Source organism: Mauremys reevesii, linkage group 13 (genome assembly GCF_016161935.1).
Source record: "Mauremys reevesii isolate NIE-2019 linkage group 13, ASM1616193v1, whole genome shotgun sequence".
NCBI classification, from domain to species: domain Eukaryota; kingdom Metazoa; phylum Chordata; order Testudines; family Geoemydidae; genus Mauremys; species Mauremys reevesii.
Genome location: NC_052635.1, coordinates 9294217 through 9366305, shown reverse-complemented (window position 1 = coordinate 9366305; position 72089 = coordinate 9294217). Strand labels below are relative to the sequence as shown.

General features: G+C 44.5%; 5 protein-coding genes across 5 annotated transcripts; all 5 read right to left on the bottom strand.

Moving 5' to 3' along the window:
- Positions 1 to 23411: 23411 nt before the first annotated feature.
- LOC120381093 (olfactory receptor 14A16-like) lies at positions 23412 to 24344 on the bottom strand. Its single transcript, XM_039499161.1, has one exon. It carries the CDS (start codon positions 24342 to 24344, stop codon positions 23412 to 23414), a length of 933 nt encoding a protein of 310 aa, XP_039355095.1.
- An 18939-nt stretch (positions 24345 to 43283) lies between these two features.
- LOC120381157 (olfactory receptor 14A16-like) lies at positions 43284 to 44219 on the bottom strand. The gene has a single exon (XM_039499282.1). The coding sequence runs from the start codon at positions 44217 to 44219 to the stop codon at positions 43284 to 43286; it is 936 nt and encodes a 311-aa protein (XP_039355216.1).
- Positions 44220 to 49787: 5568 nt separating this feature from the next.
- LOC120379940 (olfactory receptor 14A16-like) lies at positions 49788 to 50630 on the bottom strand. Its single transcript, XM_039497454.1, has one exon. It carries the CDS (start codon positions 50628 to 50630, stop codon positions 49788 to 49790), a length of 843 nt encoding a protein of 280 aa, XP_039353388.1.
- Positions 50631 to 58110: 7480 nt separating this feature from the next.
- Positions 58111 to 59052, bottom strand: LOC120381239 (olfactory receptor 14A16-like). The gene has a single exon (XM_039499401.1). It carries the CDS (start codon positions 59050 to 59052, stop codon positions 58111 to 58113), a length of 942 nt encoding a protein of 313 aa, XP_039355335.1.
- Positions 59053 to 68382: 9330 nt separating this feature from the next.
- Positions 68383 to 69321, bottom strand: LOC120379939 (olfactory receptor 11L1). The gene has a single exon (XM_039497453.1). The coding sequence runs from the start codon at positions 69319 to 69321 to the stop codon at positions 68383 to 68385; it is 939 nt and encodes a 312-aa protein (XP_039353387.1).
- Between the last annotated feature and the right edge of the window lie 2768 nt (positions 69322 to 72089).

The following is a 72089-nucleotide window of genomic DNA, read 5'->3' as shown; positions in this document are numbered from 1 at the left end:
GGGTCCTGGAACCCACCACAGGAGAGATAATTCTTGATTTAGTCCTAAGTGGGGCACAGGATCTGGTCCAATAGATGAATATAGCTGGACCACTTGGTAATAGTGACCATAATATAATGAAATTTAGTATCCCTGGGTACGTCTACACTACGGGATTATTCCGAATTTGCATAAACCGGTTTTGTAAAACAGATTTTATAAAATCGGGTGGAGCGCGGCCATACTAAGCACATTAAATCGGTGGTGTGCGTCCATGGTCCGTGGCTAGCGTCGATTTCTGGAGCGTTGCACTGTGGGTAGCTATTCCCTAGCTATCCCATAGTTCCCGCAGCCTCCCCCGCCCCTTGGAACTTCCGGGTTGAGATCCCAGTGCCTGATGGGGCAAAAATCATTGTCGCGGGTGGTTCTGGGTAAATGTCGTCAGTCACTCCTTCGTCTGGGAAAGCAACGGCAGACAAGCATTTCGCGCCTTTTTCCCCTGGATTGCCCTGGCAGATGCCATAGCATGGCAATCATGGAGCTTGTTTTGCCGTTTGTGACTCTCACTGTATGTGTACTAGATGCCGCTCACAGAGGCGATTCAGCAGCGCTACACAGAAGCATGCTTTTGCTTTTGTATGACAGCAGAGATGGTTACTAGCCATATTGCACCATCCAAACCCTTCCATAAATTGGAACTGAGGATGATCATGGCTACCAGTCCTTTTGTACCATTTGCTGCTAGTGCCCCTGGCCAATCAGCCAGGGGCGCAAAAACCAAGATTGGTTACTAGCCATATTGCACCTTCCATCGTTTTGTACCATTAGCTGCTGTCATAAGTGCCCCTGGCCGATCAGCCAGGGGCGCAAAAGCAAAAATTGGGAATGACTCCCTGAGTCAATCCCTCCTTTTTGGTATCTAAAAATAGAATCAGTGCTGCCTAATATAGGCAAGTGTGCTAGAGAACCACCGTATCATAGAACCAGAGAGCACAGCTGCTCTGTGTCAGAGCCTGCAGAAATTATCTGTATGCTATTCACAGGGGGTGCTCCTGTAACAACCCCACCTGTTGATTCCGTTCTTCCCCCAGCCTTTCTTGGCTACCGTAGCATTGTCCCCCCACTTGTGTGATGAATTAATAAAGAATGCAGGAATAAGACACACTGACTTGTTAGTGAGAAATGAGTGGAAGGCAGCCTCCAGCTGCTATGATAGTCCAGACAGGACATTAAGCAGTGTGTAGGAGAGAAGCCCAGCATCCCACTGCTAGTCCAGGGCAACTGAATCTTTTCTTTACACATGAAGGGTGGGGGCTGATGGAGCTCAGCCCCCTGTTGCTATGATGAGGATGGTTACCAGCCATATTGCACCATCCATCCACCAGAAAAAATTAGGGCCAATAGGCTGATGACGAGGACGGTTACCAGTCCTTTTGTACCATCAGCTGAGGCTGATCATGAGGATGGATTTCCAGCTTTTTGCACGATCAGCTGATGCTGATGATGAGGATGGATTTCCATCATATTGTACCATCAGCCGCCCATGGCGGGGGGGGGGGAGCAAGGATGTTGGTGTTGAGTGCTGCACTATCGCGTCTATCTGCAGCATTCAGTAAAGATAGGGTGACATGTCTTTACTGAAGATTGTTTACAGAGGATTGTTTTACCTTTCGCTTCTGAGGGTGGGTGGGGGGTGGGTGAGTAGATTGCCAAGCTATGCCCTGACCCGCGGACACTGTGTTTGACCCTAGAAGCATTTGGAGCTCAGCCAAGAATGCAAATACTTTTCGGAGGCTGCAGGAACTGTGGGATAGCTTCAGTCCTCCAGTCCATGAGCGTCCATTTGATTCTTTGGCTTTCCGTTACGCTTGTCACGCTGCAGTGCGCTGAGTCCCTGCTATGGCGTCTGTCTGGAGATTTTTAAAAAAGGATTCTGAATTTCATCTTCTGTAACGGAGCGCTGATAGAACGGATTTGCCTGCCCTTACAGCGATCACATCCGCATGGTCCATGCGGGAGCTCTTTTTTTATTTTGATTTCGGACTGCATCGCCACCCGTGCTGATCGGAGCTCCACGCTGGGCAAACAGGAAATATTCAAAAGTTCGCGGGGCTTTTCCTGTTTACCTGACCACTGCATCCGAGTTCAGATTGCGGTCCAGAGCGGTCACTGGTGCACTGTGGGATAGCTCCCGGAGGCCAATACCGTCGATCAGCGTCCACACTAACCCTAATCCGATATGTTAATACCGATACTAGCGTTACTCCTCTCGTTAGGGAGGAGTACAGAAACCGGTTTAAAGAGCCATTAAAATCGATATAAGGTGCCTCCTAGTGTGGACGGTTTTGGCGTTAAATCGGTTTTAAGCTCCTAAAACCGATTTAAACGCCTAGTGTAGACCAGGCCCCTGTGGCAGGAAAAACACCACAGTGGACCAACGCTGTAGCATTTAATTTCAGAAAGGGGAACTACACAAAAATGAGGAAGTTAGTTAAACAGAAATTAAAGGGTACAGTGCCAAATGTGAAATCTCTGCAAGCTGCATGGAAACTTTTAGAAGACACAATAATAAAGACTCAACTTAAATGTATATCCCAAATTAAAAAAAACATAATAAAAGAACCAAAAAAGAGCCACAGTGGCTAAACGACAAAGTAAAAGAAGCAGTGAGAGGCAAAAAGGCATCCTTTAAAAGTGGAAGTTAAATCCTAGAGAGGAAAAGAGAAAGGAGCAGAAACACTGGCAAATGAAGTGTAAAATTCTAATTAGAAAGACCAAAAAAGAATTTGCGGACCAGTTAGCCAAAGACTCAAAAAGTAATAGCAATTTTTTTAAGTACATCAGAAGCAGGAAGCTGCTAAACAACCAGTGGGGCCACTGCATGATCGAGGTGCTAAAGGAGCACTCGAGGATGATAAGGCCATTGCAGAGAAACGAAATGAATTCTTAGCATCCGTTTTCATGGCTGAGGATGTGAGGAGATTTCCAAACCTGAGCCATTCTTTTCAGATTATGTATCTGAGGAACTGTCCCAGACTGAGGTGTCATTAGAGGAGGTTTTGGAACAAATTGATACATTAAACAGCAATAAGTCACCAGGACCAGATGGTATTCACCAAAGAGTTCTGAAGGAACTCAAATGTGAAATTGCAGAACGACTAACTGTAGTCTGTAACCTATCATTTAAATCAGCTTCTGTACCAGATGATTGGAGGATAGCTAATATGATGCCAACTTTTTAAAAGGGCTCCAGAGGTGATCTGAGGAATTACAGGCCTGTAAGCCTGACTTCAGTACTGGGCAAATTGATTGAAACTATAATAAAGAATAATATTATCAGACATATAAATGAACATAATTTGTTTAGGAAGAGTCAACATGTTTTAGTAAAGGAAAATCATGCATCACCAATCTACCAGAATTTTTTGAGGGGGTCAACAAGCATGTGGACTAAGGAGATCCAGTGGATATAGTGTACTTAGATTTTCAAAAAGCCTTTGACAAGTTCCCTCACCAAAGGCTCTTACGCAAAGTAATCTGCCATGGGATAAGAGGGAAGATGCTCTCATTGATTGGTAACTGGTTAAAAGATAGGAAACAAAGCGTAAGTATAAATGGTCAGTTTTCAGAATGTAGAGAGGTACATAGTGGTGTCCCCCAGGGGTCTGTTGTGGGCCCAGTCCTATTCAACATATTCATCAATGATCTGGAAAAAGGGATAAACATTTTCAGATGATACAAAATTACTATAGATAGTTAAGACCCAGGCAGACTCAAAAGGATCTCTCAAAACTGGGTGACCGGGCAACAAAATGGCAGATGAAATGTAATGTTGATAAATGTAAAGTAATGCACATTGGAAAACATAATCCCAATTATAAATATAAAATTATGTGGTCTAAATTAGCTGTTACCACTCAAGAAAGAGATCTTGGACTCGTGGATAGTTTTCTGAGAACATGCACTCACTGTGCAGCGGCAGTCAGAAAAGCTAACAGAATGCTGGGAATAATTAAGAAAGACATAGATAATAGAACAGAAAATATCATATTGCCTCTATATAAATCCAGGGCCAGCTCTAGGTGTTTTGCTGCCCCAAGCAAAAAAAAAAATTGCTGCCCCCCACCGCAGCCTTGGGCTCCCCTCCACCCCCCCGCCGCACTTCCCTGCTGCCCCAGCCCTGGGTTCTCTCCCTACACCCACACCCCTGCCACCCCAGCACTGGGCTTCCCCCTTTCCCCCCCATCAGTGCCCTCCCCCCAGGCCCCTGCCGCCCCAGCCCTGGGCTCTCCCCCCAACCTGCACCCTCCTGCTGTCTCAGGGTCACTGGTAACTCGCTCCCAGGGCGGGTCATTCAGCAGGAATTTTGGATGTGTACAGAACACAGACAGGATTGGTTCCCATATGGTTACAGAACTGCAGTAAAGTGGAACAATTTTTGGCTTGTGTGATTGGAGGATATCTGGATGCATATTATAAGACTGTCCTACATAAATGAGGAAAAGTTGATGTGCCTTTATTATTCTTTTGTTCCACTCTTTGTTTCTATGGGGAATTTGTCAATGCAATATCACTGTCTTCCTTTTAAACAAATACAACTAAAAAAAAAGGCAATGGCTGTTGAAAATCGCAATTCCAGTCCTAAAAACCACTGGGAAGCATTTCTTGCTCAATTTTATCCTACTTTTTCTACAGCAAATTACAGTGGATCAGTATATTTGATTTGGGAGAAATGAAGTAACAGCTGCCCAAATTGAGCTTGAGCACTCCTGAATTTTGAGGTGTTCAAATCTGGAAGGCAGGTGCTAGATTCCCTTTCTGAATATTAGCTAAATCTGGAAAGGAAAAGTCAATTTCTGCTTCCATGGCTCAGAAGTGGAAATCCTCCTACATGCCTGGTACTGTACCTAAAGCTGCCGACGTCCTCCCTTACTTTTCATTTTAAATTCTAGTGGGATCCACATACCTCCCTTGCTAGGCTTCAGATAGACGGGGCACTGTCCATTTAGTCCCCCCAGTTCCTTCTTTGGGGGCTGCAAGGGGAGGTCACAGCAGTATCCCTAAGATAGTTTGGGGATGTCTTCTGAAGGGGATATCTGGGCCAAAGCCTTCTACTCCTTGGGCACACTTGTTCCCCATTCACAGTTCCATCCCGCTCTAGCAGTGAGCTCTCCATTCACAGCAAGCTGCAGCATGAGGTTTCAGCTCCCATACTCCCTCCCTCTCCCTTTCCTGTTGATAGCAGCCAAGGGAATGCTGGGAAATGTAGTTTTTCCCTGCTCCAGGGCTGCCTCTATAGGCAGGGAGCTAACCAAGGAACTACAGCTCCCAGGGTCCCCTGTTTGTTCTCAGCTCCCAGGCTGGATCCCTGCTGGCTGCTGCCCCTGCAAATGGGCTGCCCCAAGCACCTGCTTGCTTTGCTGATGCCTAGAGCAGCCCCTGTATAAATCAATGGAACGTCTACATCTTGAATACTGTGTGCAGATGTGGTCATCCAATCTCAAAAAAAGATATACTGGAATTGGAAAAGGTTCCAAAAAGGGCAACAGAAATTATTAGGGGTTTATAAGAGCAGAGATTAATAAGACTGTGACATTTCAGCTTGTAAAGACAGGGCTAAGGGGAGATATGATTGAGGCCTATAAAATCATGACTGGTATGGAGAAAGTAGATAAGGAAGTGTTGTTTACTACTAATCATAACATAAGAACTAGGGGTCACCAAATGAAATTAATAGGCAGCAGGTTTAAAAGAAATAAAAGGAAGTATTTCTTCACACAACACATAATCAACCAGTGGAACTCCTTGACAGAGGATATTGTAAAGGCCAAGACCATAACAGGGTTAAAAAAAGAACTAGATAAATTCATGGATGATAGGTCCATCAATGGCTATTAGCCAGGATGGGCAGGAATAGTGTCCTTAGCTTCTGTTTGCCAGAAGCTGGGAATGAGCAACAGGGGATGGATCATTTGATGATTACCTGTTCTGTTCATTCCCTCTTATGTTCATTCCCTTTCTTATATTCTTATTGTTTGCATGTCCCATTTAACAACTGATCCAGATAACTCTGTATCAGTGGCCCATCCCCTTCATTATTTACCAATCCCCCAATTTTTGTGTTACCTGCAAACTTTATGAGTTATGATTTATGTTTTCTTCCAGGTCACTGATAAAAATATTCTGTTGGGCCAGGAACCAATCCTTGCAAAAAGTCACACAGTGCCACCTCAAATGCCTTCCAGATGTCTAAATATATTACATCAACATCCTTCTCTTTATCAACTCAACTTATTATTTCCAGTCTTCTGGAACTTCCCCTGTGTTCCAAGACTCACTACAATGAAACATTAATGATCCAGTGAGCTCTGCAGACAACTTTTTAAAAACTCTTGGCAACAAGTTGTCTGGATATCCAGATTTAAATAATGTCTGACTGAGGATTCCCTTCTTCATGCCCCTGACCTTTCCACAGTAACAGAGCAGAATGGGGAATATTATTGCCATTATTGTGGATGTAGGTGTGATGGGCACACTTGTTCTCTGGGAACTAGACAAAACTCTCCAGTGCATTTCAGGCAAGTCACTATGAATCCATCAGATTGTATTCAGGGAGCTTTGATGTGTTTGGGAATGTTTCCATGAGTGGCCTAGATGGGGAATGGTTCTTAGGCACTCAGAGGTGAACGTGAGGCTCAATGTTGAGCACTGCCATGCTCCGGGATGATGTTTCTGGTGGTTTTCTTTGCCAAGATAAAGAGGGGGCTCATTTGTAAACTCTGAGGCTGGGTATGTTCCCACTTTATAAGGTGCTCAGTTGGAATTTTCAAAGGGACCTCATTTTCAAATGTTTCCAGCTAGGATTGACTGTCAGATATCCATGAAACATCCTGTATCAACGTGAGACCGGATTCTTGTTGTCATCTTGAAGTGAGATGGTCATAGAATCATAGAATATTACAGTTGGAAGGGACCTCAGGAGGTCATCTAGTCCAGCTCCCTGCTCAAAGCAGGAGCAATTCCCAACTAAATCATCCCAGACAGAACTTTGTCAAGCCTGACCTTAAAAACCTCTAAGAAAGGAGATTCCACCACCTCCCTAATTGTGAAAAAGTTCCTTCTCTACCTTGGTGGGTCCTGCGCTTATTGGCAGATTTGCTCGCCTCAGAGATTAATCCTGTGGGTCAGGAAACAGCCCAGAGACCTTCCCCACTGGTAGAAGCCACAGTCCAGGTCAATTCCTCCTGTGTCTAATCAGGAGTTGCGAGGTTTGGGGGGAACCTGGACCTGCCCTCTACTCCGGGTTCCAGCCCAGGGCCCTGTGGACTGCAGCTGTCTAGAGTGCCTCCTGGTACAGTTGCGTGACAGCTACATAATATACAACCTAAACCTCCCCCACTGCAACTTGAGACCATTACTCCTTGTTCTGTCATCTGTTACCACTGAGAACAATCTATCTCCATCCTCTTTGAAGTCCCCCCTTTAGGTAGCTGAAAGCAGCTATCAAATCTCCTTCTCACTCTTCTCTTCTGCAGACTAAACAACCCCAGTTCCCTCAGACTTTCCTCATAAGTCATGTGCTCCAGCCCCCTAATCATTTTGGTTGCCCTCCGCTGGACTGTTTCCAATTTTTCCCCATCCTTCTTGTAGTGTGGGGCCCAGAACTGGACACAGTACAGATGACACCTCACCAGTGTCGAACAGAGGGGAATGAACACGTGCCTCAATCTGCTGGCAATGCCCCTACTTATACAGCCCAAAATGCTGTTGGCCTTCTTGGCAACAAGGGCACACTCTAGCTTCTTGTCCACTGTAACCTCTAGGTCCTTTTCTGAAGAATTGTTGCCTAGCCATTCGATCCCTAGTCTGTAGTGGTGCATGGGATTCTTCCATCCTAAGTGCAAGACTCTGCACTTGCCCTTTTTGAACCTCATCAGGTTTCTTTTGGCCCAATCCTCTCATTTGTCTAGGTCCCTCTGTATCCTATCCCTACCCTCCAACATATCCACCACTCCTCCCAGTTTAGTGTCATCTGCAAACTTGCTGAGAGTGCAGTCCATGCCATCCTCCAGATCATTAATGAAGATATTGAACAAAACCAGCCCCAGGACAGAGCCTTGGGGCACTCCACTTGATACCGGCTGCCAACTAGACATCAAGCCATTGATCACTACCCATTGGGCCCGACGATCTAGCCAGCTTTCTATCCACCTTATAGTCCATTCATCCAGACCATACTTCTTTAACTTGCCAGCAAGAATACTGTGGGAGATCGTATCAAAAGCTTTGCTTATGTCAAGGTATAACACATACATTTCTTTCCCCACATCCACAGAGCCAGTTATCTCCTCATAGAAGGCAATTAGGTTAGTCAGGCAGACTTGCCCTTGGTGAATCCATGCTCACTGTTCCTGATCACTTTCCTCTCCTCTAAGTGCTTCAGAATTGATTCCTTGAGGACCTGCTCCATGATTTTTCCAGGGACTGAGGTAAGGCTGACTGGCTGTAGTTCTCTGGATCCTCCTTCTTCCTTTTTTTTAAAGATGGGCACTACCTTAGCCTTTTCCCAGTCATCCAGGACCTTCCCCGATTGCCATGAGTTTTCAAAGATGATGGTCAATGGCTCTGCAATCACATCCGCCAACTCCTTTAGCACCCTTGGATGCAGGGCATCTGGCCTCATGGATCTGTGCTCATCCTGGTTTTCTAAATAGTCCCAAACCCTTCTTCCTCCACAGAGGGCTGGTCACCTCCTCCCCATGCTGTGCTGCCCAGTGCAGCAGTCTGGGAGCTGACCTTGTTTGTGAAGACAGAGGCAAAACTAAGCAAAGCCCTTATCTCACTGACATGAGAGCAAACCTACATTTTGGAAACCTCATTGTTCTTAGGTGTTTGGTCCAGGGGTGTGTGTTTGGATCAGTTTAAAAAGATGGGGGGGGGGGTTAAACTCTTATCTGGACATAGCTGCAGTTTAGAAAGCTCTTGATATCTGGAGGGGCTCAGCAAAAGTGTTTTTGACCTTTCTCTAGTCTTTCAGGCTGAAATTGCAAAGCCACTTGGAGGATTTTGTATACTCAGTTCTGAATGAAATTAATGGGAACTGGCATCCCAATTGTCAAGGCAGCTTTGAAAATCTCAGCAGTAGTGATCTAAATAGCACTGATGATCTGTGCAGTGACCCGGCATCCTTACTCCATGCCAACCCCTGTCAATGGTGATCTCTCTCTATTCTACTCGGCAGAGTGGTGTCAAAAGCCATGGACACACCAACGTCCCAGAAACCTAACTGTTGACAAAGGGCAGAGAGAACATCTGAGCAACTCCTCCAACAACCAAAACATAGTGGTGCTGTAGCACCCAGTGAGCCAAATCCAGTCCTGGTATAAAAGGGCTCATCACCATCTGGAGTTAATGTTGCCAGAGAAGTTTACCTGAGATATGAATTTGTGCTGCTCCACACAAGACCAACAACTGCAAGTCTGGTGTCACCTCTAAAACACCCAGGTGGTGGAATGCCATAGAATCCAGGGACAGCACTATCTGCATTATTTATGTATAGAGATGGATAAGGAAGCACATACTCCAAAGTATAGGCCTCTGTATAATATCTTGTGTTGTCTGATCTATTGATTAGGTATTGATCAGCCAAATTATTTAGTGTTCCCATTTAAAACTTAAATTAGTTAGTTTCTTGTCCCAAGATCAGGTCGAGTATTATCAGTATTACTGTTTAGTTGGGAGTCCTGTTGTGCACATCAGTGACAATAACACCAATGCACTGGGAAGAGATTTGGGGATTGCAGCATTTTCATTATCACTATGATTTGTTTTGAAAGTAAAATAATCCAAACATGTAAGGAAAAATAATACAACCCTGTAATAATGTCCGACATCATTACCTAGGGTATATTCACTGTACACTTTGAGAGCTCTGGAAGGGTTGAGACAGATCCTAGTTTGACTCTAGAATGCCGATTGAGAATTCCAATGAGCCTACCCATGCCAGAAATGTATAGGCCTTCCTGTTCATCATGGATATGCATGAATAACTTCTTCCTCTTTTACCCTATCTTAACTGCCTCACCCTCATAGTATTGAGGTATTTTCATCCTACCGGTTAGGAGATTGTTAGGAGCATTAGTGATGATAATGTACTATTCAGGCCTGTATATTTGACTGAGATAGAAGTTTGGGTCTTGTTTGCCCATTTGATATTTGTATATCTTTACTAACATGTGTGAACAAAGAACAAAGACACAGCGTGTTATATCTGCCTACAAGCAGATGGGGTGAAATGAGATAAGAGATACAGCTAATGTGTTGCTGGGCATAGTAGGACTTTAATATACAAGTGTACACTTGAAGGACTGTCCTCCTTCAACTCCTATCCCAAGATAAGGTCAAGCAACCAGTCGAGAGTGGTCAGGGGAGTTGGGCGAAAGGTATAAGAAACACTAAAACCAAAGAAATGCATGTCCCTGACCAAAGCACAACCTCACTCCTTACCCCTCCCATGAGATACAAAAGAGGTGGTACTGAACCCCTCAGACTCACAACCCTCCAAAATGGAACATGACCATAAATAGTAAGGGGTGTGACTAGGGGTGTGCACTGCAAGTGTAATTATGCCTGCTAAGTAAGGTGAAGGGGACACAGGGATGGCTCTGTGGCATATAGAGCTATTGATATGTTTGCTTGATTAACTCGAATAAACATCACATTGAATTCACTTCAGACTTCCCATCTTCTCCTTTCTGTCTGTGTAGCAAAGAACCAGAGCAGGATGAAGGGAAACCCCCCTAATATCTTAGCCTGTATTTGCCAGAAGCTGGGAATGGGTGACAGGAGATGAATCACTTGGTGATTATCTGTTCTGTTCATCCCCTCTGGGGCACCTGGCATTGGCCAGTATTGGAAGACAGCATAAAGGGCTAGATGGACCTTTGGCCTGATCCAATATGGCTGTTCTTAAGTTCTTATGTACTAATACAGTTCCTGCTAATAAGAGCACTGTGCAGTATTTCTACATTTTTTTAACAATGGAACAGTATGGTGTAGTGATTAGGGTGGGTGGCTTGGAGTCAGGGCTCCTTGGCTCTATTCCCAACTCTGGTGTTAGAATGTAATCTAATGATTATGAGAGGGGCCGGGCAGTATCAGGACTCCTGGGTTCAAATCCTGCCTCTGGGAGAGCAGTGGGGCCATGGAGTGCTATACTTTATAGAAGTGAGAAAGCAGCCTTTTTCTGTTTTGGGGAGATAGTATTGGGTCATGGCTAGAATAGTTGACTGGGATCCAGGATTCCTCCTGGTTTCTGTTCCAGATTCTACAGCTCAGTCATTGTATAATCGTGAGTGAGCTCTTTCACCTCCGTGGTAGATGCTACTCCCATTTGCATTAGTGAAAACACAAAGTAATTCCACTGCTTTCAGTGACATTACCCCAGATTAAATTTGTGTATCTAACAAAAGATTCTAACCCTCGTGTCTTCATTTCCCCGCCTCTATGAAATGAAGATAAGATTCACCTAACTTTACAGTTGTTTGAATGGAAAGGTTTACAGACCCCTACAAAGCAAATGGTGCTTACTCTGTTTTCCTTCAGCTTCATTCGGTCAATGGGCCTGACTCTCCTCTCACTGCCCAGTGTAAATCTGGACTAACTCCACTGGACTCAATGGCTCCTGCATTCCCCTTTCCATATTACACCAATCTGCACAAGCCAATGATCTCACTCAAATGAACTAATATGGCTTTCACAAAAGGAGATTTATTTTACTGATGTAATCCTCACTATTGTCCTTCTTCTTCCCTCTAGAGGCAGCACACAATGTTCTGAGGAAGAAAATGTCCTACCAAACCACCTTCACCCAGTTCCTTCTTCTGGGATTCTCTGACATTCTGGAACTGCAGATTTTACATTTTGTGGCATTTCTGGTGATTTACCTGGCAGCTCTGATGGGGAATCTTCTCATCATCACAACCACAGCCCTCGACCACCATCTTCACACCCCCATGTACTTCTTCCGGGTGAACCTGTTCATCCTAGACCTCAGTTCCATCTCTGTCAGCATCCCCAAATCCATGGCCAACTCCCTCATGAACACCAGGTTGATTTCTTATCCCGGATGTGTCACCCAAGTCTTTCTCTTCATGGTATTCATTGCAGCTGATCTTGCCTTACTCACCGTCATGGCGTACGACTGATATGTTGCCATGTGCCAACCACTGCGCTATGAGAGTGTGATGAACAGGAGAGTGTGTGTCCAAATGGCAGCCAGTGCCTGGATCAGTGGAATTTTTTGCACTGCACACCGGGAACAGAGTTGCAGTAACTTTCTGTGGAGGTAACATGGTGGATCAGTTCTTCTGTGAAATCCCCTAGCTCCTGAAGCTCACCTGCTCTGAATTGTAGCTCAGTAAAATTGGGGCTCTTATCTTCAGTGCATGCATAGTCTTAAGCTTTACATATATATATATATATAGTGGTGTCGTATGTTCAGATCTTCAACACCCACCTCTTGCTCAGCATCAAGTCTGCACCTTGTGGTGGCTGTTCTCTATTCCATGGTGTCTCCAATGATGAATCCGGTTATCTACAGCATGAGGAACAAGGAGATCAAATCTTAATTGAGGAGACTGACTAGGGGGCAGTTATTCACCAAGAATTAATTTTCTGTCTTTCTCCAATAAATACTCTTTAAGTTTGTGTCTCCCAGTCCATGTCATTTATTTCCATGACAACACAATTTATGCAGAAGTGGACCAGATTCTGCTCTCAGTTGCCCCCAGTGCAAATCCATATTAATTTCACTGATGTCAATGCAATTGGGTTGCTTTATATCAGCAAAAGATCTGACCCAATCCTGGAGTTAAGCTGGTGTGCACTTCATGGGAGGGAAGAATCAGCCTTTCATTCTGTGCCCAAGCAATGCCTATTAAACTGTGTTGCCACTTACACCTGTTCCATGGACACTCGAAAGCAAGGATGGGAGCTTATTTCCCTTGTATGTATAAATTAGGACCCAGAGATGTTAAGGTCAGCAGGGACCATTGTGATAATCTAATCTGACCTCCTGCACATTGCAGGTCGCAGAATCTCACCCACCCATTCCTGTAATAGACACTTAGCCTTTGGCTGAATTACTGACATCCTCAAATCATGGTGTAAACACTTCTAATTACAGAGAATTAACCATTTACACTAGTTTAAACCTGCATGTGACCCATGCAGTATGCTGCAGAGGAAGGTGAAAATCCCCCAGGGTCTCTGCCAATCTTACTTCAAATATGGCGATCAGTTACACCTTGAGCATGTGGGCAAGACCCACCAGGTAGAAATCTGGGAAAGAATTATCTGTAGTAACTCACTGTATTCCCCATCTAGTGTCCCATCTCCAGGAGTTGGGGATTTTTGCTACTTGGAGTTGCCGATGGGCCACATACCATTGTAGGCAGTCTCATCATGTCATCCCCTCCATAAGCTTATCAAGCTCAGTCTTGGAACCAGTTAGGATTTTGTCCCCACTGCTCACCTTGGAAGGCTGTCCCACGTGGCATCAAAGGATTCAGACTGACATAAAACTGGCATATGTGAGAAAATAATCAGACCTTAACATTTAGGGCTAGATCCTTAGCAAACCAGTGTAGTTCTATTCATTTTGATAGCACTTAGCGAATTTACACCCTATGGGGATCTGGCTTCCTGATTTCAATGGAGCTAAATCCATTTACACCAGACAGGGACTGGGCTCATTGATGCCAATGCTGTCATGCCAGTTTACACAAGCTGTGGATCTGACCTGTACGTTTGAATACCAAGGAGTTGAATTTATTCAGCTTAACAAAGAAAACGTAAAGGGCTAACTTAAGCACACTCTACAAGTACCTACACAGGAACAAATACTTCATAATGGGCTCTCCGGTCTAGCAACCAAAGGTATAACATGATCCAAAGACTGAAAGTTGAAGTTAGACTAATTCAGAGTACAAATAAGGTGTAAATTCTTAACCACTGGAACCATTTACCAAGTTTTGTGGTGAAGAAGTCGGACTGGATGATCACAATGGTCCCTTCTGGCCTGAGAATCTTTGAATACTGTTGGTTGACAACCATATTGCTGTGAGTTACGCCTTGCCTCTCACTTTGCAGATAAGCCTTTAGAGCTGCATGCTGATTATACCAGTGTAAATCTAGACTCGACACTGTTGTGGTTTTGTATGTGTACATGACCTGAACACGATTGTGTGTCTGCATGCAGACAAACTACTGTGTGTTTGTGTTTATGTGGGCTGTGCAGTAGTTTGGGGGGAGGGGGCGGTTGTATGCTGTTGTGTGGCACTAGATGTCAATGTCCCTTGATAGTAGCTACATAGGGCTTGAACACAGGGCCTGTCGATTTTCAAGCAGGATCCCATACTGCCTATGCTACAAGCACTGAGTGAACTAGTACAGAGGCAATAGCAGACTCATAAGCTGCTGTACAAGCTCTGACCACTAGAGGGGGACAAGGAGCCACACTGTGTTAGCCTGGGTTACGTGCACACTTCTGGAGTGTGAGAATCTGAGTGACTGTGTGCAGGGCAGCTGAGAGTGGGTTTGGGCCCTGGTGAAATAAACTTTGGGCCCCTTAGCAAGGGCAGACTGGCTAAACAGGGCTGACGAAGCTGGGGAAGTCGGGCCCCGTGCCCTCTTCTGGACCACCAGGCCCCAGTAATTTGTGGTGGTTTCTCCCCCTTCTCATTGGCCCTGACCGTGTGTACCTGAGAATAAACTGCAATAACAATGACATGGGATTAGTGGGAATGTCTGTGCAGCCCTGGCCTCCAGGGCATGCAAGGTGATTTCAGTTCAGATAAAGCAGCTGCACAGAGTCACTCATAGATATCCACTGGTCTTCGTGTGTTACAAATCCCTTCTGCGCCCAATCCCCAGAGCCCATGAGTCTGTTACACCCCTACCAGGGAGCCTGTCTCTTTAGATCAAGCTGCAGGGACTCCTGCCTTTATGTCTGGAGGTGCCTGTGTAACTACAGGGTACCAGCCAAGATGGTGACCACCATATAAGTGCAACAGGGGACCTATTTCTATATTTATTATAGAATCGTAGAATCGTAGGACTAGTCCAGTCCTCTGCACTCATGGCAGGACTAAGTATTATCTAGACCATCCCTGACAGGTGTTTGTCTAACCTGCTCTTAAAAATCTCCAGTGATGGCGATTCCACAACCTCTCTAGGCAATTTATTCCAATGCTGAACTATCCTGAGAGTTAAGAGGTTTTCCCTAATGTCCAACCTAAACTGCCCTTTCTGCAATTTAAGCCCATTGCTTCTTGTCCTATCATCAAAGGTTAAGGAGAACAAATTTTCTCCCTCCTCCTTGTAACAACCGTTTATGTACTTGGACACTGCTATCATGTCCCTGTGACACTCTGTGCTCCAAAACTGTACCCTGGCACCCCCATATTTTCCATGGTGATATGACTATGATAGGTTTTGTACAAAGTATGCATTGTGAGATGTCATTTCAAAAATTTTAATATCAAAAAAACATTAATATCCTGTTGAATTGTATGTGCTATCACTGTATGGGAAGTTATGAAGTTTGCTATGTGTGTGTTACTGAAATATATTCTGAGATTGCAAACACCCACAACCAGCCTGTTGCAGGTTTTGTACATCGTCAACCCCTTTGATATGAGGAGGGCTAGGGTAACCCCGCCTCTCTGTGTCTACGTTGGTTCTACTACCTCTCCAGTAGTCAGGACTGTGTGGCCCAATGGCTAGAGTCCCTCTAAATCTTCTTCCTCTGGTGGGATAGCACGACCTAGCAGCCAGAGTCCCTATAGTGAGCAACTAAAGCAGCTTTGCCTAATGGCTGGAGTCTCTCTGAATTCTCTTTCCCTAGGGGGATAGCATGGCCCAGCGGCAGGAGTTCATCTATCTCCTTTGAGGTAAGTGAGGTGAACTATGTTGTAGGAAAGGGGGAGGGGAGTTGTAATGATGCCCTGTAGGGGATCCTGGGCCCACTCGCCTTCACCAGGCTCTGACCCAGGGCCCTGTCAGTGATGGCATGATCCACCTGAATCCTACTGAATCATGCTACCCTCATAGTGGTGGGAGGTACCAATCCCTTACCTTTCCTGGGTCACTTCCTACCAGTTCACCATCCATAGCAGTCCCTGTGGCATCAGGGTCTCCAGGTTCCTCAGCACCCGACACTTCCTGGGGTTCCAATAGCTGCAAGCCTCTGGTCCGGGTTCCTGGCTCCTCAGCTCTCCCCGGTAAGAGTTGTAACTGCTCCTGGGATGGAGCTACCACTGAGCGTCCTCCCTTCTTGGCCACCAGCCCTGACTGAGCATCTCTGCAGGCTTTTATACCTGACTCCCAGTGAGAGCATGCCCAGCAGAGCCTCAGGGGCGTGGCTGATTCTGCTAGCAGGGAAGGTTAATCCACACTACCAAGGACTCTCACAGTATCTGTATGCAATGAAGGCTTCTCAGAGGGAGCACATAGAGAATGGAGACTGCTTTACTCACATCATAGCAAAGGATCTTTCCAGAAAGCTGGAGGAAGCTATAAAGGGGGGAAGTGACATCATCACTTGGTTTCACTCCCCCCCACAACTCAATGCCTGGAAAGACATCTTGTGGACAAAGCCTTTGAATGGAGGAGGTGGTCCCAGACTGAAAAGAGAAATCCCAGTCTGTGTCTGAAGGAACTAAACCATCATGGTGAGACAGTGTTTGAGTCAAATTCTTTCTCGTTTGTAGAATTCAGATTGTAATTTTGCTTTTATTTATTGGGTAACCAACTTTGATCTGTACGCTTATTACTTATAATCTCTTAAAATCTATCTTTCTGTAGTTAATAAATCTGTTTTATGTTTTACTTAAATCTGTGTTTTGCTTGAAGTGCTTGGAGAATCTGCTCAGTGTACAGAGGCTGGTGCACGTCAACTTTCCTTTGTAGAAATGGCAGATTGGGTAATAAGCTTCCACCGGTGAGGCTTCTGACCAGGTGTAATGGAGTGTACCTACCCTGAACCAGCCCCTAAAGGGTTAACTGTGCTTTTCAGGCTGAGGAAGCCCCGGCTCTCTGACTCTGCTGGGCATGTTCAGCTTGGAGGCAGAGTATAAAAGGAAGCAGCCCAACTCAGTGTGGGCAGGCTGCTGAAGCGGGAGGATGCAGACTGCAGGCTCTCTCCAGGGAGCTGCTAAAGGCTCCAGATACAGATACACAGCACACAAAGCTCCAGATGGACCCCAGACTGCCTGAGGAGCCCAGAGAAGGGTCTGCTCCGACAGGAGCTATGCCACTTGAGGACCCATAGACCCGGGGCAGCCATAGAGCGTCGCTGAGGGAGAAAGTGTAGGAAGCAACCCAAGGGACATAGACTTTTCTCCGGTGAGTGAACTGGGGAACCAGTCAATGTGTTTCAGGAGGATGCGCGCTGACTCAGTGGTGAGCACCCCCACCACCCCCAGGGCCCTGGGGTGGGACTTGGAGATGAAGGGAGGTCCTGAATCCCCCTATCCTGGCACCACATAGCTCTGAGCTCTCCCTGTTTGCCTGGGAGGGGAGGAGAATTAGAGCGGGGGCAGTGTGCTCGCGGAGGACGCAGAGCAGAGGTGAGCTGGGGTGGGGAGGTGTTGCACGGCTCCCGGGGGGGGAGCTGCCGTGGTGGGGGGGCGCCTCAGGGCAGGGGGGAGGAGCTGCCATGGGGGGGCACCTCAGGGCAGAGGGGTGGGTGGGGAGCTGCCGCAGGGCTGGGGAGGGCATAAGGTGGAAGTTTCGCCTAGGGCACGAAACTTCCTTGCACCGGCCCTTCCTATCCCTCTCTTAGGGTTGAATCACATGATTCCCCTCTCAAATTGGGTTCCAGGCTATAGCAATTTGTGCACCCATCGTGATTTCTCCCACCATGCTCGGTACCTGCAGTTCTTCCCACAGGAGCTGTGACCAATAGTAAGTTGAATGACTAGTCCATCTTCACCATACAAAGAACAATTTATTTACCACTGTAGGAACAAAGCGTAACATAAGAAAAAATATGAGCCGTTCCAGATTGATCACTGCAGTATCTTGATAAGAAAAAAACTGGATTAATTGCCCAGACTCAGTTTGTCTTTAGGAAACATTGCAATAGTTTTCTCTTCCAAAATGCCTTATCACCATAGCAAGAAGAATACAGTATTTATTATTTAAATAAAAAAGATAATACACATAATTATATAAAGATATAGGTGCCCTCACACATCATAAATAATACAATAAAATCCCATCAGCATTAAAATAATCATTTAAACAGTAACTCAGCTATTCACACACCTACAGAAACTATTTTTAATTCTTTGTCACTGGGGAAAGGAAAACTCTAAGTCTCCCAGAAAACCCCTTCAAAGATATTATGACATTGACACCTTGAATAGATGACAAAATAAATGGATATCCAAATTTAATCAAACATATTCCACCCTGCAAATTCCTACCCTACTAAAGTCACCTGGAAAAAAGAAACAAATCAATCAATGAATCTATAAAATGAAACAAAATGAAAAAGAGACAATCAAGCAAACGAATAAGCCAAACTTCTCATACCCCAACCACAATTTTTATCCCGAAAAAGGAGAAGCGCCAGAAAGTTCATGAAGTCGATTAGTGATTTAGCTATGGCTATTGAGAGTCTGTGCTATCTGCTCAGATAGCAAGATGATGTTAGCAGTATAAGACAGATAGATAGATGTGTCTGTACATTTATCCATAGGTATTTAGATTCTGATCTTATTTGCACTAGTGTCAGGGCTGGCTCCAGGCAAAAGCTTAGCAAGCAGGGGCTTGCGGTGGCCACTCTGGAGAGGGGCGGCAATTCAGCGGAAATCCAGGGTTCCCCACTCCTGCTTGGAACGAAGGACCTCCTGCTGAATTGCCACAGATCACAGTCACAGCTCTTTTTTTTTTGGTTGCTTGGGGCGGCAAAATCCCTGGTGTAGTTTGAAATTAATTCAGGGTATGTCTACACTACGGGATTATTCCAATTTTACAGAAACCGGTATTTGGAAACAGATTGTTTAAAGTCCAGTGCACACAGCAACACTAAGCACATTAATTCGGCGGTGTGCATCCATGTACCGAGGCTAGCGTTGATTTCCGGAGCATTGCACTGTGGGTAGCTATCCCGTAGCTATCCCATAGTTCCCGCAGTCTCCCCTGCCCATTGGACTTCTGGGTTGAGATACCAATGAATGATGGGGGCAAAAACAGTCATCAGTCAATCCTCCCTCCATGAAAGCAATGGCAGACAATCATTTTGCGCTATTTTTCCCCTGGATTGCCCTGCAGACGTCATAGCATGGTAACCATGGAGCCTGCTTAGCCCTTTTTCACTGTCACCATATGTGTACTGGATGCTGCTGACAGACGCGGTACTGCAGTGCTACACAGCAACATTCACTTGCCTTTGCAAGTTAGCAGAGACAGTAACCAGTCATATCGTACAATCTGCTGCTTTGGAATTTGTCAATGACAGTTACCAGTCATACTGTACCATCTGCTGCTGTCATGGGTGTTCCTGGCTGGCCTCGGTGAGATTGGCCGGGGGTACATGGATAAAAATGGGAATGACTTCCCAGGTCATTCCCTTCTTTATGTTTTGTCTAAAGGTAGAGTCAGTCCTGCCTAGAATATAGGGCAAGCCTACTAAAGAACCAGAGAGGACAGCCATTCTGGGTCAGAGCCCCAGACATCCCACAGAAATGATGAGCTGGATGCCATTCTAGGGAGTGCCCCTGCAACAACCCCACCCATTGCTTCCCTCCTCCCCCACCCCTACTGGGCTACCGTGGCAGTTATCCCCACATTTGTATGATGAAGCAATAAAGAATGCATGAATAAGAAACACTGACTTTATTGAGATAAAATGGGGGGTGGGGGAGGAGGCAGGCTCCAGCTGCTATGATATTCCAGGCAGGACTGAATCTCCAGGAGACAACGCTTAAAGAAGGGAATGACTGGGAGTACTCACGGGATGATGACAACAGCTATCAGGCCTATTGCACCGTCTGCCATCGGGGAGGGGAGGGAATGCTGCTGTTCAGCGCTGCAGCACCGCATCTACCAGCAGCATCCAGTAGACATAAGGTGACATTGAAAAAAGGTGAGAAACGATGTTTTTCTCTGTTCTTTCATGGGGAGGAGATTGATGACATATACCCTGAACCACCCACGACGATGTTTTTGACCCTTCAGACATTGGGAGCTCAGCCAAGAATGCAAATGCTTTTCGGAGACTGCGGGGACTGTGGGATAGCTGGAGTCCTCAGTCCCCTCTCCCTCCCTCCATGAGCGTCCATTTGATTCTTTGGCTTTCTGTTATGCTTGTCACGCAGCACTGTGCTGAGTCCCTGCTGTGGCCTCTCTCTATCATAGCCTTGGAGATATTTTAAAATGCTTTGGCATTTTATCTATTGGAATGGAGTTCTGATAGAACAGATTCATCTCCCCATACTGAGATCAGATTCAGTATCTCCCGTACGGTCCATGCTGGAGCTCTTTTTGGATTCTGGGACTGCATGGTCACCCATGTTGATCGGCGCTCCACGCTGGGCAAACGGGAAATGAAATTCAAAAGTTCACGGGGCTTTTCCTGTCTATCTGGCCAGTGCATCTGAGTTCAGATTGCTATCCAGAGCGGTCACAATAGTGCACTGTTAGATAGAGCCCGGAGGCCAATACCGTTGAATTGCAGCCACATTAACTCTAATACGAAATGGCAATACCGATTTCAGCGCTACTCCCCTCGTCGGGGAGGATTACAGATACCGGTATTAAGAATCCTTTATATCTATATAAAGGGCTTTGTTGTGTGGACAGGTGCAGGGTTAATACAGTTTAACGCTGCTAAATTCGATATAAACTCGTAGTGTAGACCAGGCCTCATTTTACTTCAGAGGAGTTACTCTAGATTTTATGAATTCATAAACAGATTGCACCCTATGTTCTCAAGGAGACAATTTTGTCATCAGTTGATTATATACAAGAATCAGAGGGGTAGCCGTGTTAGTCTGCATCTGTAAAAGCAGCAAAGAGTCCTGTGGCACCTTACAGACTAAGGCCTGGTCTACACTACGCGTTTAAATCGAATTTAGCCGCGTTAAACCAATTTAACCCTGCAACCGTCCACACAATGAGGCCCTTTATATCAATATAAAGGGCTCTTTAAATTGATTTCTGTACTCCTCCCCGACGAGAGGAGTAGTGCTGAAATCGGTATTGCCATGTTGGATTAGGGTTAGTGTGGCCGCAAATCGATGCTATTGGCCTCCAGGTGGTATCCCACAGTGCACCACTGTGACCGATCTGGAAAACAATGTGAACTCGGATGCACTAGCCAGCTAGACAGGAAAAGCCCCGCGAACTTTTGAATTTCATTTCCTGTTTGCCCAGCATGGAGCTCTGATCAGCACCGGTGGCGATGCAGTCTCAAATCCAAAAAGAGCTCCAGCATGGACAGTACGGGAGATTCTGGATCTGATCGCTGTATGGGGAGACAAATCTGTTCTATCAGAGCTCTGTTGCAGAAGACGAAATGACAAAGCATTTGAAAAAATCTCCAGGCTATGATAGACAGAGGCCACAGCAGGGACTCAGCACAGTGCTGCGTGAGAAGCATAACAGAAAGCCCAAAGAATCAAATGGATGCTCATGGAGGGAGGGAAGGAGGGGGTACTGAAGACTCCAGCTATCCCACAGTCCCCGCAGTCTCCGAAAAGCATTTGCATTCTTGGCTGAGCTCCCAATGCCTGAAGGGTCAAATACATTTTCCCGGGTGTTTCAGGGTGTATGTCATCAATTTACACCCTTCCCCCCGAAGGAAAAGGGAAAAAAATGTTTCTTGTCTTTTTTCAATGCCACCCTATGTCTACTGCATGCTGCTGGTAGACGGGGTGCTTCAGCGCTAAACCGCAGCATCCTCTCCCCGGTGGCAGATGGTACATTACAAAAGGACTGATAGCTGTCCTCGTCATCATCCTGTGAGTGCTCCTGGCTGGCCTCAGTGAGGTCAGCCGGGGGGCGCCTAGGTAAAAATAGGAATGACTCCTGGTCATTCCCAGTAGATGGTACAGAGCGGCTGGTAACTGTCCTCATCATAGCAACTGGGGGCTGAGCTCCATCAGCCCCTACTCCTTTCATGTCTAAAGAAAAGTTTCTGTACTGCCTAGACTATTATAGCAGCGGGGGCTGGGCTCCTCTCCCCACCCCCCCTTTAATGTCCTGCCTGGACTATCATAGCAGCTGGAAGCTTTCTCCCCCTCATTTTATCTCACTAAAAAGTCAGTGTTTCTTATTCCTGCATTCTTTATTATTTCATCACACAAATGGGGGGACACTGCCACGGTAGCCCAGGAAGGTTGGGGGAGGAGGGAAGCAACAGGTGGGGTTGTTGCAGGTGCACCCCCTAGAATGGCATGCAGCTCATCATTTCTGCAGGATATCTGGGGCTCTGACATGGAGCGGCTGTGCTCTCTAGTACACTTGCCCCATATTCTAGGCAGGACTGACTCTATTTTTAGACAAAACATAGGAAGGGAATGACCCAGGGAGTCATTCCCATTTTTGCCTATGCGCCCCCAGCCAACCTCAGCAAGGCCAGCCAGGAGCACCCATGATAGCAGTAGACATTACAGAACAACTGATAACCATCATCTCATCGCCAATTTACAATGGCATAGCAAACAGTGCAATACAACTGCTAACTGTCTCTGCTATCTTGTAAAGGCAAATGAATGCTGCTGTGTAGCACTGCAGTACCGCGTCTGTCAGCAGCATCCAGTACACATACGGTGACAGTGACAAAAGGCAAAACGGGCTCAATGATTGCCATGCTATGGCGTCTGCCAGGGCAATCCAGGGAAAAAGGGCGCAAAAAGATTGTCTGCCATTGCTTTCCTGGAGAAAGGATTGAGTGACAACATTTACCCAGAATCACCTGCGACACTGTTTTTGCATTGGTATCTCAACCCAGAATTCCAATGGGCAGCGGAGACTGCGGGAACTATGGGATAGCTACGGGATAGCTACCCACAGTGCAACGTTCTGGAAATTGACGCTAGGCTCGGTACATGGACGCACACCGCCGAAATAATGTGCTTAGTGTGGCCGCGTGCACTCGACTTTATACAATCTGTTTTAGAAAACCGGTTTATGTAAAATCAGAACAATCCCATAGTGTAGACATACCTTAACAGACGTATTGGAGCATGAGCTTTCGTGGGTGAATACCCACTTCGTCGGATGCATGTCATGTCACCCACGAAAGCTCATGCTCCAATACATCTGCTAGTCTATAAGCTGCCATGGGACTCTTTGCTGCTTTTATATATCCAAGAAGAAGCTCAGAATGAAATCTCAATCAAGGTACAATGATGGACATTTTAATTTATGGTGAATAACCTCCATACAAACAGTTTCTTTAATGCAGCTTTGGTCTCCTTGTTCCTCATGCTGTAAATGATTGGATTCATCACTGGAGGCATCAAGGAATAGAGAACACCCATCATGAGATCCATAGCTGATGCTGAGCTGGAGGTGGGTTTCAAGTAGGCAAAGAAGCCCGTGGAAAGAAACAAAGAGACCACTGTGAGGTGAGGCAGGCAGGTGGAGAAGGCTTTACCCCGGCCCTGCTCAGAGGGGATTCTCAGCACGGTTTTGAAGATCTGAACATAAGACACAATTATAAAAACAAAGCAGTTTAAACTTAAAAACACACTAAAGGCAAGAAGCCCAGCTTCACTGACGTACGAGTCAGAGCAGGTGAGCTTGAGTAGCTGAGGGATTTCACAGAAGAACTGGTTGATGACATTAGAGCAGAAGGGTAACCTGAAGGTGTTCCCAGTGTGCAGGGCAGAGTAGACAATACCAGTAATCCAGGCACTGGCTGCCATTTGGACACAAGCTCTCCTGTTCATCACTCTCTCGTAGTGCAGTGGTTGGCAGATGGCAACCTGTCGGTCATATGCCATGATGGTGAGTAAGGCAAGATCAGCTGCAGTGAAGAGGAAAAAGAGAAAGAGTTGAGTGACACATCCAGGATAAGAAATCACCCTGGTGTTCATGAGAGAGTTGGCCATGGATTTGGGGATGGTAACGGAGATGGAGCCGAGGTCTAGGATCGACAGATTCACCAGGAAGAAGTACATGGGGGTGTGAAGATGGTGGTTGAGGGCTACAGCTGTGATGATGAGAAGATTCCCCATCAGGCCTGCCAGGTAAATCACTAGAAACACCACAAAGTGAAAAATCTGCAGCTCCCGAACATCAGAGAATCCCAGGAGAAGGAACTCGGTCAGGGTAGTTCGGTTGGACATTTTCTTTCTCAGTTCACTTTGTGATGGCTGTAGAGAGAAGGACAAAGATAGTGGTGAGGATTACAGTGACAAAGGGAATGGCTCTGCTTCCATGCAGCAATATCTCATGATGTGAGTGTGAACAATGCCCTGCGTTCATCACTGCTATTAACTAGTGGTTATCACACATTTGCAAATTGGCATGGATCCCTTAAAGTCAATGGAGGTGCATCAGTTTGCACCATTTAAAGATCTGACCCAGGATGTGGCTGAATAAAATGCCGTGTGGAGGATGGAGCAAAGTACTATCGCAGTGCAACATTATAGCCAAGCTGGATCCTCTTTTGCTACGAACAGCAGGCTCTAAGCTTGGGCATGAAACTAAAATGCTAAAATAACAACACTGCCTGATATCCACTTTCCAGGGAAATATGACATAGACTCACTCAGTATCCTGCATGAGAGCTCGTCTGTAGTGATTCCACTGCAACACCACATAGATGGCCTGCTGCCTGCTTATGTATTGATTTATGACACAAGATCCCACTTCCATCTCTGTGTAGCAATGGGCTAATAGCATCACTCAGCTGCCTCTCTGCTGTGTCATTTACGTCTGTCACTTTATGTCTGTGCGGATCAGTGACCACCAGGAGACTTGGGTTCTATTCTTGGCTCTGCCACTGACCTGCTGTGTGGCCTTGGCCCAGTCACTTCCCCTCCCTGTGCCTCTGTTTCCCCTCCATCTCATTCTCTGCCCTGTCTGCTAGGACTGTGAGCTCTGTATGGGATGGGCTGCATCTTGTTATGTGTATGTTGGGTGCCACCATGCACAGCATTTTTATTTAGCCAGCAGCAGTGTGGGATAGAGGATGCAGCACTAGAGCAGGAGATCTAGGTTCTAATATCATTCACCTCCTCTATGTCCTTGGCTGGGATAAGAGAGACAAGCTTTGGTGGGAGGGCTTTAATTCTCTGTTCTCCATCTAAGGCACTAGTATTCTTAATAAATATACTGTGGGCTACCAACTTTGCTGCTTACTCAGTTTTGCCATTCAACAAGTGCCCATTTGAAACAGAAATATACACCGTTGCAATAGAGTGACTGGCTTCAAATTTTATTAATAATGTTAATATTCTCAACCTGGTTGAAATCAAAGTTTCCAATCTGGAATATTCAGACAGTTTCTGTTTAAATTATTTCAAAGGAAAACTAGGATGTGAAGATGGTTGTTGTAGTAAGATGAGGCCCTGAAACATAAACACTTATCAGAGGCCCAGTATAAGGCCTAAGGCCTGAACTAAAGTAATGGTCAAGACTTTGCTAACGTAAAGCAAAGTTAAGCTGTGAGCCAGAGGCAGGCCCTGCTCACAGAAGCTGGCAAGGAAATGGTTGATGCTGCAAAAAGACACATACCTAAAAGGCACTGGACACCAGCTATCAGAACATTCGCATACTTGTACGTGCCACACAAATAACAAGGAACAGGCTAACCCATCCCAATGCAGGGCCAAAAGGGTAACATTATGGATAGAGTTGTTTTCTTCGAACCAATATGTACAAAGTGAGAGGCGGCATCTTACTACGTAGAGGGGTTGCACCTCGATACGTCAGGAGTGATGTGTAACTTGTTTGTAACTCTGCATAAGAATGCACCTCTGAGTGGATGTCTTTGTCCAGCCTAGGGGGCAGTGGAAAGTCCCGCCACTGACCCAGCTGAGTCCATTGTCAGGGAGCACATATGTACTGGCTAGCAGCACCTTAACAGCACCTTTGACTTCTATGCTGGGGAAATCTGGAGACTGTGTTTCTCTTCAACAATAAACCTGGCCAACGTGCCTTCGTACCTTACTAGAGTCTGTTGTCAATGGGGGTTCTCTCAGGGTCTGTTCTGTCAGCTATCTGCATAGAGCTGGGACAGCACACAGAGGGAACACACACAGACGATTGATATCAACATTGAACAGAGCAGACCACCACACCGGTAGCATCTGAGAACAGTTGTCAAGTGCTATGGCTGAGATGATGAGAAGGAAGGACAAAGACAACAGTCTGGGTTACAGTGACATAGAGTATGGCCCTGATTTCCCTTAGTAATATCTCATGGTAGGAGTATGAAAGGTGCACATCACTCATCAGTGCCATTGACTAGGAGAGGTGAATTAACACATGAGAGGAAATTGTCATGGCCTCCTTAATATCCACGGAGCTGCATCAGTTTACAAAGTCTGAAGATCTGTCTTGATAAAATACAGTATGAGGGATGGAACAAAGCACATCCAACCCCAATGATCTGGCCAAGATATTTCCTTTATTGGGGAAATATGCAAACTTGGACGTGGAGGTAACATACTAAAAAGCAAATGCTGCCTGATTTCCAGTTTCTGAGGAAATATGACATGGACTCAGAAAGCATCTCCAATGACAGCTCAGCTGTAAGGACTCACTGCCACACCACATAGAAGGCCTCCTGCCTGTTACCAAATCTGATTTGTGACACCAGATCCCAGCTGCATTTCCATCTCTGTGTGATGAGGGGCTAATAGCATCGCTCAGCTCCATCTGTTCTGTGTAATTTCCCTCTGTGACTCTATATCTTTATGGTTCAGTGGCCATCAGGAGACTTGGTTTCTATTCTTGGATCTGCCATTGACCTGCTGTGTGACCTTGGGCCAGGCACTTCCCCTCCTCGTATCTCTATTTCCCCTCCCTCCCTCCCTCTCTCTCTCCCTCCCTTTCTCTGTCCTGTCCACTTCATTTGTAAACTCTCCAGGATACAGGCTGTGTCTTACTATGTGTGTGTGCTCTCCGCCTGTTAAGAGTATTTCTGGTTAGTGGGCATCAGTGTGGGACAGAGGATACGGTGCTAGAACAAATCTGGGGTCTAGCCACATTGCCCTCTTCTATGTCATTGAGCAGAGACAGGCTTTGGCTGGGGGCTTCAACTCTCTGTGCCTCAGTTTAAAGGTGCCTGCATGTATAAAACATACTCTGAGGATACTAACGAGGGCTCGCTCCAGGCACCAGAATAGCAAGCAGGTGTCTGGGGCAGCCAATGAAGAGAGGGGTGGCACGTGCAGCCATTGGGCAACAATTCGGCAGCGAGGCCATCACTCCCTCTCAGAGTGAAGGACCTGCCACTGAATTGCTGCTGCTTTTTTTTTTCTGTTTGGGGCAGCAAAAATGCTAGAGCCGGCCCTGATAGTAACATTGCTGCTTACTCAGTTTTACCATCCTACATGAATCTCTTTGAAACAGCAATAAACATAATTGAAATAGAGGGTGTTATTGGACAATATCAATGCTGGCTTAGTTATAAATTTCTAACCTGGGAAATCCAGATATTTTCTGTTTAAATTATTTCTAAGGAAAACTGGGTTTAAATTGAAAAAAAGTTTTATAATAGGTCTGTGCTATCCTTAAAAACAACAACAGCAATTTTTTTTCAAAACTCTCCATGAAAATTTTTCAGTATTTTTACCAGCAATTATTTGGTTCTCAATTCACAAAATCAGAAAAAGGTTTGCTTTCTATAACATCAATGAAAATTGAAAATTTTTATGCTGGAAAAAGCGAGCAGCTCTAGATGTTTGATTGAATGATAGTAAAGGTTTTAGAGCGTTTCAGTTGTAACTCATAGTTCTAGTATTAAATTGCTCCAGTATATTAGCTCCCACACATATTTAAGTGAAATAGCAGACTTACAGTGTTGGTCTTTGTGGAATGTTTCCCAGCCACTGGCAGGATTCTTTAGTCCTTCTCTATCTGTGCACCTGTCAATAATGCCTCATCACTGTGTAATCCAGCTGCTGTCTCCCAGTTCCTTTGCAATATCCCCTGAGTTGCTGGGTCTCTCTGCAGTTCCTAGCGGACAGGGACCCACTCCACAGATGGATGCTCCCCTCTTTGGGCAGGCTTGGCTGAAAGGTGAAGGATTAAATGGGATTGGGGACTGAAAGCCCCTCCCAGCTCTGAAACTGATCCTGGCTTGTGCAAAATTCAAACACAGTCAGGATGTACCTAGCCTGGAGCTAAATAGCGGAATCTGGTCTCTGTGGCTGTGAGCCAAGGTCTGATCTCACCTCAGGAACAATTCACCTTGACAACCATCTCACATGATGGCAGTATCCCTACAAGAACCCTTGGTTAAAAACAAGGCAGGGCTGAGTCCCATGTGGTATCCCAAAGAGATTTCAGAATAGAATATACATTGGTAGTACAGACATGTCACCTACAGCAGCTCAGAGCCCAGTGGCACCAGAACCCCAGGAGTCCTGGAATAGCCTGTTCCTTCATGAATGCCACATAAACAGCCCTGGAGGAGCAGAGATTTTTTTTTCTCATGAATTTCATCAGCAGCTCTTGGGATGCAGCTACCAGAGGAACCCACAGCTCAGGCTGCTCTGGCTGTTTGATGTTAGTCACTAAGAGGTACTCAGAGGCAAACACTAAAAGCTCTGTGAAATGTCCTAAAATGGTATAAATTGACACAGTTCTATTGAATTCCAGGTAGTTAGGTCTCTTTACACCAAGTGGAGATGAGGCCCTTTATTTTCAATGGAGGTATTTCATTTTACATTAGCTGGGGATCTGGCCCTAAAATGGCCATGCAGCTATATCAGTTTTCACCAGCTGGGAATCAGGCCTCATTAACTGGAGCTACTGCTGATTTACACCAAACAGGTATCTGTTCCCTTAAACAATTTCAAATCCATTTTATTTGTCTGTGAATCTGAACTGAATGAAAGACAAAAGTTTCTATCCAGTTGGCATGTTCTCAGCTCTTTGCCCCATGGGATTAATTGCCGGAGTGTAACTTTTAATGGCTAAGGGAGCAATTCATTCCCACTGGGGACAGAACTTTGGAGGAATTCAGTGTTGCAGAGATTTTCTGTATCTGAATTTCAACTTCTATATGGATGGATGGCCCTTTCTTTCTTTCTTTCTTTCTTTCTTTCTTTCTTTCTTTCTCAGGAATTATATGTTTTCTTTCTACACACAACACTAAAGTGACAGGCTCATTGGACTGCAGATGAATTGGTTCATGACATCCTAAAACATGATTAGTTCACACTTGTTGTAGGCATGTGAGAGAGACGGAACAAATTTGAACGGTTAGCTCCCCAGTTTGTGTAAGTCACTTATAGCTTCATTGAAGTCAATGAGGTCAGACCCACTCACCCCCACACACCTTATGTAAATCTGCCATTGTACTGTTGGAGTAAACGAGGCCAGGTACCCAGATGGTGTAAATTGGAATGTTGCTATTGGGCTGTTCCATTTGATGTGACCTGAGTATCTGTGCTGGTGGAGAGGCACATGGCAATATATGTGAAAGAAAGCACAGAGTCAAATGAAGTAAAAATCTTAAATGAACCAAAATGTACCATAGAATCTCTATGGATAGTAATTCCATGCTTGAATAATAAAAAACATAGCATTGCAGATATAGTACCGACCACCTGACTACGATGGTGTAGTGACTATGAAATACTCAGGGAGATTAGAGAGGTTATAAAAAGAAAAAAAAACCCTCAATAATAATGGGAGATGTGACGGAGAGACTGCCGAGACTCATTAAGCCCTCGGATCACTACCTCTTCCTGCTTCTCCATGATGGCACCAATGATACTGCAAGAATGAACTTGAGCGGATCACTGCAGACTACGTGGCTCTGAGAAGAAGGATAAAGGAGTCTGAGGCACAAGTTGTGTTCTCGTCCATCCTCCCTAGTCAGGGAAAAGGCCTGGCTAGAGACCGTCGAATCGTGGAAGCCAATGAATGGCAACACAGGTGGTGTCGGAGAGAAGGCTTCAGATTCTTTGACCATGGGATGGTGTTCCAAGAAGGAGGAGTGCTAGGCAGAGATGGGCTTCACCTAACAAAGAGAGAGAAGAGCATCTTTGCAAGCAGGCTGGCTAACCTAGTGAGGAGAGCTTTAAATAAGGGTCACCAGGGAAAGGAGACCAAAGCCCTGAGGTAAGTGGGGAATTGGGATACCGGGAGGAAACACAAGCCGGAGAGTGCAAGAGGGGAGGACTCCTGCCTCAGACTGAGAATGCGGGACGATCAGCGAGTTATCTTAAGTGCCTATACACAAATGCAAGAAGCCTGGGAAACAAGCAGGGAGAACTTGAAGTCCTGGCACAGTCAAGGAACTATGATGTGACTGGAATAACAGAGACTTGGTGGGATAACTCACATGACTGGAGTACTGTCATCGATGGATATAAACTGTTCAGGAAGGACAGGCAGGGCAGTAAAGGTGGGGGAGTTGTATTGTATGTAAGAGAGCAGTATGACTGCTTAGAGCTCCGATATGAAACTGCAGAAAAACCTGAGAGTCTCTGGATTAAGTTTAGAAGTGTGAGCAACAAGGGTGATGTCATGGTGGGAGTCTGCTATAGACAACCAGACCAGGGGGATGAGGTGGACGAGGCTTTCTTCCAGCAACTAATAGAAGTTCTTAGATCACAGGCCCTGGTTCTCATGGGAGACTTTAATAATCCTGATATCTGCTGGGAGAGCAACACAGCAGTGCACAGATAATCCAGGAAGCTTTTGGAAATTGGAGAGGACAATTTCCTGGTACAAGTGCTGGAGGAACCAACTAGGGGCAGAGCTCTTCTTGACCTGCTGCTCACAAACCGGGAAGAATTAGTAGGGGAAGCAAAAGTGGATGGGAACCTGGGAGGCAATGACCATGAGATGGTTGAGTTCAGGATCCTGACACAAGGAAGAAAGGAGAGCAGTAGAATACGGACCCTGGACTTCAGAAAAGCAGACTTTGACTCCCTCAGGTAACTGATGGGCAGGATCCCCTGGGAGAATAACCTGAGGGGGAAAGGAGTCCAGGAGAGCTGGCTGTATTTTAAAGAATCCTTATTGAGGTTGCAGGAACAAACCATCCCAATGTGTAGAAAGAATAATAAATATGACAGGCAACCAGCTTGGCTTAACAATGAAATCCTTGCTGATCTTAAACACAAAAAAGAAGCTTACAAGAAGTGGAAGTCTGGACAAAAAATATTGCTGAGGCATGCAGGAGTGAACTCAGGAAGGCCCAATCACACTTGGAGTTGCAGCTAGCAAGAGATGTTAAGAGTAACAAGAAGGGTTTCTTCAGTTATGTTAGCAACAAGAAGAATGTCAAGGAAAGTGTGAGCACCTTACTGAATGAGGGAGGCAACCTAGTGACAGAGGATATGGGAAAAAACTAATGTACTCAATGCTTTTTTTGCTTCTGTCTTCACAAACGAGGTCAGCTCCCAGACTGCTGAACTAGGCAGCAGAGCATGAGGAGGAGGTGACCAGCCCTCTATCGAGAAAGAAGTGGTTCATGAATATTTAGAAAAGCTGGATGAGCACAAGTCAATGGGGCCGGATGCCCTGCATCCAAGGGTGCTAAAGTTGTTGGCGGATATGATTGCAGAACCATTGGCCATAATCTTTGAAAATTTATGATGATAGGGATGACTGGAAAATTTATGGTGATAGGGATGACTGGAAAAAGACTAATGTAGTGCCCATCTTTAAAAAAAAGGGAAGAAGGAGGATCTGGGGAACTACAGACCAGTCAGCCTCACATCAGTCCTTGGAAAAATTATGGAGCAGGTCCTCAAGGAATCAATTCTGAAGCACTTTGAGGAGAGGAAAGTGATCAGGAACAGTTAGCATTGATTCACCAAGGGCAAGTCATGCCTGACTAATCTAATTGCCTTCCATGAGGAGATAACTGGGTCTGTCGATGAGGGGAAAGCATTGGATGTGTTATTCCTTGACTTTAGCAAAGCTTTTGATATGGTCTCCCACAGTATTCTTGCCAGCAAGTTAAAGAAGTATGGACTTGATTAATGAACTATAAGGTGGATAGAAAGTTGGCCAGAGCATCGGGCTCAATGGGTACTGATCAATGGCTCCATGTCTAGTTGGCAGCCGGTATCAAGTGGAGTGCTCCAAGGGTCTTTCCTGGGGCCAGTTTTGTTCAATATCTTCATTAATGATCTGGAGTATGGCATGGACTGTACCCTCAGCAAGTTTGCAGATGACACTAAGCTGGGAGGAGTGGTAGATATGCTAGAGGGTAGGGATAGGATACAAAGGGACCTAGACAAATTAGAGGATTGGGTTAAAAGAAACTTGATGAGGTTTAATAAGGACAAGTGCAGAGTCCTGCACTGAGGATGGAAGAATCCCATGCACTAATACAGATTAGGGACCGAATGGCTAGGCAGCAGTTCTGCAAAAAAGGAATAGGAGTTACAGTGGACGAGAAGCTGGATATGAGTCAACAGTGTGCCCTTGTTGCCAAGAAGGCTAATGGCATTTTGGGCTGTATAAGTAGGGGCATTACCAGCAGGTCGATGGACGTGATCATTCCCCTCTATTCAACATTGGTGAGGCATCATCTGGAATATGTGTCCAGTTTCGGGCCCCACACTACAAGGAGGATGTGGAAAATTTGGAAAGAGTCAATCAGAGAGCAACAAAATGATTAGGGGGCAGTGGGGTAGGTTTAGGTTGGGTATTAGGAAATACGTTTTCACTAGGAGGGTGGTAAAGCACTGGAATTGGTTACCTAGGGAGGTGGTGGAATCTCCTTCCTTAGAGATTTTTAAGGTTAGGCTTGACAAAGCCCTTTCTGAGATGATTTAGTTGGGAATTGATCCTGCTTTGAGCAGGGGGTTGGACTAGATGACCTCCTGAGGTCCCTTCCAACCCTGATATTCTATGATTCTATGATTTCAACTATCCCCATATTGACTGGGTATATATCACCTCAGGACGGGATGCAGAGAGAATGTTTCTTGATATCTTAAATAGCTGCTCCTTGGAAGCTAGTCCTGGGACACACCAGAGGTGAGGCAATTCTTGATTTAATCCTAAATGGAGCACAGGTTCTGGTCCAAGATGTAAATATAGATGGACCGCTTGGCAATAATTCAACATCCCTGTGGTGGGAAATACATCACTGTCAGCAGCCCACCACAGAAGCATTTAATTTCAGAAAGGGGAACTACACAAAAATAAGGAAGTTAGTTAAAAAGAAATTAAAAGGTACAGCACCAAAAGTGAAATCCCTGCAAGCTGCACGGAAACTTTTCAAAGATACCATAATGGAGGCTCAACTTAAATATATACCCCAAATTTAGAAACATAGTAAAAGAACCAAGAAAGTGCCACCCTGGATGAAGAAGAAAGTAAAAGAATCAATAAGAGGCAAAAAGACATTCTTTAAAAAGTATACGTTAATTTCTAATGAATAAAATAGAAAGGAGCATAAACTGTGGCAAATGAAATTTAAAAATATAATTAGGAAAGACAAAAAATAATTTAAAAAGCCCAGCTAGCTAAAGAAACTAAAAGTAATACCAATTTTTTAAAAGTACATCAGAAGCAGGAAGCCTGCTAAACAATCAGTGGGGCCACTGGATTATGGAGATTCTAAAGGTGCACTCCTGGATGATAAACCATTGCGGAGAGACTGAATGAATACTTTGCATCAATCTTCATGACTGAGGGCTTGTCTACACTACAGGACTATTTCGAATCTACTTAAGTCGAATTTGTGGATTCGACCTTAATAAGTCGAATTTGTGTATCCATACTAAATACACAAATTCGAACTTCTGAGTCCACATTCACGGGGCCAGCTTCGACTTTGGAAGCGGTGCACTGTGGGAAGCTATCCCACAGTTCCCGCACTCCCCGCTGCCCATTGGAATTGTGGGATTTCCCCCCAATGCATGCTGGGGGGAAAAATGTGTCGTCATTGAACCGTCAATCCCGCCCTCCCTCTCTTCCTTGAAAGCGCCGGCGGGAAATCTGTTCGCGCCCTTCTCTGGTCGGTTACAGCGCGGACGCCACAGCACTGCGAGCATGGAGCCCGCTGCGATCATCGCTGCACTTATGGCCGTTGTCAACTCCTCGCACGTTATCGTCCACCTCTTCCACAGTCAGATGCTGAGAAACCGGGCGAGGAGGCTCCGGCAGCACGGTGAGGAGAGTGGCGCAGACCTCTCAGAAAGCAGGGTACGCCGGGCAGTGGAGATCATGGTGGCAATGGGTCAAGTTCATGGTGTGGAACGGCGATTCTGGGCCCGGGAAACAAGCACAGACTGGTGGGACCGCATAGTGCTGCAGGTCTGGGATGACACAGAGTGGCTGCGAAACTTCAGGATGCGTAAGGGCACTTTCCTTGAACTGTGTGACTTGCTGTCCCCTGCCCTGAAGCGCCAGGACACAAGGATGCGAGCAGCCCTGACTGTGCAGAAGCGAGTGGCCATAGCCCTCTGGAAACTTGCCACGCCAGACAGCTACCGGTCAGTAGCGAACCACTTTGGCGTGGGCAAATCTACCGTGGGGATTGCTGTCATTCAAGTAGCCCACGCAATCGTTGAGCAACTGCTCTCAAAGGTAGTGACTGTCGGAAATGTCCAGGTCATCATAGATGGCTTCGCCGCGATGGGATTCCCAAACTGCGGTGGGGCTATAGATGGGACTCACATCCCTATCCTGGCACCAGCCCACCAGGCCAGCGAGTACATTAACCGAAAGGGCTACTTTTCAATGGTGCTGCAAGCTGTGGTGGACCATAGGGGACGTTTTACCAACATCAACGTCGGGTGGGCGGGCAAGGTTCATGACGCGTGTGTTCAGGAACTCTGGTCTGTTTAGACGCCTCCAGGCAGGCACTTTCTTCCCGGACCACAAAATAACGGTTGGGGATGTGCAGATGCCTACAGTGATCCTCGGGGACCCGGCCTACCCGCTAATGCCCTGGCTCATGAAGCCCTATACAGGCGCCTTGGACACTGAAAAGGAACTCTTCAACTACCGGCTGAGCAAGTGCAGAATGGTGGTGGAGTGTGCTTTCGGACGTCTCAAGGGTAGATGGCGGACCTTACTGACTCGCTCGGACATCAGCGAAAGAATATCCCCGTAGTTATTGCTGCTTGCTGTGTGCTCCACAATCTCTGTGAGAGCAAGGGCGAGACCTTTTGGCCGCTTGGGAGGTTGAGGCAAATCGCCTGGCTGCTGTTTACGATCAGCCAGACACCCGTGCTGAGAGAATATCCCAGCGGGAAGCGATATGCATCAGGAGGCTTTGAAAGCGAGTTTCCTCGCAGAGCAGGGTAACCTGTGACTGTCCACTTGATTTTAAGAGAGCCTGATCATAAACCAAGTTTTCCCCACTTCCCAAGGACGTTTTAAAACTAAGGACATGTTTTAGTAATTAATAATAAATCTTTCGTTGACTTTGCATTTCTGTTTATTCGTTGAAACATGGAAGCATTCTGTGCTGGTTAAGGTGTGCACTGATGGGTGGGTTTGCAGGAAGGGGCGAGGGTGCCGTCCTTGGATAGGGGTTACCATGACGGCTGTGGGTTTGGGCGTTGGAAGGGTGAGGGGTGTGGGGAAGGGTGAGTATCTGCCCCTGGATGAGGTCTATTTTTGGGGCTCAGGGCACCGGGAGGATCGTGACTACGGTCCAAATGCATGTGAAGGAAGCCTGCCTTTACATTCGGGGATGTCAGGCACCAGGACCCTGCACAAGCATACACCTCAAGGAAAGACCCGGGGCAGCATACACCACACAGACTGTCCCTGGTGCCTAGTGACTGCAGTCTGTGTGTGCCCTGCAGTTGACCCTGCAGCCAAGTCTGTAGCATGGCACTGTGGGCTATGCAGTGACATTACAATTAGCCCACAGAACAACAGAAAGTCTTCTGACACCACAAACGAGACGGAAACAGTCAGTAACACCACCCCGCTTTTAATAATGTAATACACATAGGGGGGATTGAACTTGGAGTTGGGACTGGTTGATGCTGTAAAGAAAGAGCTTGTACAAATTTACAGCGCGACAGTTGTCTCTAACATTATCGGTGTGCTGCGGTGCAGGGACAGTTCTCACGGCCCCTACCGCCCCTCCGTCTTGTCACTTTGGGTGAGGGGGGGACAGGACTTCTTGGCGTTGGAGGGCGGTTGCAGATGCACTGCAGGGGGGCTCTCTCCTCCTGACTGCGGTCTTGCAGAACATCTACAAGGCGCCGGGCGTGTCCGTTTGCTCCTCATTAGACCAAGCAGCGTTTGAGTCGCCTGCTGGTCTTCCTGCCGCCACCTATCCTCCCGTTCCAGGTGTGTGCGATGCTGCTGACACAGGCTCTCCTCGACTGTCTCTGCTCTGCCGCCTCCGCTCTGGAGCTGGCCATCAGTTCCTGGAACATGTCGTCCCTTGTCTTTTTCTTTCTGCGTCTAATCCAGGCCAGCCTCTGCAGTGGGATGGCGGGCAGTCCGGGAAGGAGCCGAAGCTGTGTGATGTGAAAAAGTAGGTGATTTCCTTGAACACATACATGTTTGCCAACAGTAAACACAGTCTAGTCAGTTTCAGTGAACAAGACCAAAGAGGGAACCAAGTCTCAGGAGATCTCAGAACTAGTCCGAGATTTCGGAATACGCTCTCATTGGCGGCGCCATTGCACTGGAGAGCGCACAAGCGAGGAAAGATAGCTGCATCCCTCTTGCACAAAGTCCTGGTAAGCCTTACAGTACAGAGTGCTTATCAGTTAGTGCTTAGCTGTGCTCTCCTGCTGGAGGCAATGTGCAAAGCAGAAAAGATGAGCGTTATGCGGCATCTCCCGCCAGTGAACAGGAAAGACCCTGTATGCTTTTCCTCTGAGGCCTGCCACAAGTGGCTGTTAAGCGAGGTCATTCTTATGCAAAGTAAAACTCTGTTAAGCGAGGTCATTCTTATGCAAAGTAAAACTCTGTTAAGCGAGGGTCATTCTTATGCAAAGTAAAAGTCTACCATGCACAATAGTAACAGTACACTAATTCCACTAATTAGATGCAGCACTTCCACAACGACATCACCCTGAGGCGTGTCAGGCGCACACAGAGAGCGGATGTTAATAGAAGCCCTGCACAGACCAGGACCCTACGCTGCCATGCTCGTAGAGGCGATGGTCCCCCTCTACCTGAGGATGGCATGGCGCGGAAGAGTGTGCTTCAACGGAGCACCCAATAAAGCACCTCTCCCAAGAAACCTCTTGCTGAGGCTTTTCCAGCTGCTCTCTGAGAGCTTTTTTGAAATATCCCCAGAGGACTATTGCTCCATTGCTGTTTGTGTAGACCTGCTGTTTGTTTAGTTTCATATTTAAAAATGTTTATATAGTATTTCTATTTTTTATATAAATCCCTGTTTCTTAAAAAATAAATGTTTCCCTGTTTGTAGCACTTACCGCCTGATCCTATTCCGAGTCCTGGTTAACGGGCGGGGACGGTTGGTAGGGGATCTCTGTGAGGGTGATGAAGAGATCCTGGCTGTCAGGGAAAGCGGGAGTGGGTTCGATGTCGCCTGCGCCGTCCTCTAAAGACCCTTCCTCATCTTCCCCATCGGCGAACAGGAGGGGAACTGTCCCGGTACACTATTCCGTCCTCGGAGTCCACCGTCACTGGTGGGGCACTGGTGGCAGACCCACCTAGAATGGCATGCAGTGCCTCGTAGAAGCGGCATGTCTGGGGCTGGGCTCCGGAGCGTCCGTTTGCCGCTCTGACTTTTTGATACCCTTGTCTTAGGTCCTTCACTTTCACGCGGCACTGCATCGCATCCCGGCTGTATCCTTTGTCTTTCATGGCTTTAGAGACCTTCTCGAAGGTCTTTGCGTTCCGCTTGTTGGAGCGCAGCTCCGAGAGCACAGACTCCTCGCCCCACACAGCGATCAGATCCTGGACTTCCCGGTCAGTCCATGCTGGGGACCTCTTTCTAGTCTGGGATTGCCCGGACTCCTCTGCTGGAGAGCTCTGCATCGTTGCAGGTGCTGCGGAGCTCGCCCCGATGTGCAACCAGAACGTCAGATTCAAACCGCCCAGACAGGAAAATGAATTCAAATTTTCGCGGGTCATTTCCTGTGTGGCTGGCCAGAGAATCCAAGCTCGGACTGCTGTCCAGAGCGTCAACAGAGTGGTGCACTGTGGGATAGCTCCCGGAGCTGCTAAGTTCGATTAGCATCCACACCAAGCCTAATTCGAGCTAGCAAGTGCGAATTTAGCGTTACTCCACCTGCCGGGGTGGAGTACCAAATTCGAACTAAAGAGCCCTCTAGTTCGAATTAAATGGCTTCCTGGTGTGGACGGTTGAGCGGTTAGTTCGAATTAACGCTGATAAATTCGAATTAAAGTCCTAGTGTAGACCAGGCCTGAGGATGTGATGGAGACTCCCAAACCTGAGCCATTATTTTAAGATGATGTATCTGAGAAACTGGCCCAGATAGAGGTGTCATTAGAGGAGGTTTTGGAATACATTGATATTCTAAACAGTAATAAATCACCAGACAGTATTCACCCAAGAGTTCTGAAGGAACTCAAATGTGAAATTGCAGAACTACTAACTGTGGTATGTAAGCTATCATTTAAATCAGCTTCTGTGCCAGATTACTGGAGGATAGCAAATGTGACACCAATTTTTAAAAAAGGTTCCAGCGGTAATCCTGGCAATTACTGTCTGGTACGCCTGATTTCAGTACCGGGCAAAGTGGTTGAAACTATAGTTAAGAAGACAATTATCAGACACATAGATGAATGTGATTTGTTGAGGAGGAGTCAAAATGTTTTTTGTAAAGGGAAGTTATGCCTCACTAATCTACTAGAAATCTTTGAGAGGGTGAACAAGCAGGTGGATGAGGGGGATCCAGTGGATATAGTGTGTAAGCAGAGTCAGAATGAGCTCTACCCTGACATCTGGTGGTGAATTATGGCGAGTGTGGAAAAGAACTTAGGGGGCTGATCTTGTTTGCATAGGCACACCCACTCCACCTAGCATGAGTCCATGGCAGCCCAAAATGATCACATTGAAAGCTGTGGGATCCCCAATTTCTCGATAATTAGGGTAGGAAGAATAAAGTGTTGCTACCCTGATTATGTGAATGAGGGACTATGAACCTGTTTTATGACAGAGGGTCTCACCATCAACTAAGTAGCACTTGCTAGACAAGGGACATGGGTTCCATTTCCCATGTGAATTGAGAGAGGTTGGGGACAGGTGTGTGTACCTGATGGTATGGGCCCCCTTTGAGGGCCTGACATACCAATTGCACCACTTTCTCTCTCTCTCTCCACTGTTGAATAGCAGAGCTAATTTTGATTCTATTAGGAGTCTAGCTAGAGGCTGCTGAGTGAATTCACTTTGGGTGAATGGTGCACCAGCTGAAATCACTAAGCACTGAAGCCACTAAAAGAGCTAAAATTACTGAGCTGAGATCACTGAGTGCTGTGTTAACTAGTGGGGGAGCCTGAAGATATATTGCTAAGTGGCTGGCTGAGCTGTTTGCAGGATGGTTGGAGTGGTGAGTGCAGCAGAGTGGAGCTGAGCAGTTTGTGGGGACAGCTGGAGTGGTTGATGGGATGGCTGGTGGAGTGGAGGAGCTGGTGGGGTGGTTGGAGCGGCCCACGGAACAGAGAGTGGAGCAGAATGGAGCAGTTTGTGGGGATGGCTGGAGGAGCGGAGCAGAGTTGTTTGTGGTGAAGGCTGCAGCAGATCTCTACAGAGAGGCGGGGCAGTCGGCCTTGGCCCATGTAAGGTGCCCTTTAACACCCTGTGTGGCCCCCCCCAATTCCACCCAGGCTGGGGGGGTAAAACTCTGCAGATGAACTTTTGAACTCTAGGGTGGCACTGACCAGGGCAGAGACTTTTGTGGTTGTTGGACTTTGGGGTGATTTGGACTTAAGACCCTGAAGGGAAAAAGACGTTGCCAAATGTACTTGGAGGTGTGTCTTTTGCTCATGGTTTGTGTTATAATCCTGTTTGTGGTGTTCCCCCAACATAAGGCCGCATTGTTTCCCTCCTTTATTAAAAGTATTTTGCTACTCTCGGACTCTGTGCTTGTGAGAGGGGAAGTATTGCCTCCTAGAGGCGCCCGGGGGTGGGGGGGTAATATAATTGTCCCAGGTCACTGGGTGGGGGCTCAATCCGGTTTTGTATTGTGTTATTGAAATGGAACCCCCTGGATACTGAACCGGGCCCTTGTTGCTGCCAACTCAGAGGGGCAGAAGGGTTACAAGTGTATTTAGATTTTTAGAAAGCTTTTGACAAGGTCCCTCACCAAAGGCTCTTAAACAAAGTAAGCTGTCATGGGATTAGAGGGAAGGTACTGTCATGGATCAGTAACTGGCTAAAAGATAGGAAACAAAGAGTAGGAATAAATGGTCATTTTTCAGAATGGAGAGAGAGAAATTGTGCTGTCCCCCCAGGGGTCACTACTGGGACCAGTACTGCTCAACATATTCATAAATGATGTAGAAAAAGGGGTAAACAGTTAGGTGGCAAAATTTGCAGAAGATACAAAACTACTCAGGATAGCTCAGCCCAAAGCAGACTGTGAAGAGTTACAAAGGCATCTCACAAAACTGGATGACTGGGCAACAAAATGGCAGATTAAATTCAGTGTTGATAAATGCAAAGTAATGCACATTGGAAAACATAATCCCAGCTATATATTTAAAATGATGGGGTGTAAATTAGCTGTTACCACTCAAGAAAGAGATCTTGGAGTTAATGTGGATAGTTCTCTGCAAACCTACACTCAATATGCAGTTGCTATCAAAAAAGGCAAACAGAATGTTGGGAATCATTAGGAAAGGCATTGCTAAGACATAAAATATCATATTGCCTCTATATAAATCCACGGCGATCCCATATCTTGAATACTATGTGCAGGTGTATTTGACCTATCTAAAAAAAACATATATTGGAATTGGAAAATGTTAAAAAAAGAGCAACAAAAATGATTGGGGGTATGGAATGGCTTTCTGTATGGGAAGAGATTAATAAGACTGGGAATTTTCAGCATGGAAAAGAGACGACTAAGAGGGATATGATAGATGTCTATAAAATTATGACTGGTGTGGAGAAAGTAAATAAGGAAGTTTACTCCTTCTCATACCAGAAGAACTAAAGGTCACCCAATGATTTTAATAGGCAGCAGATTTAAAACAAATAAAAGGAAGTATTTCTTCACACAAAGCATAGTCAACCCATGGAACTCTTTGCCAGAGGATGTTGTAAAGCCCATGACTATAATATGGTTCAAAAAGAATTAGATAAATTCATGGAGGATAGGTCCATCAATGGCTATTAACCAGGATGGGCAGGGATTATGTCCCTATCCTCTGTTTGCCAGAACCTGGGAATGGGTGACGGGATGGGTCACTTGATGATTTCCTGTTCTGTTCATTCCCTCTGAGGCACCAGGCATTGGCCACTGTCAGAAGACAGGATACTGGGCTGGATGGACTTTTGGTCTGACCCAATATGGCCATTCTTATGTTCTTATGATGTCTAGTTTAATATGTGTTCCAGGATTTGAGATTCTCATGCTTAGAACCTCCATCCCATTTAAATAACCATAAAATATTCTATGATATTGATATGACGGTTCATAGAGAGAAACCTGTGAAATGGGCACCCAGCTGGGAAATTGGCCGATTAATATATAGAAAATTGCTAGGTAGCATAACAGAGATAGTGAGGAATCGGAGAGCAGGAAGAAGCCTAGTCATGGACACCCACCCAGAGGAAGGATGTACTCCAGCAGGACACAGGCCTCCTCAGAGGTACCCCAGGAAAAAGTGGGGAAAAGTGGTGTCATGTCTGTAAAAAACTGGGTTGTATCTCTCAGAATTGTCCCATCTATCCACTGATGGTGAGAATAGTCCCAGAACAGCTGTCTGTGCTTATGGAGTTAACTTTGTGACTGGTTCAGGTTCTTTGCACACTCAGGGAGATGTAGCTGCATCATTATACCCTATGCATTTTCCCCCTCTCAGAGCAATTGTCTCAGGCTGCCTATAGATTGAGGCAGGTGTTGCATTGGTTAACTGAGGACAGCCCACTCCATCCCATGCGTGATTGGCTCATGCAAGACTCAGACAGTCTTTGCTCTATTGATTACACTTGGCTTTTGTTTTGGGAAACATTTCCAAGCTTTCCTTCTCAACCACGAGGATTCGAAAATGGCTATAGTTTAGGAAATGGAAGCTGAGATTCTCTTGTAATGTCATGACTCCTGGAGCTGAAGCCCTGGACACTGGTTTATAGTCCTTAAATTTTAATCCAGCCTTAAATGCTTCCTAATACCATGTTTCCATATGCAGAGTTGCTTATGTTGGGGTTATTGTGTGAACTGGAACTGGCAAGGGACATAATCTCTATAATTGTGTCTAGGAGGAGAGGCAGTTGCTGAGATGATGAAGGAGAGGGGACGTGTGCAGAAGGCAATCTTTCTAATAACATTAAAATAATTGTTTAAAAAGGAACTCTTCTAGCCACAAACCTACAGAAACTTTTTTTCAATTCTTCATCCCTAGGGAAAAGAAAACCTCCAGTCTCTCCAAAAAAACCTTTAAAGAGATTATGACATTGACACCTTGAATAAATGACAAATTAATCTGATTCCCACATTTAATCAAACATATTCCACCCTGCAAATTCCTACCACAAAAAGTCATCGGTAACAAAAAAAAGTCAACCAATGAATCAACAAAATGAAACACAGAAAAGAAACAATCAAGTAAACAAACAAGCCAAACCTCTTAAACTCCACCCACAATTTTTTACGCTCAAAAAGAAGAAGATAAAGAGATTTCATGTTCACTAGTGACTTAGCTATGGCTGTTGCTATTCTGTGCAACATGCTCCAATAGCATGGCAATGTTAGCAGTATAAATCCCAAAGAGAGATAGGTGTGTATGTACATTTAGGGATAGATATTTAGATTCTGGTCTTATTTACACTGGTGAAATTCTAAACTAACTCATTTAACTTCAAATGAGTTAGTCTGGATTTTATGAATTCATAAACAGATTGCAGCCTGTGTTCTCAAGGAGACAATTTTGTCATCAGTTGGTTATATCCATAAAGAAGCTCAGAATGAAATTTCAATCAAGGAGCAATGATGGACATTTTAATTCTTGGTGAGTAACCTCCAGACAATCAGTTTCTTTAATGCAGCTTTGATCTCCTTGTTCCTCATGCTGTAGATGATCGGATTCATCACTGGAGGCACCAGGGAATAGAGAACACCTATCATGAGATCCAGACCTGATTCTGAGCTGGAGGTGGGTTTCATGTACTCAAAGAAGCCCGTGCAAAGAAACAAAGAGACCACAGTGAGGTGAGGAAGGCAGGTGGAGAAGGTTTTACACTGGCCCTGCTCAGAGGGGATTCTCAGCACTGCTTTGAAGATCTGAACATAAGACAGAATTATAAACACAAAGCAGTTTAAACCTAAAAACATACCAAAGTCAAGAAGCCCAACTTCACTGAGGTATGAGTCAGAGCAGGCGAGCTTGAGCAGCTGGGGGATTTCACAGAAGAACTGGTGGATGACATTTGTCTGGCAGAAGGGTAACCTGAAAGTGTTCCCGGTGTGCATTACAGAGTAGACAATACCAGTAATCCAGGCACTGGCTGCCATTTGGACACAAGCTCTCCTGTTCATCACTATCTCGTAGTGCAGTGGTTGGCAGATGGCGACATATCGGTCATATGCCATGATGGTGAGTAAGGCAAGATCAGTTGAAGTGAAGACTACAAATAGAAACACTTGGGTGATGCATCCAGGATAAGAAATTACCTTGGTGTTCATGAGGGAATTGACCATGGATTTGGGGATGGTGACGGAGATGGAGCCGAGGTCTAGGATAGATAGATTCGCCAGGAAGAAGTACATGGGGGTGTGAAGATGGTGGTCGAGGGCTATGGCTGCGATGATGAGAAGATTCCCTATCAGGCCTGCCAAATAAATCATCAGGAACACCACAAAGTGCAAAATCTGCAGCTCCCAAATGTCAGAGAATCCCAGGAGAAGGAACTCGGTCAGGGTGGTTTGGTTGGACATTTTTTTTTCTCAGTTCATTGTGTGATGGCTGAGGAGGGAAGGACAAAGACAGTGGTGGGGATTACAGTGACAGCAGGAGTGGCCCTGATTCCCCGCAGCAATATCTCATAATGTGAGTGTCAACAATGCACAGCACTCGTCACTGCTCTTAACTAGGAGTGGTGAGTTATCACACATGTAAATTGGTGCGTCTCCCTTAAAGTCAATGGAGCTGCATCAGTTTGCACCATCTAAAGATCTGGCTCAGGATGTGGCTTGATAAAACGCCGTGTGAAGGATGGAGCAAAGCACAACCCAATGCAACATTCTAGCCAAGATGGATTCTCTCTTGCTACAAACAGCAGGCTGTGAACTTGGGCTTGAAACTAAAATGTTAACCCTGCCTGGTATCCACTTTCCAGGGAAATATGACATAGACTCATTTAATATCCTTCATTAGAGCTCGTCTCTATTGATTCTACTGCAGCACCACATAGATGACCTACTGCCTGCTTATGTAATGATTTATGACACAAGATCCCACTTCCATCTCTGTGTACTGATGAGAATTGCTCAGCTACCTCACTGCTGCATCATTTACCTCTGTCACGTTATGTCTGTGCGAGTCATTAACCGTCAGGAGACTTGGGTTCTTGGCTGTGCCACTGACCTGCTGTGTGACCTTGGGCCAGTCACTTCCCTGTGCCTCTGTTTCCCCTCCAGCCCGTTCTCTGCCTTGTCTGCTGTGAAAAAGGGCTCTGCTTTATTATGTGTATGTTTGGTGCCCCCATTTACAGCATTTGTGTTTAGCGGGCAGCCATGTGGGACAGAGGATATAGCGCTAAAGCTGAATATCTAGGTTCTAATCCCATTGACATTTTCTATGTCCTCGGCATGGATAAGAGAGACAGGTTTTGGCTAAGGGCTTCAATTCTCTGTTCTTCATTTAAGGCACTAGTATGTTTAATACTGATGCTGTTTGTTGCCAACTTCGCTGCTTACTCAATTTTATGAGTCACCAAATAACCCTTTGAAATAGAAAAAAAACACCATTGTAGTATAGTGACTGGGTTCAAATTTTACTATTATTGTACAGCATCAATGTTCCCACTCTCGCTTACTTCTAAGTTTCTAATCTGGGGTATTCAGACATTTTCTGTTTAAATTATTTCAAAGGAAAACTGGTTTTCAACTAAAGAAATATTCTGATGAAGCCTGTGTTATTCTTGAAACTCATGTGTTGGAAAACTCAAAATACTTTTTTTTTTTATTTAAGTGAAAATGTTTCCGTTTCCAGCAGTTTACCTGAAATTGTCTGGTTCTCAATGAACAAAAATAAAACACACAAAAACATGATTTTCACAATATCTATGAAAAGTTAATGGTTTATTGCTGGAGAAAAAAAATCAACAACCCTCAGAGCAGCTCTAAATGTTTGATTAAATCATATAAAAAGCCTTGAAGATTTCCAATTGTAACTCCTAGTTCTGTTATGAAATTTGACTAGCATATAAATACCTAAACATGTGTGATTGAAATAAGAAACTTACTGTGCTGATGTTTGTGAAATGTTTCCCGGCCCATGATGCATGAGAGACTTCACAGCCAGGGTCCTTCAGTCATTGCCTGTCTGTATAAATAATGCCCCAATCACCCTGTTATCCAGCATCTGTTTCACTCTCGCTTCACCATGTTTCCCAAGCAGCTGGGTCTCTCCGCAGTTCCTAGCAGGCAGGGACCCACTCCATAGATGGGTGCTCCCTGCTCCCCATCTCAGGCAGGCTTGGCTGAGAGGTGAAGGACTAAATAGGATGGGGGAAAAAGCCCCTCCCATCACTGAAACTGATCCTGGCTTGTTCAGGCTGCTTGTTCACAACCCAGGATGTCCCTGTTCTGGGGACGGAGCTAAATAATTGGAGGGCTGTGAGCTGAGCTCTGATCTCACCTCAGGAGTAAACAACACTGACAAGCTGCCCTAGACGTACCTAACCCCCCAGAGGGGGAACACAACATGCCCTGGATCTCACATGATGGCATCACCCTGAAAGGAGCCCTGGATACTCATAAGGCAGGGCTGAGGCCCAAAGGGTGTCAGAAGGAGATTACACAATAAACTATATATTTGTAGCACAGACATGTGACCTACAATAGCTCAGAGCCCAGTGGCAACAGAGCCCCAGCTGGCCTGGAATAGCCTGTTCCTTCATTAATGCGACATCATTACCTCTGAGAGAGCAGAGATTTTTTTTTCTCCTGCTTTGCATCAGCAGCTCTTGGGATGCACCCAGCAGAGGAAGCCACAGCTCAGCCTGTCCTGGCTGTTTGAGGTTGGTCACTAAGAAGCAGCCAGAGGCAAACACAAAAAGCTCCTAGCTACGTCCTAAATTGATGTAAATTGATACAGTTCCATTGAGTTCCGAGTAGTTAAGGCTCTTTACGGCAAGTGGAGATTTGGCCATTTGATTCCAATGGAGCCAGTCTGATTTCCATTAGCTGGGGATCTTGCCCTAAGATGCCCATGAAGCTATGTCAGTTTTCACCACCTGGGGAATCTGGCCTCATTAACTCCACTGGAGCTAGTGCTGATTTACCCCAGCAGTGGTTTTTGCTCATTGACACCAATGGAGCTATGGCTGATATTTACCTGCTGGGGATCTCGCCTCGTTAAACAGTTTCAAATCCATTTCCTTTACCTGTGAATCTGAATTGAAGAACTTTAAGTCGCAAAAAAGGGCTTCGTCATGTGGACGGGTCTAGGCTTAAATCGAGGTAACGCTGCTAAATTCGACCATAAATCACAGTGTAGACCAGGCCTCAGGCAAGAGCAAAAACAACTGACACAGGATAGATTTACCTCCACAGGGCTACCAATCTGTAAGTTCTCAAAGGCCCCTAGAAAGGCATCGTCGAGCTGTTGAGAGATTTTCAGAAAAGAGTGTAAGTTCCCACTGCTTGTTTTAGTTCTATGCAATCCCAGGTCAGTTCCTAACCCCATTATACCCCATCCTCGACCATCACTTCTTAATCGTTCATTTACCTGAGTGATGTCTTTTCCATTAACTTTGTCCACTGGTGATTCCTCTGAGCCGTGGTCACCTTCCTCCATAGGGATGGACAACAAGAGGCCTTCACGCTCATCGGTCTTCCTCATGAGCAGTTGGGTTTCAGGGTCAGGTTCTGGCGTATCCATCAACGGTTGAGTCAAAGGGCCCTCGTCGGAACTGTTGCTGATGTAGTGCTTTCTCCACACAAGTCCAAAGGTGCTCCATGTTTCCTCTCACCATTTCCACAATTTCTAAAACATGCGCTCTTGGTAAGAAGTGGACTCTTCTGCCTGGTGCTGGGATTTATGGGATGGTGGTGCTGTGCTCTGATTGGCACCGTACTTGTATGAGGTGAATTTAAAAATATTATTTCTTTTGTTTATCACTTTTACAGTGCAAATATTTGGAATAAAAATAGTAATATAAAGTGAGCACTGTACACTTTGTATTCTGTATTGTAATTTAAATCAATATATTTGAAAATGTAGAAAAACATCCAAAATATTTAATAAATTTCAATTGGTATTCTATTGTTTAGCAGTGCGATTAAAACTGTGATGAATCACTATTCATTTTTAAATAACAATTAATTTTTTCAAGTTATTTGCATGAGTTAACTGTTATTAATCAAGTATCAGAGGGGTAGCTGTGTTAGTCTGGATCTGTAAAAGCAGCAAAGAGTCCATTGGCGCCTTATAGACTAACAGTCGTATTGAAGCATGAGCTTTCGTGCATGTATCCGACAAAGTGGGGTATTCATCCGTGAAAGCTCATGCTCCAATACGTCTGTTAGTCTATAAGGTGCCACAGGACTCCTTGCTGTTATTAATCGACAGCCCTAATTTCTAGTCAACACAGCTCAAAGCTCACAGACGATGTATGTCTTGTAGTTCTTGTAAATGAGCTATGGACTAAGAACTATTCACATAAATTCTTTTATATGTAATACTGAATAATGAAGCCTATCAAAGAAATCATGAGCTGAAAATCAACATTCATGGACAGAAAAAGGGCAAAATAATTGCCATTGATTATTAATGAGTATCTATCTATCTATCTATCTATCCACATATTCTGCTTTTATCTATTGTACATGTAATGTACACAATTATGCACAAACATGATTTATTATTATTACTACTAATAATAATAATTAATAATAACAACAGTCAACTTCTGTGAGCTAGACACAATTGGATCCTTGTGTGATGAGAAACCACTGGCCAAATCCAAATCAACTTTTTGAAGTGAATGACTAAATCCCATTTGTTACGCTTACAGGTTACACCTCTGCTCTCTTCTCTGGTGTCTGAGTGCACATCCTCAGGTCTCAGACTTGTGCCTGTCCCTCTATTAGGATGCAATCATGTGATTCTTCCCCTTTCAAACTAGGTCCCAACCTGTAGCACGTTATGCACTGACTATGATTTCTCCCACTGGGTTTGATACCAGCACTTCTTCCCACAGGAACTGTGACCAGTAGCACCTTGAATGACTAGCCGGCCTTCTCCATGCAAAGAATGATTTATGAGTAAAGCATAACTATGAGAAAATATGAGAGACCAATTCCAGCCCCATCACAGCAACAGTTTATAGGACAAACATTTGGCCTTTTTATCCAGACTCAATTTGACTTTCGGAAACATTGTTGTTGCTTTCTCTCCCAAAAGGCCCTTTTCATCATAGCAAGAACAATACTGTATTTATTTATTTAAATTAAAAGTAATAATAAATGTAATTAGATGAGGGTCTAGGTGCCCTCACACATCATAAATAACATGGTAAAATTTCATCAGCATTAAAATAAACTTCTGAACTGGAACTCAGCTCTCCAGACACCTAAAAAAATCTTTTTTCCCCCCAAATTCTTCATTAATGTGGAAAGCAAAATGTCCAGTCTCTCAGAAGGCTCCATAAAAGAGATTAGGACATTGACATTTTGAATAGATGGCAAAATAATGGATAATTTAACCAGACATATTCCACCCTCCCAAATTCCTACCCCCAAAAGAAACTAACCAACCGATCAACAAAATGAACCACAATGAATAGTAAACAAGTAGTCAAACACACAAGCCAAACCTCTCACACCCCAAGAACAATTTTTACCCCAAAATAGGAGAAGAACCAGAGACTTCATTAAGTCCACTGGGGACTTAGCTGTGGCTATTGATAGTCTGTGCAACATGCTCAGATACAGTCGTAGCAGCAGCTGTATAAATCCAATAGATAGATAGATAGATAGATTAGATTAGATGTGTATGAAATGTAGGCATAGATATATAGATTCTGATCTTATTTACACTGGTGTAATCCTTCACTAACTCATTTAACTTCAGTGAACTTAGTCTATATTTGATGACTTCATAATTGCACCAAGGAGAAAGGTCATCAGTTGATTATATATATTTAGGAATTCAGAATGAAATCAAAGTCAAGGAACAATGACGGTCATTACAATTCTTGGCGAATAACCTCTACACAATCAGTTCCTTTAATGCAGCTTTGATCTTGTTGTTCCTCATGCTATAGATGATCGGATTCATCATTGGAGGCACCAGAGCATAGAGAACATCATGAGATCCATATTTGACATTAAGCTGGAGATGGGTTTCAGATACTCAAAGATGCCAGTGCAAAGAAACAATGAGATCACAGTGAGGTGAGGGAGGCAGGTCGAGAAGGCTTTACGCTGGCCTGGCTCAGATGGTATTCTCTGCACAGTTTGGAAGATCTGAACATAAGACACAATTATAAAAACAAAACAGTTTAAACCAAAAAACACAAGAAAGGCAAGAAGCCCAACTTCACTGAGGTACGAGTCAGAGCAGGCAAGCTTTAGTAGCTGGGAGATTTCACAGAAGAACTGGCTGATGACACTGGACTGGCAGAATGGTAACCTGAAGGTGTTCCCAGTGTGCAGTGCAGAGTAGACAATACTAGTAATCCAGGCACTGGATGCCATTTGGACACAAACTCTCCTGTTTATCACTCTCTTGTAGTGCAGTGGTTGACAGATGTTGACGTATCGGTTGTATGCCATGACAGTGAGTAAGGCAAGAGCAGCTGCAGTGAAGACTAAAAAGAGAAAAACTTGGGTGACACATCCAAGATAAGAAATCAATCTGGTGTTGATGAGGGAATTGGCCATGGATTTGGGGATGGTGACAGAGATGGAGCCAAGGTCTATAATGGACAGATTCATCAGGAAGAAATACATGGGGGTGTGGAGATAGTCATCGAGGGCTATGGCTGTGATGATGAGAAGGTTCCCCATCAGGGCTGCCAGGTAAATCACCAGGAACACCACAAAGTGCAAAATCTGCAGCTCCCGAACATCAGAGAATCCCAAGAGAAGGAATTTGATCAAGTTGGTTCGGCTGGACATTTTCTTTCTCAGTTCATTGTGTGATGGCTGTGGAGGGAAGGACAAAGACAGTGGGGGGATTACAGCGACAGAGGGAGTGGCCCTGATTCCTTACAGCAATATCTCATAATGTGAGTGTCAATGATGGACAGCACTTGTCACTGCTATTACCTAGGAGTGGTGAGATATCACATAAATGTAAATTGGCGCAGCTCCCTTCAAGTCAATGGAGCTGCATCAGTTTGCACCATCTGAAGATCTGGCTCAGGCTGTGGCTTGGTATAATACAATATGAGGGATGGAGCAAAGCACATCCAAACCCAATGATCTAGTCAAGATAACTCCCCTGTTGCTCCAGACAGCAGGCTGTAAACTTGGATATGAAGCTAAAATACTAAAAAGCTAATGCTGCCTAATTTCCACTTTCCAGGGAAATATTTACATGTACTCACAAAGCATCCAATATGACAGCACATTTGTAATGTTTCCACTGCAGCACCACACAGATGGGGTGCCTGCTTACAAACAGATTTATGGCATCGAATCCCAGCTGCATTTCCATCGCTGTATGATGAGCGCCTAATAGCATCACTCAGCTAATTCTATGTTGTGCAATATCAGTGCTGTCACCCTGGTTTAATTCTAAGTTTCCATCTTGGGGAACAGAGATATTTTCTGTTTAAATTATTTCAAAGGAGAACTGAGTTTTCAAATGAAGAAATTTACATGGGAAGTTTCTGCTATGCTTAAAAACATTTTTATTGTAAAAAAAAATTCAAAAAATTCAGTGAAAATTTCCCCATTTTCAGAAGTTTTTATTAGCAATTCTTTGGTTCTCAATTAACAAAAACAAAAATGTTTTGGATTTCACAAATTCTGTGAAAATTGTTTTTTTTTCCCCTGCTGCGGGAGGGTGGGGGGAGAAAGTCAATAAGCTATAGACGTTTAAATTATAGTAAAAGGCTTGAGTTTCAGTTGTAACTCATACTTCTATTACGACATTTCTCCAGTACCTCTATACTCAAACAACTTTAATTGAGATTATAAACTTACAATGTTGGTCTTTGTGGATTTTTTTCCAGCCTGTGATGCATCTGGCAGTCCACTGACAGCCTTCTTCAGTCCTTGTCTATCTGTGCACATATCAATAATGCCTCTCAGCTCTGACACTGATCCTGGCTTGTGCAGGTTTCAAGACAGGGTCACAGCTCAGGATGTAGTGATCAATGGCATGATGTCAAGTTGGGGCAGCTGGTATTAAGCGGAGTGCCCCAGAGGTCGGTCCTGGGGCCAGTTTTGTTCAATATGTTCATTAATGATCTGGATGATGGGATGAATTGCACCCTCAGCAAATTCACGAATGACACTAAGCTGCGGGGAGAGGTAGATATGCTGGAGAGTAGAGTGACCTAGACAAATTGGAAGATTGGGCCAAAAGATATCTGATGGGGTTCAACAAGGACAAATGCAGAGTCCTGCATTTAGGATGGAAGAATCCCATGCACTGCTAAAGGCTGGAAACCAACTGGCTAAGCAGCAGTTCTGCAGAAAAGGACTCAAGGATTACAGTGGACAAGAAGCTGATATGAGTCAGCAGTGTGCCCTTGTTGCCAAGAAGGCTAACGACATATTGGGCTGCATTAGTAGGAACATTGCCAGCAGCTCGAGGGACGTGATCATTCCTCTCTATTTGATATTGGTGTGGCCTCATCTGGAGTACTGTGTCCAGTTTTGGGCCCCACACTACAAAAAGGATGTGGAAAACTTGGAAAGAGTCCAGCGAGGGGCAACAGAAATGATTAGGGAGCTGGAGCACATGACTTATGAGGAGAGGCTGAGGGAACTGGGATGTTTAGTCTGCAGAAGAGAAGAATGAGGGGGGATTTGATAGCTGCTTTCAACTACCTGAAAGGGGGTTTCAAAGAGGACGGATCTAGACTGTTATCAGTGGTACCTGATGACAGAACAAGGACCAATGGTCTCAAGTTGCAGCAGGGGCGGTTTAGGTTGGATATTAGGAAAAACTTTTTCACTAGGAGGGTGGTGAAGCACTGGAATGGGTTACCTAGGGAGGTGGTGGAATCTCCTTCCTTGGAGGTTTTTAAGGTCAGACTTGACAAAGCCCTGGCTGGGATGATTTAGTTGGGAATTGGTCCTGCTTTGAGCAGGGGGTTGGACTAGATGAATTCCTGAGGTCCCTTCCAACCCTGATATTCTATGATTCTATGTATCTGCCCTGGAGCTAAATAGCTGAATCCGGTCTCCAGGGCTGTGAGCTCAGCTCTGATCTCTAATCTGGGGTAAAACATCCTGACTACCTGCCTCAGCTGACACTAACTCCCTAGAGGGGTAACACGACCAACACTGGTTCCCACTGAATGGACCTGTGGCTAAAAACAAAGCAGGGCTGAGGAGCAAAGGCTGTCTGAAGGAGATTGCAGAAGAAGATGTAGGTTTGAAACCCAGACACGTGACCTACAATACCTCAGAACATGGTGGCACCACAGCCCCAGCTGGCCTGGAATAGCCTGTTCCTTCATTAACCCCACATAAACAGCTCTGAGAGAGCAGAGTTTTACACACACACACACACACACACACACACACACACACACACACACACACACACACACACCATGTAGCATCAGCCACTCTTGAGATGCAGCCACCAGCGGATCCCACAGTTGGGCACTAAGAGGTACCCAGAGGCAAAGACTAAAAGCTCAGTGCAACCTCCTAAACTGGTGTAAATTGACACAGTTCCACTGAGTTCTGAGTAGTTAGGGCTGTTCACGCCAAGTAGAGATGTGGCCCTTTGATTTCATTGGCGCTACACTGATTTCTATTAGCTGGGGATCTGACCTTAGACTGCCATGGAGCTATGTCACTTGTGGCCAGCTGGAAATATGGCCTCAATAACTCCACTGGGCCTATGTCTGATTTATACCAGCTGGCCCATTTCACAGTTACTAATCCATATTCTTTGCCTCTGAATCTGAATTGAAGATGAGACAAATGTTCCACAACAGTCTTCACTTTCTTAGTAATTTTAAAAGTGTAACTTTTAATGGCTAAGGAGAGATTCATTCCCACTGAGGACAGAACTTTAGAGGAATTCAGTGTTGCTAAGATTTTCTGTATCTGATGAGAATTTCTAGTGGGATGAATGGACCAGCTTCTTTCTTTCTTTCTTAGCAACTATATATTTTCTTCCTGCAGACACCACTAAAATAAAAAGCTCATTAGGCTGCAGGTACAATGCTTCATGACATCTTAAAGCTGTTTAATTCACACTAGTTGTAGGTATGTCAGAGAAACTGAACAAATACGAAGGGTCAGATCCCCACCTGGTGCAAATCAAGTGGAGATCTGACATGGTACAGTTAGAGTTAATAAGGCCAAATCCCCAGATGGTGTAAATTTGATAGTGCTATGCAGCTATTCCAGTTGATGTGATCTGAGTATCTGTACCATGATGCCTAGTTTCATGTTTGTTCCAGTATTTCTGATTCTCATTGCTTAGAACCATGATGGTATTTTAATAACCATGCAATATTCTAAGATCGTGAGATCATGGTTCATAGACAGAAACCTTTGAGATGGACACCCAGCTGGGAAGTTGACAGCTCAATATATAGACAGTAGGTCTGTGGCCGCTAGGTAACGTAACAGGGATGGTGAGGGACCAGGAAAAGGCCCAGTCCAAGATACCCACTTAAAGCAAAGACCTACACCAGCAAGAGGGAGGCTACCTCAGAGGTACACCAGGAGAGAGTGGGGAGAAATAATGTCATGTCTGTAAAAAAATGGGTTGTATCTCCCAGAATTGCTCCATCTGTCCACGAATGGTGAGAGCGATCCTGGAGCAGCAGATTGTACCACAACCTTATGGAGTTATCTTTGTGACTGGTTTAAGCTCTCTGCAGACTCAGGCAGGTGTTGCATTGGTTAACTCAAAACAGCTCCCTCCTCTCCATGAGTGATTGGCTCATGCAAGACTCAGAGGTATGTTGCTCTACTGGTTATGCTTGGCTTTTGTCTTAGTCTTGGGTAACATTTTCAAATTTTCCTTCTCAACCATGAAGACTAGGAAATTGTGATAGTTTAGAAAATGGAAGCTGAGCTTCTACTGTAACGCCGTGACTCCTGCAGCTGAGACCCTAGACACTGATTTATAGTTTATAATCTTTAATCCAGCTGCAAAGGCTTTTTAATATCATGTTGCCATATACATAGTTGCTGTAGCTTATGTTGTGATATTGTGTGAACTTGAACTGGCAAGGGACATGGTCTCTATAATTGTGTCTGGGTGGAGAGGCAGTTGCTGAAATGATGAAGGAGAGGGGACGTGTTCATAAGGCAATCTCTCTATTGACATGGTCAGTGATCTGACAAAATTTTGAGAATACCCTGTCAAAATGCATTCACATAGACATAGATGTCTACCCGGGTGGTGGGAGGGAGCATATTTCAGCATTGGGGACTAAGAATGGATGAAGATATTGTAGTCAATGGGCTGATCATGATCTTGGGTTTGAAATTTTCTGACAATATGTTTTGTTAATCAGAAAATGCTGATTCATCAAAACTAGAACTTTCTTGTGGGAAAGGATTGGGTTTGATGAGTCTCCTAATCTGATTTTTTAGAAGGTTCAAATTTGTTCAAATGTCCAGGTTGAACATTTTCAAGTCTGAAAAGGTTTTTCATTTGGAAATTTAAGTTAATTTATACTAAAGAGATGGTGAAAAAAAATTAAAGGGTCAAAATGAAAATGAAGCTTTGCCCTACAGCATGGAGCACAGGTCGCCTGCTAGGATCACCTCAACATGCCCCAGCTGATCAATCCCCTGTCCTTGCCAGGAACAAGGGCACAGGTGGCACTACAGTGTTGCTGGTTCTCGGCCTGTGGCTGACAACAGTGTAGTCTGCTGAGGACTGAAATGCTTTAATTTAACCGAAGATGTACGGCAGCTGGGACACCAGGACAGTGAGCGCAATCAAGGCCAGGAATCCCCATGTATATTAGGCAGCCTGTAACTGGATGCAGACACAAGTGATCATGATGTTGGCATATTACAGCAGGTGGAAGATGGCCACATAGTATTTGAAGGACATGACAACAAAGAGGATGAATTCAGTGGATCCCACTAGGAAGTGGAAGCAGGCCTGGGCAATGCAGCGAGGGAGGGTGGTGACTTGGTATTTCTGAAAATTAGATTTTAGTCGTGGGTGAAAGGGCTCAGAAGCCACAGAACAGTTCTCCCCCACCACCACATACATTACCTCGACAATGTGCTTCAGCTCTGAGCTGGTGCGGTTTCTTCTAGAGGTAAAAGGTAGCTACAGTCTAGTCCCCGTGTTTATACACACCTTAGCATCCTCGAAGATTCCACCAGGAATTGTTAGGGTTATCAGCACCCGACCCTTTTAACTGGAGATGGACCTGATGCTCTTGAGTTAGTAGTGCCTCTTTATTAACACACAAAATCTGCCCAAAACTGTAAAAAAAAATGTTTTTTCAGCTGGATTTTTGATCTTTCAAAGAAAAAACAAATATTTTTGAGGAAAGAGGACCGATTGGGAAATGGAATTTTCCACACACCCCCCCAAAAAAATTGATGGAAAAAAGAGGACACCCCACCAGTGCTTTCCAACCATTACCAATGATGAATCCAATCATCTATAGCATGAGGAACAAGACACCAAAGCTGCATTGAGGAGACTGACTGTGGGGGAGGTTATTCACCAGGAATTAATTGTCTGTCTTTGTCCAATAAATACTCTTTTAGTTTGTGTCTCCCAGTCCATGTTAGTTACTTCCATGACAACACAGTTTATACACAAATTGACCAGATTCTGCTCTCAGTTTCACCAATGCAAATCCAGATTAACTCCACTGATGTCAATGCAGTTGGGCTGGTTTACTTCAGCAGAAGATCTATCCCAATCTTGGAGTTAAACTGGTGTGCATTTTGTGGGAGGGAAAAGTCAAGCTTTCATTCTGTGCCCAAGCAATGCCAATTAAACTGCTTTGCCACTTACACCTGTTCCATGACCATTAGAAAGCCCGGATGGAAGCTTCTTTCCCTTCTGTGTAAAAATCAGAATTGGATCAAAGGAATCAGACTGGCTTTTGGTTGTTACTTCCATGTTCTTTGTGGTGTACCTTGTAGTTACCATTAGGTCTTAGGTAAACAAGATCTAAAGAGCAAGCAGTAGGCCATTTATCTATGCCGAAGGTCACAAACATACTTGCTCATATGTATGCTACCCATTGAAGCAAATGTCTAAATCCCAATTATTATGGTTACATGTTTAGCTGAACCACTACTCGCTGCTCTGGTCTCTGAGTTCACACCCTGAGGTCTCAGCTTTGCACCTGTCCCTCTCTTAGGGTGGAATAGTGTGATTCATCCCCTCTCAAACTGGGTACCAGGCTATAGCAATTTGTGTACCAACTATGATTTTTCCAACCAGGTTTGGAACCTGGAATTCTTCCCACAGGAGCTATGACCAGTAGTAAGTTGAGTAACTACCCGGGCTTTTCCATACAACTTACGATTTATTTACCACTGTAGGAACAAAGCATAACATAAGAGAAAATATGAGCAATTCCAGATCTATCACTGTGGTAGTTTGGTAGGATAAAAAACTGGCTTTATTACTTGTTTTTAGGAAACATTGCAATAGCTTTCTCTCCAAATACCTCTCCACCATAGCAAGAAGAATGCAGTATTTATTTACTGAAATAAAAAAAATAATACTCATAATTATATGATGATCTTTGTGCCCTAACACATTAAAAATAAGACAATAAAATCCCACCAGCATTAAAATAATAATTTGAACAGCAACTCAGCTATCCAAACATACACAGAAACTTTGTTTCAATTATTTATCATTGGGGAAAGGAAAACTTCAAGTCTTTCAGAAAACCGCTTCAAAGATATTATGACATTGACACCTTCAATAGATGATAAAATTAACAGATACACCCATTTAATCAAACATATTCCACCCTGCAAATTCTTACCCCCAAAAGTCACCTGGAACAAAGAAACAAGTCAACCAATGAATCAATAAAATGAAACAACATGAAAAAGAAAGAATCAAGGAAACAAACAAGCCAATTGTCTCATACCCCAACTACAATGTATATCCCAAAAAAGCAGAAGGGCCAGAAAGTTCATGAAGTCCAGTAGTGACCTAGCTATGGTTGTTGATATTCTGTGCAGCATGAATGGCGATGGTAGCAGTATAAATCACTAAGACAGATAGATAGGTGTGTATGTACAGTTTTGGATAAATATTTAGATTCTGATTTTATTTACACTGGTGTAATTCTAAACTAACTCATTTGAGAATGAAATTAGTCTGGATTTTATGAGTTCCTAAACAGATTGGACCCTATGTTCTCAAGGAGACAATTTTATCATCAGTTCACTATATCCATAAAGAAGCTCAGAATGAAATCACAGTCATGGTACAATGACAGACACTTTAATTCTTGGTGAATAACCGCCACACAATCAGTTTCTTCAATGCAGCTTTGATCTCCTTGTTTCTCATGCTATAGATGATCGGATTCATCATTGGAGGCATGACAGCATAGAGAACACCCACAAAGAGATCTAGATTAGATGCTGAGCTGGAGGTGAAATTCAGATAGTCAAACATGGCAGTGCAAAGTAACAAGGAGATCACAGTGAGGTGAGGAAGGCAGGTGGAGAAGGCTTTATTCCGGCCCTGCTCAGAGGGGATTCTCAGCACGGTATTGAAGATCTGAACATAAGACACAATTATAAAAACAAAGCAGTTTAAACCTAAAAAAAAACTAAAGGCAAGAAGCGCAACTTCAATGAGGTACGAGTCAGAGCAGGTGATCTTGAGTAGCTGGGGGATTTCACAGAAGAACTGGCTGATGACATTGGACTGGCAGAAGGGTAAACTGAAGGTGTTCCCAGTGTGCAGGGCAGAGTAGACAATACCAGTAATCCAGGCACTGGCTGCCATTTGGACACAAGCTCTCCTGTTCATGACTCTCTCATAGTACAGTGGTTGGCAGATGGCGACATATCGGTCGTATGCCATGATGGTGAGTAAGGCAAGATCAGCTGCAATGAAGACTACAAAGAGAAAGACTTGGGCGACACATCCAGGATAAGAAATCGACCTGGTGTTCATGAGGGAATTGATCATGGATTTGGGGATGGTAACGGAGATGGAGCCGAGGTCTATGATGGACAGATTCGCCAGGAAGAAGTACAAGGGGGTGTGAAGATGGTGGTCGAGGGCTACGGCTGCGATGATGAGAAGATTCCCCAGCAGGGCTGCCAGGTAAATCAGCAGAAACACCATAAAGTGCAAAATCTGCAGCTCCCGAACATCAGAGAATCCCAGGAGAAGGAACTCGGTCACAGTGGTTCGATTGGACATTTCCATTTTCAGTTCATTGTGTGATGGCTGTGGAGGGAAGGACAAAGACAATGGGGATTACACTGACAGCGGGAGTGGCCCTGTTTCCCTGCAGCAACATCTCATGGTTTGAGTGTCAATGATGCACAGCATTCATCACTGCTATTAACTAGGAGTTATCACATGAATGTAAATTGGTGCAGCTCTCTTAAAGTCAATGGAGCTGCATCAGTTTGCACCATCTGAAGATCTAACTCAGGATATGACTTGATAAAATGCCGTGTGAAGGATGGTGTAAAGTACAATCCCAATGCAACAATTCTAGCCAAGCTGGATCCCCTATTGCGACAAACAGGAGGCTCTGGACTTGGGCATGATACTGAAATGCTAAAATGTCAACACTGTCTGATATCCACTTTCCAGGAAAATATGACATACAGTAACTCAGTATCCTGCATGACATCTCGTATGTAATGATTCCATTGCAACACCACATAGACAACTTGCTGCCTGCTTGTGTATAGATTTGTGACACAAAATCTCATTTCTATCTCTGTGTACTGATGGGCTAGGAGCTTTGCTCAGCTACCTCTCTGCTACATCATTTACCTCTGTCAGTTTATGGCTATGCAGGTCAATGGCCATCAGGAGACTTGGATTCTATTCTTGTTTCTGCCACTGATCTGCTGTGTGACCTTGGGCCAGTCACTTCCCCTCCCTGTGCCTCTATTTCCCCTTCATCACTTTCTCTGCCTTGTCTACTAGGACTGTCGGCTCTGTGAGGGATGGGCTTTGTCTGATTAGGTGTATGTTCAGTGACCCCATTTACAGCATTTGCATTTAGCCAGCAGCAGTGTGAGACAGATGATATGGCGCTAGAGCAGAATATTTTCGTTCTAATCCCATTCACCTGCTTTAAGTCCTTGGCAGGGATAAGACAGACAGGCTTTGGTGGGGGGCTTCAATTCTCTGTTCTCCATCTAAGGCGCTAGTATGTTTAATATCTATGGGCTCATCTGTGGGCTACCAACTTTGCTACTTACTCAGTTTTATGAATCAACAAGTATCTCCTTGAAACGGAAATAAACACAGTTGCAATAGAGTGACTGGGAGCAACTTTTATTATTATTGGACAATATCACTGTTCCCATCTTGGCTTACATCTAAGTTTCCAGTCTGGGGTATTCAGACTTTTTCTATTCAAATTATTTCAAAGGAAACCTGGGTTTTCAACTAAAGAAATATTCTAGGGAATTTTGTTATTCCTGAAGCACAACCTATGTATTGCAAAACTCTTTCTTCCCCCTTAATTTAGGTGAAAATGTTTCAGTTTCCAGCAGTTTACCTGACATTGTCTGGTTTTCAATGAACACACACACACACAATTTTCTATGAAAATTTCTATGAAAAGTCAAATGTTTTCTGCTGCGAAAAAACAATCAACCTCCGAGCAACTCTAAAGATTTGATTAAATTATATTAAGAATCTTAAAGAATTCCAATTGTAACCCATAGATCTATTATGAAATTTGCCCAGCATATTAACACTTGAACATGTTTAACTGAAATAATAAACTTACAGCCCCGGTTTTTGTGGAATGTTTCCCAGCCTGTGATGAATTAGACACTTCACCACCAGGGTTCTTCAGTCATTGCCATTCCCTGTATCTGCCAATAACACCCCATCTCTGTATGATCCAGCAGCTGTTTCCCTGCCACTCCACCATATTTCCTGAGTTGCTGGGTCTCTCTACAGTTCCTAGAAGACAAGGATCCTCTCCACAGATTGACACTCCCTGCTTCCCTCCTTGGACTGGCTTGGCTGAGAGGTGAAGGGCTAAATAGGATGGGGGCAGGAAGCCCCACCCAGCTGTGAAACTGATTCCGGCTTCTGCAGGCTTCAAACATGGTCACAACCCAGGATGTGCTTGTTCTGGGGCTAAATAGCTGACTCCTGTCTCCAGGGCTGTGAGCCCAGCTCTGATCTCACCTCAGGAGCAAACCACCATGACAAGCTGCCCTAGCTGAACCTAGCCCCCCAGAGAGGGAACACAACATGCCCTGGATCTCAAGTGGTGGCAGCACCCTGAAAGGATGCTGGGCTAAAAACAATGCAGGGCTGAGACCCAAAGGGTGTCTGAAGGAAATTACAGAATAAACTATATATTTATAGCACAGACATGTGACCTCCAACAGCTCAGAGCCCAGTGGCACCAGAGCCCCAGCTGACCTGGAGGAGCCTGTTCCTTCATTAACTCCACATAATCAGCTCTGCAAGAGCAGAGATTTTTTCTCCGGCTTTGCATCAGCAGCTCTTGGGATGCAGCCACCACAGGAACCCACAGCTCAGGCTGTCCTGGGTGTTTGATGTTGGCCACTAAGAAGCAGCCAGAGGGAAACACAGAAAGCTCCTAGCTACGTCCTAAACTAGTGTAAACTGATACAGTTCCATTGAGTTCTGAGTAGTTAGGGCTGTTTATGCCAAGTCAAGATTTGGCCCTTTGATTCCAATGGAGCTAGTTTGATTTCCATTAGCTGGGATCTGGCCCTAAGATGCCCAGGCAGCTATGTCAGTTTTCACCAGCTGGGGAATCTGGCCTCATTAATGCCACTGGAGCTACTGCTGATTTACACCAGCTGTGGTTCTTGCCCATTGACACCAATGGAGCTATGGCTGATATTGACCTGCTGGGGATCTCGCTTGTTAAACAGTTTCAAATCCATTTCCTTTGCCTGTGAATCTGAACTTAAGATGAGGCAGTAGGTTTGTGTTGGGATGTGGTGTGAACTTGAATGGGCAAAAGAGGTGGTCTCTATATTTGTGTCTGGGAGGAGAGGAAGTTGATGAGATCACAATGGAGAGGGGACGTGTCCACCAGGCATCTCTCTCTTGATATGATCAGTGATCTGAGAAAAGTTTGAGAGCCCCCGGTTGAACACCATTCACATGGATGTAGAAGTCTGTCGGTGGGAGGGAGAGTCATGTTTCAGGGTTGGGGCCTAAGAGGGGGCTGATTATGAACTTGGATTGGAAATTTTGTCACACTATGGTTTTATTCATCAGAAAATGCTGATTCATTGAAACCCTGTTCGCAGCAAAGGGTTAGTTGGTTTTGATGAAACTCCTAATTTGATTTCTCTTAGAAGGTTAAAATTTGTTAAAATGTCCAGTTTTGACATGTTTCAATTTGGAAAAAAAATCATTTGGAAATTTCAGTTAATTCATTCTAAAGAAAAGTGAAAACTAAAGGGTCAAAATCAAAATGAAAATTTGCCCTGGAGCATGGGGCGCAGGTCGCCTGCTAGGATCACCTGGATGTGCCCCAGCTGATCAGTTCCCTGTCCTTGCCAGGGCCTAGGGCACAGGTGAGACCTCAGTCTGCCCAGGTCTAGGCCTGTGGCTCACAACAGTGCAGTCTGCTTAGGACTGAAATTGTTTAGTTTAACTGAAGTCGTTGGGCTCAACACAGGGGTAACTGGGTGGGATTCAATGGCCTGTGATAAAGAGAAGTTCTGACTAGTTGCTCTTGGCCTAAAATTCTATGAAACTATAAAAATTATGGAAGCCAAATATTTTCTTTTGACCTAATCTGTTTTTTTTTATTATTATTTTTGTTTTGTTTTTCTTTCAGATTATCTGTTTGAAAAATATGGGAAAATATTTCAAGTTTCTTGAAAAGCCTCACAAGATGAGAAACTCCCTTTCCCAACTAGTTCTACTCTTCAATTTCTCTCCTTTCAATAACTCGCTAAAAGTTTATTATCTTAGTGGCTAGGAACTGAAGGTAGAAAGCAGCTTTTGGCTTTAATACAGGGACTCTGCTAAGTCAATGTACACTCACAAACATAGTAATATTCACTGATAAATAACCAGTTACGTGCAATTTGAAACCGACACACAGCAATGCACACTCACAAAACACACACACTCACACAACACTTTGCACTGGTAAACACACAATATTGTCATTCAGAAGCAATCATACACAAATGAAGGCTCAGAAATCCACTCACAGACCCTAACGAGGGCTGATAATGCACACGCTCACATATCTTTCACACATGATGTTATACATTCATAACTTCACACAATGATTCACAGTCAGAAACACACATTCTCGAAGAGATGCAGAGCCGTGTAAAAACTAAATTGCATGTTGATTTCCCAGGAGCACATTCAAAATAATGTACACTGACAAAAGCACACCTATTCACACAATACTGTTCCCTAGTAGACACACACTCAAGGAAATGACTCTGATGCACTTAGAATGCAATCTTAAAAATGAACACAGAGACCTGGTCTGTACTAGAAATGTTTACCATTAGACCAGTGTAGGTTTGGATCTGTGATTTTGGCGGTGACATTTTTACACCAGGGTAAAGTAAAACTTTAAGCAATTTTATCAGTACAATTAGTGAAGACACAAATGTTCCCAGTCACATAAAATTGCAGCAGTACTATAAGATGAAGCTGATACTTTGTATCATTCCTTACATAGAATCACACTGTTTCCTGGGGATTTGGTGGTCAGAGACAAGCAGTCATCTCTCCGGTCCCTGGCCTGCCAAACGAGTCCAATGGTCCGGATCTCCCCCTTGCATTGTGGCCTGGCCGAGTAGAGGGTCCAATAGTTACCATATATACTCACAGATATGCCCAACTCATTTGCCCATATATAAATTCCTCACCCTAATAATCTTGGTGTCCTCATCCTTTCAATTCAGAATTTAATTATTTTCATTTATTATCATATTGGTCAATTTGTTGCCAAGGTAACTTCATTTCTAATCATCTAACAAGGATTCTATCCTAAAACATCCAAGCCCAGTATCAGTTCAATGTTTCTGTGATTAACTGGTATCATTTTATACAAACACCCCCCATAAGAACAATGTTCCCAGTTCTCCAAATCTCAGAGTCACTGTGGGGCCACTTAGTTCAGCTAAGGCTCATAGATCTCAAAGCCTTCTGCTAACAGCTTCACAGGATACAGGCCTGTAGGTTCCTTTTGTTCCTGCTGAATACAATGCTAAGCTAGCTCTTTGGGCTACATCATCAACTGAGGATGAGTGTGGTCCTGGATCTCAATTTTATGGAGTTAACTTTGCAAGTGGATCAGGCTATGTGAAGACTCAGGCAGGTGTCATCATGTCAGTTTCACTCAAAGCAGTCTAATCCCCTCAGAGCGCTTGGCTCAGGCTCTCTGCTCATCTCCATGGGTGTTCCCAGCCCCCTCCTTGGATCTTCAGAGCCTCTGAAAGGAAGGAAACTTGCCCGTCCTTAGCTCCCCACCCAAAGGAGCCGGACTTTCCAAGATGCTGGCTCATCTGTGGGGCAGGGAGGGAACTACAGATGCTCCCAAAATGGCAACCCCTCCCTAAGCCTTGCTTGCACAAGGGGATGTATGGGGAGTGATCCACCTCTTTAGATGGGCACAGGCTCCCCAGATGCTGGCACCCATAGGAGGCAGCAAGAGGGGCTTAGACACCCGAGAGTGAAAAGGCCCTCCCATCCCAGCTCATATGAGTGGGGCAGGGAGGGGGCAAGGACCTGCCTAGAGGGGCAACAGACCCCTAGATTTGGGCACACACATGAGAGGGGAGCATGTGGGGCTGACAGGTGCCCTTGCCCCTTTTTTCACTCAGTCCCCCTCCCACTCACCCCATATACCCCTAGCCATTGTCTCATCTCCCCACACCTCCTAACACTCACACCTTCCTCATCTGAGCCTCCCAACCTCTCTTCCCTCCACTACCAACGATCACCACTTATCCCCCTCCCCATTCCTCCCTGCCTTTGCTGCAGCCCCAAACACTTCTCCCCTTTTTCCCCCAATCTTCTGCACCATAATTACCCCCTCCCTTCCCAGGAAGCTCTCACATGTCTAACTTTTCCCTCAAAAACTTTGAGTACATTTCCCCCCCCCCAATAAAATTGTCACCCAGGACACACAAATTGTAGCAACATCCAATGACTCAGCCCAAAATGCATTTTGTCCTAGGTGGGCATTTGTCATTAACTTTTATTTGGTTATGTTACTTGAAGTGTGAATTCACAGCCGTCAGTCTCAGAGAGGTCTGTGATGCACCCAGTCATTAGTTTAAAAGTACTAGTCAGAAGAAGGAAACCATTTTGGGGGCCACTCTGTGACTCTGGAACCCCAAATTTGAATCACTAAAGCTATTCCACGTGTCCATAAGTCACAGCAAATTTTAAAACAATCTGAGTAACCGTTCGGATTTTAGGCCACTTACAAGAGAAGAGGTTTAAAACAAGAAAAAATGGATTGAATGGAAACTCTCTGGATGTTTAGTTCTGCATTGGGGTGCGTGCTCTGTAAAAAGTGAACATTCCTGTTCTTAAATGTCCTTCTAAATTTGGATACACCAAAGAGTTAACGGGGTCCATGCACTGACTTGGGTAAAACTCAACAAATTGAGACCATTTTGACCTGTATCACCTCCACAGTTTGAGCTGAAGTAATGTGCAAGAATAAATAAACAAACTTTTGAGGAAAGGGCTATTTTATTCCAGAGCTGAGATCTCTCCAAAGCCCAGCTCAACTGATTCAAAATCTGGAACACTACCCATACTCGGAACCCTCCCGAGGCACACCAAATTTCAAAGGAATCCATGTTAGCATGTTGATGTTAGAGAGCTTAGAAAGAGTGACCTTTAAACAGTAATTATGATGCAACAGTGATGCTATACTAGTGCTGCCGTGCCAAGATAATGTTTGTGATAAATAAAGGGAGGGGAGATCCCTTTTATGAAAACCCAACCAGCCAGTTAGCTATAAAATCCCTCTTAGTAGCTGTTCTTTACTTATTTTACCTGTAAAGGGTTAAAAAGTCCCACTGCTATGCATCAATAAAAAGGAAGTAAGTGGGCAACTGAGACAGAATAAGATATAAGAATAATAATGCAGAAACACAACAGCTCTATAGGCCCACGCCTATAAGAATTAATGTAAGTGCTTAATATAAAAGCAAGGCCTCACAGCCATGATAGGAGTAAGTTGCTTAATTAAGTTAGCAGCTGGTACCAGTTTTAGGGTATTGGAGGGGCGGGGGTTAACAACAATAGATGATCAGCAGCTGTTCAACCATCAGTAGTCCGGGCAACTAATTGATATATATGCTAATAAGTTTAAACTAATTAATATACTAATCAGTAGGATAAGGACACCCCATTACTCTGAATGTGAGGCAGTGAAGATATGGTAAAAGAGGAAGGAGTTATTCATGCATGTGCCTGATAAACATTAAGGCTTATAAATTCTTGGCATGGATTAGGCTATTGGAGTTTTCTTTTAGTATGATGGAGCCAAATAGAAACTTTCTCAACCCTTTGAGTCCTCTCGAAGTGTAGAATGAGTATTCCCAGCAAATGGTGCTGAACATTATTATGGGACTGTATTATTTCACCTTACGTGTGTGGATTGTTTTACAAATCATAGTAATAATAAAAATTTCACAATCAGAAAAAGGGTTCCTGGAGTGTGAGTTGTTGTCATAGATGGGCTCTCAGCTAAACAGTAATTCTGATAATACTGAGCCTGATCTTGGGACAAGAACCTTCCATATTTCAGAGTGTTAATAAAATAATTAGGGAGATCAATACATAATCAATAGCTCAGGCAACAGTATAGAAGTAGTGTAGGGCAGAGAAGTCTCCTGGTGGCAGAGGGCAGAGAGGTCAATGGTTGGTGAAGGTGGTGAATTTTACAGTTGATGAATGGGATGTCTTTTATGGTAAAGGAAGGAGAATGTTATGGAGGATAAACTACTGCGAAGCGAGAGAACTGAGTCAATATTTCTTACAATGCTGTGAATAGGCCAACACTTTGGGGTATGTGGTTTTCTATCTCTCTCTATAAATAAATAATGCACATAGTGCTGTTACTGCATTCTATGGCATTTCACCGCCTGTGTCTTTCAGAGGTGACTCCAGAATCGGAGTTTTTGGTCTTGTGCAGAGCAGTGCAAATTCATCTCTCATATAAATTGGCCAGGCAACATTAACTACAGGTGGTGATGTGCCCCTTTTACCATGAATGGATTAGGCTCACTGAGTGCTACAGCACCACTAGGTTTTGGAAGATGAGAGATTGATGTTCTCAACAGTTGGATTTCTGGGACCTGGGTGTGTCAGTTGCTTTAGACACCATCCTGCTGAGTAGAACAGAGAGAGATCACCATTGACAAGGGCTGGCATGGAGTGAGGATGCCGTGCCACTGCCCATGTCTTCAGTGCTATTTAGATCACTACTACAGAGATTCTCAAGGCTGCCTTGGCAAATGGGATGTCAGTCCCTATTAATTTCGTTCAGACCTGAGCATTCAAAATCCTCTAAGTGGGTTGCAATTTCATCCCAAAAGACTAGAGAATGGTTAAAAAAAACAAAACAAACAAACAAACAAAAAAAACCCAACATGCCTATCTGCCATTTTCAAAAGTGCCCCACTAGCTCCTTAGAGGCACCTAAATGTCTTTAAAAACTTGGCCCTTAGTCACCTGGGCATCTAAGGTCTTGTCTACAGTTTGAAATGAGACAGCATCAAACTTGCAGCCTAGTCCATGACATTTTAGGGATCCTTTCAGCATTATTATTTGCAGTCTTGTTAATGTTAAGACAATATTTGCAATAATTATTTTGAGCCCTATTTTCAAAAGTTGCTTTTATTTCATCCCAATCCTGAAAAGTGACCCACCTGGACAGATCATTAGGTCTTGAAGTTCTTGGACTTTTTTATTAGAGCTCATGGACTGTATGTCAGTAGAGAGATTGTCTTGTGGAAAGGTCCTCTTTCATTTCTGATCTCAACAACACACTCTCCAGATATACTGGATTTTTCCTATTTGTTTTATTTATGACCAAAAAAAAGAGAAATTCTAATTAGAAATATCAGTGTATCAGTGTCAAGCAGTTACTCTTTCACACTTAGAATAAAATATTACAAATAAGAGAAGCATGGTTTATTGGTGAAGCATGCCACGGTGCTCAGACTGCACGATAATGAAATACACCACAAAAAGAAAAATGAGACAACATAAAAAATCAAAAATCAAGTAGGTAAATCACCACAGCAAATGTTCAGATTGTGTTAACTTTGGAATGTGTGTGAATTTATTTGGGTAAACTTTATACAAAAAGGATTCAATTTTTCATCAATAGAGGGGTTTGCAAGAGGATAGCTAGATAATCACTGAGGCCCTTTTACAGTATTCTGGCAGTGTAGAAGAAAATGAAAGTGGATGTAATTGTAATTTACACTCACTTTTATACAGCCAGTTTGGTATAAAGGCCCCTCAGCGTAAGCCAGAATCCAGCCTCCAACCTCTTATATTTATTTACACTCTGTGCAGACTGCACTGCCTGCTGATTACTTTCTGTAAAGCATCCCTGAAGTCCTTGTTCCTCAGGCTGTAGATGACGGGGTTCAGGAGGGGGGTGATGATGGTGTAGAACACAGAGACAATCTTATTGAGCTCCGAGGGCAGGCTGGAGGTAGGGCGGACATACATGGAGATCATGGTGCCATAGTAGATGGCCACCACGGCCAGGTGTGAGCCACAGGTGGAGAAGGTCTTCCTCTTCCCAGAGGAGGAGGGGATCTTCAGGATGGTGAGAATGATGAAGAGGTAAGACACTAGGGTCAGCAGCAGACAGCTGACGAGGACCAGGAGGGAGAGAATGAATATGACGACCTCGGTAGTGGAGGTGTCTGAGCAGGAGAGCTTGAGCAATGGAGGGATATCACAGAAGAAGTGTTTAATCTGGTTGGAGCCACAGAAAGGAAGTCTGGAGATTAGCAAGCAGGGTAAGAGCCCGGTGAAGATGCCAGTCACCCAGGAGACCATGGCCAGACGGGTACAAGATGCATCACTCATGGCCACTGTGTAGTGTAATGGGTAACATATGGCGAGGTATCTGTCGTAAGCCATCACTGCCAGGAGGAAGCACTCAGTCGCCCCCAGGAAGACAAAGCAATAGAGCTGTGCCATGCATCCAGCAAATGAGATGGCCTTCCTCTCTACCAGTAGGTTGGCCAGCATCTTGGGCATGATGGTGCTGGTGTAGCAGATCTCCAGAAAGGAGAAATTCTGGAGGAAGGAGTACATGGGTGAGTGGAGCCGGGGTTCCAGCCTCACCACTGAGATGATGACAATGTTCCCTGTGATGGTTAGGATGTAGATGACCAAGAATACAATGAAGAGCAGGGTCTGCCAGCCAGGAAGGCTATGGAACCCCAGCAGCCAGAACTCCACCACTGTGGTGCTGTTGGTCATCTCCTTGGGAGAGCTAGAATTTGCCTGCAGATGGTAGAATCACCATCATTATCACTCTTATAACCAGCATCACTGCCAACATCATAATAAATAACAATTACAGCTTTGATTCTCAAAAGAGCCTAAGGGAACACTATCAACATCACCACAGTGCTTTTTAGTTCTTTCTTTCTTTCTCTCAACTCCCCATCCATTTAACTTCTCATTTTTTTGCAAGGTAGTAATTAAATCCGATTATTTAATATATTTCTTTTGGTACACATATATTTCAGGTATCACGGAAAAGTTCATATTTAGACAATGAAATGCAAACATACCCATGCACAAACATTCCCACAAATGCTCCCACACAAACTTTCTCACAAACAAACACAGTTACTCAAACCTTCACACAGAAAAATACTCCATGACACATGCTTTAACAAACACACTTGCACTTTCATACACACAAGTAAATGCCTAAGAAACAACACAACACATAAATACACCTCACACATCTCACCGCAATATGTACAAAATCACACAAAATCTCACTCATAAATGCACACTGTCTCACACACACATAAAGGAAAGGAAACATCCTCACAGTAAAATTCACACATATAAACATGTACGCACACACATAGACCCTCACAATCCCACATTGGCAAAAACATCCACTCACAGTCACAAATGCTCTGCAAATCTCATTCTAGCATCTGAGAGTTATGACGGAATTTCTCTGCTCAGGCATTGTCTGAAGTAACAAATGTTTGTAATTGTACAGCAGATGTATAAAACAATAGATTGCCTCTCCTCCCATAGTTGTGTTAACATTGAATATCTATCTATCTGTCTATCAGAATATTAGTAAGTATAGTCAGCATATACAATTCTGAATATGGACATATCTGTTCAATAAGAAGGTCTATTTTTGCATAACCTTTTCCATATCCATAACCAAATTTTAAAGTGCTCATGGTTGAAAACTGCTCAGACCCAAGTATAGAACAGATAGTGCTGGTAACTTACTTGATTCCCTTTGAGCAAGAAATGAGGACATAATCCAAGAATCAGCAGTTCATTTCCCCCCAAATTAATCACATTTTGAATTGTGGTTGGACTCCAAACCACCTGTTCCCATGTTCTAAATCACATAGCAAAGAGAGTAGCTAGCATCCACCTCACTGCTGATCAGGGTTCAGCTTTCTGGAGGCTGACACAGTGAAATAATAACTCTTACTTGGACTGTACCTTCATTTCAACCCTCGCTTGGCATCTCTGGGACCCAGTCTCTGTAACCCCGCTGGAATTCCCGAACCAGAGATACACAAAGCAAGACCCCAGCTGTTCTTTTTTAATGACTGAGGTGTAATCTAAAGCATGTGACATATCAGAGAAAGGGTGGAAATTCATATGGGGCCAGATACAACCGAACCAGAGATACACAAAGCAAGACCCCAGCTGTTCTGTTTTAATGACTGAGGTGTAATCTAAAGCATGTGACATATCAGAGAAAGGGTGGAAATTCATATGGGGCCAGATTCAACCGAACCAGAGAGACACAAAGCAAGACCCCAGCTGTTCTGTTTTAATGACTGAGGTGTAATCTAAAGCATGTGACATATCAGAGAAAGGGTGGAAATTCATATGGGGCCAGATTCAACCGAACCAGAGATACACAAAGCAAGACCCCAGCTGTTCTGTTTTAATGACTGAGGTGTAATCTAAAGCATGTGACATATCAGAGAAAGGGTGGAAATTCATATGGGGCCAGATTCAACCGAACCAGAGATACACAAAGCAAGACCCCAGCTGTTCTGTTTTAATGACTGAGGTGTAATCTAAAGCATGTGACATATCAGAGAAAGGGTGGAAATTCATATGGGGCCAGATACAATCGAACCAGAGATACACAAAGCAAGACCCCAGCTGTTCTGTTTTAATGACTGAGGTGTAATCTAAAGCATGTGACATATCAGAGAAAGGGTGGAAATTCATATGGGGCCAGATACAAAAGCCCAAATACATTGACTTCGGCTGTTTTTGGATCAGGCTCAATTCAAGAACTTTTAGGGTCAGAGTTTACATTGATGAAGGCCAATTAGATCAATAGATAGATAGATGGGTGTGTATGGAGATTAGCCATTTACTCTCCCGTAGTCTGATTCAGTGATGCAGCAGACAGGCAGAGCTGTAGGAAAGAGATCTTTATGAAGTGAGCCAAGTGGCCTCTATTTTAGGCTGAGACTCTGGGTTATGTTTGGAAGCAGCCTGGCACTGGGTTGCATTTCGAAGCCTCTGAATCCACATTGAACTGAATCCCTCCTGAAACCTGACCAACTTTCTCCATTTCCAGTCATTATACCACACGCAACTCAGGAAACCTCTACTAATGATTCCTCAGTGTCTGGTTTTCCTGTGAAAAGTGACTTTCCGCAAGTGACACTCTGGAGTTCTAAGCTTAGAATTCTGCAGTGTCACTTGCAGAAAGTCACTTCTCTTAGCTACTTCAGAGAAAACTTGCTTAGAAAAAAAATAAAAAGAGTCTGTTGATTCTCACACAGACTCCCTTCCCCTCCTCATATACCATCCCTAAAATCTCATTTTGGGATTTCATTGACTTTATGACCAAATGGACAGAAATGAACAGGCTCCTGCATATCTGGCTTTGAATTTAGTGCTTGTCTATACATCACTGAAAATGACTTGACTACATTTTTTATGGGAAATCACAGGAAAGTCCCAAACGATAACACACATGCACGTGTGCACCCACACACCCACAC

Coding starts and splice junctions, on each gene's coding strand:
- LOC120381093 (XM_039499161.1), bottom strand. CDS start 24,344: ATGTCCAACCGAACTACCCTGACCGAGTTCCTTCTCCTGGGATTCTCT.
- LOC120381157 (XM_039499282.1), bottom strand. CDS start 44,219: ATGTCCAACCAAACCACCCTGACCGAGTTCCTTCTCCTGGGATTCTCT.
- LOC120379940 (XM_039497454.1), bottom strand. CDS start 50,630: ATGTCCAGCCGAACCAACTTGATCAAATTCCTTCTCTTGGGATTCTCT.
- LOC120381239 (XM_039499401.1), bottom strand. CDS start 59,052: ATGGAAATGTCCAATCGAACCACTGTGACCGAGTTCCTTCTCCTGGGA.
- LOC120379939 (XM_039497453.1), bottom strand. CDS start 69,321: ATGACCAACAGCACCACAGTGGTGGAGTTCTGGCTGCTGGGGTTCCAT.